At 44.4% G+C, this 52,996-nt stretch overlaps 1 protein-coding gene across 14 annotated transcripts; it reads right to left on the bottom strand.

Moving 5' to 3' along the window:
- Positions 1 to 6,753: 6,753 nt before the first annotated feature.
- Positions 6,754 to 52,724, bottom strand: LOC119383521 (cleavage and polyadenylation specificity factor subunit 6; the record flags this gene model as incomplete). Of its 14 annotated transcripts, none has more annotated exon segments than XM_037651692.2 (18): positions 6,754 to 6,901; positions 7,382 to 7,494; positions 10,489 to 10,548; positions 13,389 to 13,424; positions 14,694 to 14,717; positions 17,479 to 17,647; positions 21,860 to 21,967; positions 23,608 to 23,716; positions 24,674 to 24,873; positions 31,068 to 31,265; positions 32,235 to 32,264; positions 32,440 to 32,529; positions 33,131 to 33,219; positions 35,432 to 35,497; positions 39,225 to 39,328; positions 47,912 to 47,992; positions 51,915 to 51,998; positions 52,595 to 52,724. In XM_037651692.2, coding segments are annotated over 18 exon segments (1,769 nt in total), but the record flags the coding sequence as incomplete, so codon positions are not given.
- Between the last annotated feature and the right edge of the window lie 272 nt (positions 52,725 to 52,996).

Raw genomic sequence — 52,996 nt, 5'->3', positions numbered from 1 at the left:
CGCCTCGGTGGTCTAAGCGTTATGATGCTCGACTGCTTTCCAAAAAACAACACATTACGTTGATTTTCCTAGCTTGGTAAAATTATATGGCAGAACAAGCTGCTGGATTGTCTGGTAGTACCTGCCCAATTATAATACGCACACACTTTCTCCGAGGGCTGAAAAGTACAAAACTAATGAAGCTTTGTAGTGAGTAAGTTCCAGCTGTTGTATCTGCATCTCCTTTTTCAAAGCAGCAGAAACGGGAATTGAGAAGTTGGGGACCACAACAAGTCCTTCATACAGTACATCACACATCTGATGTTCTTTGTTTATTGAACCAACTCTGCAACAGTTGTGATACAGAATCGTAGCTGAAAAGACCACTGCACATTAATGTTGTGGAACTCTAAAAGCAAAGACTGCTTGCTTATCACGTAAGATACCACCTTTATTGCCACGCTATTCAGGAACTCATTACCGTAACCACCTTGTGATGGCACTCGTGGCAGGCTGTTGTGAATGCAGTTTTGGCTTCACATATGGTAGCACAGTGCAGGCAGTACAGTTGACACCACTTACAAGAATACCTGTTTTAACACTATATTAGACATAACAAAAGAGCAACCACTGCTCAGTGAACATTCATGTGTTTCTTATGGCGAAATAAACTGCTTGCAACCATGTTCCCGTACCATATCATCTGTTTTAACAATTAAATCTGGCTACTGGGTGCGTACGTGGAAAGGAAAAGGACGGCAATATGTACATACAGTAATAGAAGCTCTGCTGCCCAACACAGTAACAGTTATCGCTTATATAATGATGAAATTTTAGCAGCACTTGAATAGTACTATTATAAGTGGGTTCAACTGTGTTCTTAAGGGGGGACGCGGCTTTCGTATCGCGCAAAATCGCAAAAAAATCGATTTTTTGAAAATCACATTTTCGGTTTCTGTAGCCCTTTTTCTATCCGATTCCAAATATCTTCACTGAAAACCACCTAGAAGTGCTTTAAAAATTAGTTGCGCGGGCTGAGTGTCGAAAATTATTGTGGAGATCGCAAAAAAACAGTGCGGTTTCAAAAATTTCTGCCTCCGCAACGGTACAACCGGCGCCGCCATTTTGAGCTGCCGTAAGGGCATTTCTTCCTTTTCAAATTCCCCGCCTCAGCTGGCGCCTCCCTTTAAAAACAAGCGCACAAAAAGCAAATCTCTGAAGGTCGTTTCGAGGCCTCCGATTGGCCGCATCCGCCATGTTGCTCCAGAACGCCTCGCCATTGGTCCGATGCTCGCTTCGAGAGGACAGTCGTCTGCTGCTTACGCGTCGCGATGTTACCTGATGTTACGACTGTCGAAAATCACGCTACTTAGTGACGCGTCCGCGTCTCGTTCTGTGTACACGGGTCGACGATAATTTAGAATATGATTACCCTGTAGTTTGACAGCTGCAAGCGGAAGCGCCGTCATCAGTGTACGATAGACGATAGCGTGCCGCGCTCGTCGCGAACATCGCAGATGCGCGTCTCGGGTAGTTCAGCTTGTCAGCACTTCGTCCTCCGTGACGAAGAACTTCGCGGGACTACTCTTTGTACTCGCGATCGAACATGACGTGCTTTGAAACATCGGGCACCGCGGCCACGCACACCGCGACCGAGCTTGCTGCTCGGAGTCAGTGGCTAGGCCTAACTCCGCTTACGGCGCTGGTTTACGAGACGAATCCGAACTTTGCGGGCACGGACATTGCGCTAGCGGACAAGCCGCACTGTGCTTCGTCGCAAGCAACAAATCGCATCGTCCGCTGGCTACTCGAAAGTGCGGATGGGCACTTTACGCATCGGCAGCGGACTCCCGGTCAAGCTCGTCGCGCATTGACCGCTCCGAGCAGCGGCTAGCAATTTCGCGCGTCGGCGCCGCAAAATGAGAGACCAAGTACGTTACGCGCAGCCGATTTTTCGTCGCCGCGGCTGAGCACTGCGTATTGTCACCGAATGCCGCCAGCCAGCATATAGTGCGCGACTTCCCGGACCCCGCGGCCGAGTACATCGGCATGAAAGAAGGCGCTGGTGATGCAATTTAGGCACGCTTGGATTCGTGCTTGGTATCGCCGCTAGCTCTGATGAATCTTCTAAAATAACGAAAGCCTCGCAAATTACCGTTTCCGCGACCGAGTGGATGACGAAACGCATCACAGGCGAGGTTTGCAAATGAGCGTGGCGTGTGTGAAGCAGGGAGTTGAATGTATATCTGACCAACTCGCGTTATTGAATAAACTGCTCATATATTTCATCCCAGAATGTTTGCAATAAGTGTGCCCATTTTCATGAAAACTACGAAGGAATAAGAAAGTTGGTACTGAATGCCACGACCCCCACCTTAATTTTATTCAGAAGCTCACTGGAAAGAATGACCTCCGACACACATCCAATGTTTGATGGAGACAGTGATACTTCCCTGACTCTTTCTGAAGAACATACGGATTTATTCCATTGGCTAAAGAAGACTGTATAAATCATGTCAAAAAGAGGATGGGTACAGCTCTGCCAACACCTGTATCAAGAAGCAAAAAAGATCAACCACTTGGAGGATGGGCCGGCCTGACTCAAGACCTGATTAATATAAAGACTGACTGGTTATGGTATGGCTATCCGTGACAACGTTGACATTGATGACATGCAAAAGGCCATAATGGCAACGTTCCATCATGTCACCTCGAGAGATGAGGAGCCACGCCATGAATTCTGCCCACTTGGGTCCCTGAGCTGGTGCAAGTACCGTGCTGCAGAAGCTGAAGGCAAGGCTCCACCACCGCACACGTATAAATTGGCAGCACTGCATTGCTGCCAGTCTACTAAAACCTGACCACCCTCAGTTGCTCGGCTGTTGCCAAAAAAAAAAAGAAAAAAAGTCAAAATGCGGCCGAGAGTCTTCATTCGGTAGTTTGGTCAATTCTACCAGAAGAGCTAAACGCTTCACTGATTGCCGCCGAAACAGCTGTCAATGAGGCAGTCTGCAAGTATAATACTGGCACTCTCCATGCTTATAGAGAGTTTTGTGCATCACTTGGCCCGAAGCCTGGAAGCACTCCATTCAATGAGCTGCAGAGAAGGATGCCACACGGGAAAAAAAGGCATCAAAAGTGCACCAAAGCAAGCACCAAATGCTCAAGAGACCTCACATCACTAAGAACACCAAAACTATGATCCTGGTGCATTCCAGATCACTGGACGCAAGGTGAAACTTCGAGAGCCGTTTTCTCAAAAGTGCCTTTTTGCCTGCCTGCCAAGTTTGCGCAGCCATTTTCTTCCTAACCGTTTGGCCTATTTTGACTCCATTTCTTTTGTCATGTTTCTTAGACTACAATGCATGTCGTGACATTCTTTCTTTCTCACTTTGACGCTTTGTAATTTTACGAAGTGACTACTCGTTCATCCCAAGAGTGTGTCCGATTTGAAGGTGTCAAAAAGAATCGCAATGCAAGAATATTGTGCTGCAAAAAAAATAAAGCAAGAATGTCATGACACTCAGCGTGCATTTAGCTATGCAACAAATATTCACCTAGCCTTCTAGTCCTTTTTTAAACTCTCCAGGCATTGCGCAAAGTGCAAGAAAATGCAAGAAGTAAAAATTTAATTGAATAAAAAGTTCTGAAGATATCACTCTGAAACTTTTTTAGAAGCAGCAGGGAGACATGCTGAATATTTGTACCAATTTTCATCAACATCTGTTAATTTATAAGAAAGTTGGTTTTCCAAAGCCACGTCCCCCCTTAAGGTACAGAGGGCACATTTGAATTGGGCACAAGTGAATTGCTAGACCTTACTAGGGCAGGCCGAAAACGGGCATTTTCAATGTGGTATGGTACAGTGGAACTTCGATTATACGACTTTCAGGGGACCGCGCAAAATCGTCGTATAATCCGGGCGTCGTATAATCGAAAAACCGAGAATATAGGCAGTGACGGTCATTTTTGCCCCACAACAGCGGGCACATAATGCCTAAGAAAGTCCGCGGCACAAACGTACGCTGCTCCGAGGAACGTAGATTAAATTAATTGAAAAAATGACAACCACGCATTTTATCGGAGGTGTGAACGAACCTTTACTTCTCACCTTTTAAAAAAATCTGTGATTTTCTTCTGAGAGTTTGCCCAGCCACGACGCATCAGCTTTCTTTCGATAGCTGCAACATCTGGCAGCAAGACGCCGATCTCATCGCGGTGCGCAAGCAAACCGCCGAATGTGGTCGACGTAGCACAACACGTCCGCGTAAGTCGGAACGGACACGCTAGCCTCTGCAGCGTCGTCCATCTCTTCCTCGTCGGAAGTTCCCGCAGTGTCGGGACGCACAGTTTCGATAATGTCATCCAGCGACACTTCACTGCACACTGCAACGTCGTCGTCGGCACCAACATAGTCCGCGAAAGATCAGGCAGCTCCAGGCTGCCGAACTCTGGTTCATCGTCAACAGGCAGTGCAGCTTCACTGGTTAGAACAAGCACCACTTCTATTAAAGCCGCAGTGCCTGAAGGAGTTGGCGATGGTTTCTGGCGTGACTGCGTCCCATGCACTAGCAATGTAGTGCATTGCGTCAAGCACAGAAAGCTTCTTATCCAACTGCTTGCGTTCCATGCCCGCCAGCCGACGCTGAACCAGAAACTTCCGATATTCTGTTTCATGCACTTGATGACGCCAGCGTCAAGTGGCTGCAGCTGGCTAGTGCAATTGGGGGGCAGAAATACAACTTTCACATTTCTCAAATGCGACATATCTGATGGATGGCATGGCGCATTGTCAAGCAGAAGAAGAATCTTTCTGTTCTTAGCCCCATTTTGAGTCCAGCTGCTGCAGATATGTAGAAAAACATAGCAGCCGTCATCAGGCTTTCCGGTTGAACGTGTACTGGCACGGCAGCCTTTTCAAATTCTTGAAGCATCGCGGCTTCTCAAACTTGCCGATCACGAGGGCAGGAAGCTTTTCAGAGCCGTCTTCATTAGCGCAAAGCCATACGGTAAGACGCTCTTTGCTTCGCTTACCCCCGTGACAGCTCTCTCCTTGAATGCCAATGTCTGTTCTGGCTGCATATTATAAAATAATCCAGTTTCGTCTGCGTTGAACACGTCGGACGGTTTGTATTCCCGTATCAATTCGGCAGCAATGCAGTCCACTTTTCTACAGTGTCGGAGCTGACTGACGCGCTCTCTCCACAGCAGCGGCTGTACACAACTCCACTGCGTTTTTTAAAGCGATCCAACCAGCCATTGGAGGCTTTAAAGTCGTCAATGCCGCAGCGCAATGCAACTGTCTCAGCCTTCTCCTTCAAAATTGCGCCATCCACGGCGATTGCTGAACTGCGGGCCTGACGCAACCACTCAACGAGGGCCTTCTCCATGGCAGCATATTTGCCATCTTTCGCGGCCTTCCTGTTCAGGCCGAACTTTGCCGCATTTAGTAGGATGCTGTCCTTCTCGCGAGGATCGTTTTCAGCGACGACTCGGGAATGTTTCAGGTCGCGGGCAATGCTGGCCTTTGTTGCTCCGTTCCGCTTCTCTGCCTCCTCGATTATGCGAAGCTTTTCTCCGAGCGTCAGCGGTTTTCGGTTCCGCGACATTGCGAGACGCAGCACTCGCAACCAAAAGTTCGAAGCTTCCTCGCACACCAATGACCGAACACAGAAAATTTTGCACGTGGACACAGCAGCTGCGGCGCAGCACAACCAACCGATGAGGCAAACACGTGAAGGAATGGCTGAATGGCAGCACGGCAGTAGGCCTATTCGATTTGCAAGCTTCGACCAATCGCGAGCGGCTAAAACGCCCCAGCCCTCTGGTAGCTAGACAGCGGCGAGTCCGGTTCCCGCGGCTGTCGCAAACATTGGCTCAACAATCGCCGTTCAACACGTCCGGTATAACGACACGAAATGTAGTGAAAGTTATCGTATACTAGAAAGCGATCTCGAGATTATCTGCCATGTTATCTGCTCACAACGGTCACGGTCACTACAAAACCACCCAAAGAAGAGAGAGAGAAAAAAAAAAAGGCGACAACGGAAGTGCGCAGTGCAATGCGACAAAACGAATGCGCTCCGGCTGGCTCCGGCCAACGTTGGCTCTGGCTAGCTATGGCCGACCGCGTGTCGAAAAATTGAAGAGGCCCTGTGGTGGCAGCGCGGATACGAACTCGGTTCCTCGGTTTCCCGACTTTTTTTCGCCCGGCCGCAGTGTGTTTGCGTGCCAGCCCGCGTCATCGTAGGTCTTTTTTTTTTCTCGGACAGTCCAGCAAAGCGTCGTACGAGGCGGGGCCGGCGTAAAATTGCGTCGTACAATTGAGGTTTTAATACATTATTTCTATGGGGTTTTGCCGGGACCAAGCCAATTCGTCGTAAAACGCGGGTCGTCGCAGGACCGGGGGACGTATAATCGAAGTTCCACTGTACGCATTCTATGCATTCCACATTGCTATTGGAGTGAGGTGACTAGGCGTAGGCAAATTTAATGATCAAAATCACAAAAGCTCGAGTACTCGCTGGGATGTTTATGGGGATCACGCGAGCCAAGAAACTGAACCGACCTGCTGTACTTGCACAACCTGAAAATTTGCGTACCAAGTCAAGCTTAAACTGCCGTGCTGACAAATTTAGACGTCTAGGCTCTGTATCCATAATGTACAAACATAAAGCAAATGTAAAATAATAAAAAAGGTAAGAAAAAGACACACCAGAAGTCCTTCGACATCAATAGTGCAAGCCCTGACCAGCAGATTCGAGTGAAGCTCACCTTGTGCTGTAGGATTTTGACTCAATCCCATGCAGGGTGTCCTGCAGAGAGCTAATCAGAATCTTGCAGCGGTCATCGTTGGCCACTTTAGACTGCTTGATGAGTGAAATGGCCGTCACCAGAGTCTCAATGGCACTGGCAAATTCACCTGCAATGAGACAAGCACACAACCGGCACTATTAAAAAAGGTGCACGCTTTGCGCATACCCCCGAACCAGCAACAACGATCTTGTTTTCTCACGACTACTGCCTAAATTATTATTACGTCGATAATTTAGTAGCTTGTACACATTCTATCTTACAGCACAATTACAGAACGAGCCAAGTGGAGCTATACAGGCTAAAAACACAAATGCATGACAAATACCAAGACCTGTACAACTATGGCAACATGCACATAGAAGGCTCAACACTTTGCAACTAATATGCGTGAACACCAGAAAAGTGCCAAATAACAAGATTTCTTTGATCTAAGAAAATAAGGAGGTTCCGACAAGGGGCTATCGCCACAAGCAACACTCGAATATCACCTAGCACTTCCCTGGATGTTTAACTTGCATACACACGCTTGTAATTTAAACAAACGATCTAAAGGCACAAAACAATGGCCGAGGCTTCAAGCACTTGCCTGTGCTGGCATCGGCCACGGCACGGGCAATGGCACTGCTCGACACTGTCCTGTTTCTGGACATAATCTCTTCGAACTCGGACTCGTTGATGGGAGGATTCAGCGGGTCTTGCCTGCATGTGTCAGATAAAAAATGAGTAGATGAGTGATGGGCCATACTGCAAATTCGCAGTTAGTATGCACTTTGCCCAGATGGGTGAAATGAGTCGAAACCAGATGGCTTCAACGTAGCTGATACACATAGGCTGCACATGGTACCAGTTCCAGTCATAAGCCCGCCATTACCAGGCGCATACGTTGTAGTGCAAGCTGCAAATTATGTGCTTCAGTTGCCCTGTCTTGTGGGTGCCTTTTAAGGGGGGACACTGGTCTTTCAAGATGTAAAATCATGAAAAAATCAGTTTTTTTTAAACAGCATTTTTGTAACATACAGGCATTGCCGCAAGTACTGACCAAGTTTCTTACACCTTGGATTGATATTTCGGCCACAGCATCAATTTATACCACATAAACAGGCTATATTCTAAATGAAAAAAAAAAAAAGCACAAAAATGGAGCTCTTGATGCTATGAGGCTGTTGAATGATGTATGTTGCAGCAGTACTCATGCAGGTTATATCCCTGGTGGCTACTAATCATCTAACAAAAAAATTTTAACATTTTGTGTTGCATGAGGTTCAAAATCGGCATAATTTGCTTTTCTGCATTTTCTCAAAACCTGAGTTTTTGACTCTTTGCAGCCTTTCGGTAGTGGTCTTTCAGTAATCAAAGCACCTAGAATTGTAATTCTTGTTGCACTACTGAGCTACATGAGTATTGCCAACAGGGTTAGCAGCAGAATTTTGTATTCAATTTCAATGTTTTTTTAATTGTCTGTGCATTAAACAACTAACTAGCCACATCTTGAACAGAAAGCTTTGATATGCTGTATAACTATTAATAGTTTGCACATCAAAAAAAGTATTCCTACCCCTGTGAAGCTCATGTTTCCTAGTATCCGGCTATGTGCCTAAAGCAAGATTGATGAGTAGTTCTTGCTCCATTGTTCCCGGAAACAATGCTAATTAATTTTAATTAACTTCAGAACTAACGGACATATTTGAATAATAATTGCGTATTTGGAATCAGCAAAGAAAACTAAACAAGACTGTGCAGTTTCATTAAATTTGGTAAAGGTAATCTTGATGATTTTTAAAAACCCACTTCCCCCCTTAACAACACTGCAAACCTGAATTCTGCCAGAACACTGTCCTCAATACCTTTAAAAATTTTAGGACCACCGAAGGATTGACTGAGAAAGAAAATTGCCATGAGTAATGGCACAGATCCACATGAACTGTAACGGCTACAGATGCCCCAATTAACACAACCCTACTGCCAGCTGTCACGCACGTCTATATAATAAGCTGTCACGCCAACCAATTTCAGCAACAAGTCCTTTCAGTTGAGATACCTAAACCAAGTGCTACGAGGCTTTACAGACAACGCCCTAGCGTGGTTGCGCATGCTTCTTATTGTTTTTAGCAAACATAACGTTCCTATGCTTGGTCTCTTTTCATTCGACTTGCGTTTACCTTTTGTTTGACAGTTTCAGTGTTGCACAAATTGTAATTGCAGTGGCACTCGTGGAGAGTGTGAAGGTAGCAGAGTGAGCACGTAAGCCCTAAGCAGTTCACTGCCCGTTGCAATGCTGCTTGATAATGGCGGAACAGTGTTGAGATTAGCAAATGGAATGCATGTGCAACCTATGAAGCGCTTTTGTCGAGAAAATCTTCCATGCATGTTAGAACCATATCGGGAACACACACACACAAATTTAGCCATGCATGCGTGCACAGTGCCAAGCGACTGGACACGACACTAGGAGGACGGGGCTGCTGATGCTTTTTTATGCACAGTATACGATGACAACAAGAGCCTTTGTGACACACTGTGACTCAATTAGGTCCTACAGCCACCACCCACAGTATCGGGTTTTAATCCCTGAGCACTGCACAGACAAAGTAAACAGCTCCTAAAGAGATGACCTCGACACAGAGCTCCACTTTGGCAGCACTACCCGATTGCGGCAAGTGAATGGGGCTTTGCCCATGAAGACAAACATAAGTAACACCATTGTTTCTAAGCTTGCCAAATGCCATGTCCTCGACTTATCAACATTACATTTTTACATTTCACCTCTTTCCCCCCCCTTCTTATCGTCTTAAACACTATCATACTGATGTTGCAACTGGAGATGTCCTTTAATATCACATTTGATGACAGGAATGCTAACTGACATGAATCTTTGGAAACATTTTCAGTCCTTGAACAGTTTGTTAGCTTCATTCATTACTGCTGTTGTTTTTCAAGCAGGCTGTGCAGAATAGGTCCTGTTGTTTCAAGCTAAGAGCCATTCTTAACCCTGCTTGTGTTACCTTATTTATATGGCCCCTCAGTCAATAGAAATGACTCATACGATGTAAGCATACCTGTTAATTGAATTGACCAACTTTAAATATTCAAGACTGGCATCTCAATTCTTGTTTTTAGATGTAAATAAGAAGCCACACCATATCTTAATGACTGGGTTCATTATGAGAACCTGAAGCTGCTGCAGCAGTTTTTTTTGTGATGCATGCCTGCCGACATTAAAATTACGAAAAAAAAAATCTGAATAACTGTAAAGGTTCATATGGTATGAGACTAGTGAGCAGAAGTCCATCACAAACAAAATTTTAGTTTCACTAAAATTTGACGCAGCATTCTTATTAACTGAGCTCATTTTTAGCATGAACTGAATTTCTAAAAACCTCATGGAGACTTGGCAGCTATGCAACCGAAACATGACCTATTGTCTGCCTAATGTTCTGGTGCACAGGACTTGGCCTCAAGGTCTTGACAGAACAGAACAAGTCAGGGCATCTGTTGCCACTCGGCTGCACCAAAGTGCACCTCAAACCACAAGCATTGTACAATTTCCTCTATCTTTTTTTTTTCTCGGTTGGCGTGAAAGCAAGTGCTGTGCACCAGCTGCGAGCATGCGGTTAGTAATGACGACACACAGCCAGCCAACAGAAAGCCAGGTTAGTAAGCACACGGGAGGAAAGCAGTCGAATGTATATATACTTGTTGCCCGAAAAGCCTTGCTTCTTCATGTCACGCCTGTCATGCTGCTCTCTACTGTGCCTGAAAGAGCGTGGCACAGGACAAGACAGCATGCTTCACAAGAGATGCCACAAACAACCGCCACCCATGCTGCTTTTTGTGAACACAGTGCAAAAGTAAAAAAAAAAAAAAAAAAGGTCTTTTTCTAGCACTTTACAAACCTCGAGATTTGTGTACTTTCTCTGGACTTTTCAAATGCATCAATGCCAAGCGGACATTAATTTGGTTTCCCTCGCGAAAATATGAAATTGCATTCGCAATCCAACGTGCCTGCCACTAAGCGGTATATTTCCCTCACCTTTCAGAGACGCATAGCTACGCGTACCTAGTCCCAAATCTTTTAAGAGTCCTGCCAGAATCTGACACAAAAGCCCCCTTTTCTCATTGTGGGGGTTTAGCATTTTTTAGATTTGTTGAGTTGTTTCACAGACAGCTTAAGGGGAGACGTGGGTCTTGAAAAGTGTGTTTTTAATAGTTGGGTGAACAGAATGAAATTTAATACACTTATTCAGTTTTTTCTGCAGATTCCAAATCTGTGAGTAGATTTTTAATAGCTGCATTAGAACAAAAGATATTCTATTTCTACAACATTTTCTAGCACATTTCTTACGGGGATTTTTGGCAACTTCTTTTCTTCAAACACAAAAGCAATGTATGTGGCAAGATTGCCAGAAAGCTGATCTAGCCGATGATGCCATTTATTTTCTTATAATGTTGTTTACCAAATGATAATTCTCGATAATCATAAAGTGTATGAAGCAAGAATTTTTCACTCATATTTGCATGCATTTATTTTGCATCCGAAGTTCGATGAAAACAATAAAATTAGCATCATCGGCTAGACGAGCTCTCTGGAAGTCTTGCCACATACTTTGTTTTTGTGTTCGACAAAGCAAAGTTGCCATAAAGTACCGTAAGAAATATGCTCTCAGAAATTGCATATCTTTTGTTCTAATGCAGATAATAAAAATCTACTTGAAGATTTGGAATCTGCAGAAAAAAACTGAATAAGTGTACTAAATTTCATTCAGTTAACCTAACTAATAAAAAAACTTTTTTCAAGACCCACGTCTCCCCTTAAGGTATCCTACTTGACAGTATACACGGCACTAATAAAAGTCAACTAGAATAAGCGTAAAGCATTGAACATAGAATGCTAACTGGAACAAAATTACACTGTGATGAGCACACGGTGAGCACTGTCGCCATTACACAGGCAAAGCCAGCAGGCCATTTACTGTACTCCCAACTTATACTCTTAAAATTAGATTATACACGGCCTAACTGCTAAGAATTACTGCTTTCCCGCTCATTCCAAGCAGCATACTGACACTGTGCAGAACGTGCTCAAGCACTACTAAGAAATTGCTCGATCAACAGATCTTGTAAAGCAGTAGTTTGCAACCCTATGTTGCACAAAGGAATATGTGTCAATCAAACATGCCACTGTAACTTCCATTGCCGTGCTTAATTTTGCGAGTCACGGTTTTATGCTGCTTGTGTCGAAGCCTACGATTTCAAGGCCCTCGCAACAAGGCACTAGACCTACCCGTTCAAACTGTAGCTTCTAAAGAAAAAAAGGTTTACTTTCAGATGTTGCCAATAGTTGTGCTGAAATGTGCGCCCTGCTCTCGAGGCTCTTGAATTAAGAAAACAATGCAATGGCAGGCAGTGAAGCAGGCAAAAAGCAGCAGCTGTCTTGTGTGCACGTGGCAAGCAACGCCGTTCGTATCTCCCATTCTCTTTCTCTCGGCAAAGTGCATGTGCCTTGGATGAAGCAGGTATCAGCTTACTGGTACAGCCAAATTATAATGGCATGTTATTGCTGCTGTCAGGTCTAGCTTGATTGGTATATTGCTATCAAACTCCTAGAATACCAGCAAATCGATTAATTCGCCCTCGTGCTGCCAAGTGCTAGCTTCCTGGTTAGCTCAGATGGTAGAGCAACCACCCCAAAAGGCGTTGATACTGGGTTCAATCCCCAGACCAGAAAAGCTTTACGGCAACTAAGCTTTCTTTCCGAAAAATCCATACGGATTTCCCTGTGGCTTCATGCTACAAACCGGTGGTTGTCAATTTCCTTTTCTCAGGCTGGTCTGTGAAACGTACTGTTAAGGACAATTAAACTTCTTGAAATGGCGGCCTAAGGAACTTCCGCGACCTTCAGTCGCGGCATGCTGACTCCGCAACCTCTACTCAGAAACAAGACTTCCACAGCTATAAAAAATGAGGAGACCTAAAGGTAATGTGTATCAAACCATGCAACAGAGAAGGCAGCGCCAGTCTACACAGAAGCAACTAAGAATACTGATTAAGGGCTTTGCTGGTGGTGTCAATGGATGCTGCAGAGCAGTGCACCGTGTCGGCAAGATACAAGGCTACATACATGCAGCAAGACTAACATTCTGCTGTACACTGCAGCTGAAGAACTACTACAGCACAGCAGAGGCACGACACCATCAACAAATCCCAACTAACAAAGCTACTTTTAAAAGCTAATGTTACACATGCTGGCATGCTCCAAGGAGAAACACTGGCCAAATCGTTTTAAATGTCTTACAAGACTGACCGAGCACAGTTAAGCATTAATGCAGAGGCTTGTGAACAACACAGCTGTAGTGAATGCCTACGCCACAACAACCTTGCGAGCTGGTGGTTTACAATACACAAAAATTTCACCTGGCGTTTGCACGTAATCCCAAGTAGTGAGCCAAAGGGCCAGAAGCAACTTATAAACATCACATACATGGGTGTCGAGGGTTAAAAACAAAACAGAAGAAGTAGATGCATCGAATGAGCCAATTAAAGTGCGACAACCAACCCCATTCCAGAATGTTTTACGAGTCCATAAATTTGAGTACCTGGAGGGCATAGATGATGATGCAGGCAACATACTCCTGTTATGGAAGAACCGAAACAAAAAAAAAAAGAAAAGAACTTGAGGATGTCAACTATCACAGAAAGAAAAGGATTCTCACAAAACACACAGAAGTAGCACTACAAAGAACAGACATGCAAATCTACGGTGTCATAACATGCAAGACACCTACACTGAAATAAAATGCTCCACAAGCAGAGCTGTAATGTTTGCTCTAAATAATTTCAATGAAGCACAAATTACTATCTCCCTACATGTCTACAGGCAGCAGTGTAACTCTTAGGCACACAATTCATTTGCAGAATGCCACTGGCCAACACGATTATACAGAGCTTTCATTTGATAATCTAAAATAGTTAATCGGAGCAATGAGAGCATGTCTACAATTCGTAAAAGGCTTGCATGCATCTAATGGCTTTCCAATTACCTTACACACATTGAACACTGCAGTACACCTCATTTCCACAAACCTACATAGCATAATAAAATGAAAAGTTACATAAAATCCCAGTAATGCAGCAAAAACATGAAGGCATTAAGAATGTACACTGCCTACCAAATTTAGACACAAGAGCCGAGGTGACTGATCTATGCTGCAACTCTGAAATGTCATCTCAAATGAGACTACAGCTTTTGGTGAGGCTACTACCCTTTCACACTGCCCTGCCGGCAATATTAAGAGTAGCCACATGGAGTAGCCTGTAAGACAAGCCCCACTTCTCATGGCTTACAGGAAACTGCACCCCTCCTGTAGTAGCTATGTTCTGCGACTAAGTAATCTCAACACGAAAGCAGTCAGATGACAAGAAAATTTAATGAGCAGTTAATATTCCTTCAACATTAGCCTTCGGTGCCTCTGTTATGCTGATGGCCTTACGCATCTAGCAGCTATACATGTTCAACACTCTGAAGCCTTCAACAAAGGTTTGAGCAAGTGTGCCCTTTGTTCATAACATGAGCGTGGACCACTAGAGCTATTCCAGCTATGCTTATAGCCACCTGCTCAATTTCTAAGCAACCCTTTCAATTAAAACTGATGAGGAATGTCCCTTTCATCAACGTCCAAATTACTGACACTCCGCAAACGGAGACCTGTTGAGAAAAGTGCTGTTCCACTAAACCGTAAGCAACCTGAGAAACGTGCAGTGACTAGAAACAGATTAACAGCATGGGCACCTGCACTGTTTTCTGCTTCTTGTACTGCGTGTTCAAATTGAGGCACATTTAAACAGTACCTGGTTGTCCAAGAGAAAAGAAAAATGAACCCCAAGCAGAATGTGCTACTTGCCTCGGATCTACTGAATAAGGGTGGCTAGAGGACACAGGAAACGGAAGAAAAAAAAAAAAGAGGAAACAAAAAAATAGCGGTAAGAAGAACGGGACAAAGGATGTTGTAAACTAAATGCAACAAAAGAAAAGAAAGCAGGCAACAAGCAAGCAACAAAGAATCAAGACATGGCAGTGATGAAGGCAAGAGTAAAAATGATGACATCCCGGTCACACGAGGTTCACCTTCGATCGCGATCGAGCCCAGATAGGGTCAAGTTTCTTAACTGCAACTGATTCCATTCTGCAGCTTGTTAGCGGAAGCAATTTTTATTGAAAAACTTTATATTAACAGAGCGTGACCATTACCGAGACTGCCCAATGTAACTGGGACATAATAAATGCAACCGATCTTACAAAATATTAGAATTACGTTCGAATGCAGAAAAAAAAAAAGAAAAATAACAAGACAGAAACTGTACTGAATGTGCAAGTAGCCTTTCTAATACTAAACAGTGCTAGATGCGTTAAAATGACAGCTATATGGTAAAAAACCTACAGCACTGCCAGGTACTTGCACATAGAGCAAAATCATGTATGTTCTTTTTGTTTCCAAACTTTATACCTAAGGCTGCCCTAAGTGCCTAGACATCTTTGCAGTCGCCTCAGTTTCTGAAAGACTTCCTAGGCGAATTGTACAGATGCTGAGGCAGGTACCGAGTTGAAAGCTTGGATAAATGAATGCGAGCTACTCATACGCAAGATGGTACTTTATATGAAACGCTGCCTCCTGGCAATGCTGAATTTGGTTGATAGTTGAGTGTCTGTTCTTCTGTGTCGTCCTGTCCTTCCTGCCAAGCCTTCGCTCTCCCAACTCAGATATGTTGAACCAACTAGCCCAACAATTAATTATTTTGAATGCTGAATTACTGCGTTTACTTAGAGTCTAATGTGCACCCGATTTTTCGCGAGCTCAAAATAAAAAGGCACCTGATTGTAATGTTACCCGCCTTCTTAAAGAAAACTAAAGCCTGCCACCATGTTGATGATCATCATATACCGTATTTACTCGAATCTAGGCCGGCCCCGATTCTAAGCCGACCCCCGAAATTCGCAAGGCCAGAAAAGAAAAAAAACCTATTAATTGTACTCGAGTCTAAGCCGACCCCCCCCCACTTTCGCACATCGTTCTTTAAAAAAAAAAACATCGGCTTAGATTCGAGTAAATACGGTAATATAAACTACAAGCACAACTCACCTTCGTAGAATGTTGAGTTTATTCCCGTTAAGTTATCCGAAAAAAAAAAAAAAGCGCGCAAAAAATTCTAATAAATATGGTCAAGGCTAACTACAACAGAATTTTAGATCACGTAAAAGGCTACTTTCAAATTGCACAGATATAGAGGAGCATCAGTCCAGAAGCGCACTGGAAAGGTTGCGAAAATAGCCATTTTAAATACCAAAAAACTGAATAAGAGAGGAAAAGAAAGAAAAGCCACCACTGTGTCATCACAGCTTGCCAGAAGTTCAGAACAATGAGGGCATGACCTAATCTGTGTGGCGTCAATGACGTCACGGCGCTTAGAGCGGGAATCTCAAGATGTGCACCGCCACCCGCATTTTCTTTTTGCGTATTTTTTTACGGCCAGCAAGAGTAGAATCCTGGTTAAACAAAACACGAAGGGACCGGGAAGTACGTTCAATTTAAAACGAGTTTCGTCTGCCAAGAGAGCTGCATAGGAGTGCCGCTCTCTCGGCAAACATAAAATGATCTTAATTAGAGGCAGTTGTTTCGTTGAAGCGGTTTCCATTTACTGCACTTCTCTCAAAATAAAAAGTACACCTCACTCGAAATAAATTTAGCCAAAGCGAAATTTCGTCGCAGTTTTGTTTCTTCTCAGCGTTTTTGTTACATTTACTTACAGTTGCCATTAAGGCGTTTCTCTTCATGCAAACATTGTCCTGTGACCATTACCTATACACAAAAAATTTGGAAAACGCTCGAGCTTCGCCTTCAAGAGTGCAACGCGACAGCGTAATTTGCCCCATTAGTATCGTATTACTTGTTAGCTTGGCTTCGCTTCACAGTGGACACCTCAGGCGTGCCGCGAAGAGAGGCACATCTGTGCATCTAACATTGGCCACTTCGAACCAACCTAGGATGCCTACTGCAGGGTCTGTTGCGAAGTGCCCACTACGTGTCCTTAAGGAACACACGCCCCTGCGCGGCTGCACGTTTTGTTGATGCTGTTGCTGCTGCTGATGATGATTAATTGCACCCGAGCACATTGTAACGGGTTGGGTTTTAAACCAACCACTCGTTGCGCAACTCGAATGTTTTGACACCTGGTGCGATTCTACACTTCCTGCCACACAATATTACACTGAAACCTCAATACAACTAACGAACACAGATATAACGAATTATCGGTTATAACGAAGTGAATAATAGTCCTGCAATACATAGTGTTAGGAGTATGCATTTATAACGAATTTTTGGATATAACAGTTATTTTCGTGTAAGATGCAACTTCGTTATAGTGAGGTTTGAGTGTACATGCATTAAGGAGACTTCTTGAAACGGCTTCAAGCACTCGCACGGCTCAGTGGCAGAACACCTGCTTGCTGCGCAGAAGACCCGATTCCCACTTGAACCGAATATTTTGATTTATTTATCTGCATCTATTTCAACTTTTCGATAATGGACAACACTGATTTTTTTTGCTCATAACCGACGACGACACTGGAATGCCTGCGAAACAAGCTCTTCAACGCCATCCGCCAAACGTTGTCCCCGAAACACTCACCTGTCGCTGGTGGGTCCACGGTAGTCGTGGGTGTACTGTGTGGGAGGTGGCCTGCCGTACGGGTCCGACGGCTGTGTGGAGGTGGGTGGTGGTGGCAGACCCGCATGTTGCGGAAAGAATGCCGGGTTCACGTGGGGAGCTGGTGGGGGCACATTGGGAGCTGGTACCACTGGGGGCGCCACAGGGTAAGAGAAAGAAAGGGGGAAAAAAAAAGAAGGAGAACCAAGCTCGCTGCTTTGCGGCACAAAAGGGCAGCAATGGTACACATTTCAGCACTGCCAAAAAGGTATGTTGTTGTAAGGGGACTAGGTGGGAACATTCAGTGCCTTACAGTTTCTATTGCAGCTCTAGTTTGATTGATGGTGGTCCTTGTGGGTTGTTCATGCCTTCATGCATTAATTGCTTGCATGCCACAGTCTTTTCAGTCTACTCATCAAAATGCCCCACATTACGACGTGGCTGCTGTGGCTACCATTATCTCCACACAGTGAGGCTCTGTCTCAAGCTAGAGCTTCTTGGAACACTTGAGCAACAGAGCAGCACCAACACTTTTATTCTTTCTGACTTAAGGGGGGATGTGGGTCCTAAACATTTTTCTTTATTTTTGAGTCAATATGAACTAAACTTCACTGACTTGACCAGCTTTTTATGCTGATTTCAAATCTGTAATTAGTTTTTTAATAGCTGCACTAGTTCAAAAGATCTCGAGGTTCAAAAAATTAATTAGTGCCTGCTTCTTACGGGGCTTTTAGGCAATTTCGACCTACTAGAACCAATATATAAGTGCATGGGCCCAATGCCCAGATCATGCTGTAGGGGGTGATGCTATTTTTATTCCCTTGAGAGCACTGTGAAGGTCAGAAAACAGATGAACACTCACTGGTGGTTATTTTTTCTGATTCACTCTCATTAGTATCTTTAATTAAAATTTGTAAAATGGTGCTAGAGTAATGCAAATAGCATCACCCCCCAGATCGTTTCAATACGAGTAAAATGATATCAAATTTGTGATTTTTACTCAGCAACAACATGGAAAAAAACCCCGTAAGGCTGAGTGCGTTGAGCAAAAATATCAAACTGAGAAAAACGCATTTGAAGTTTCCGACAACTGTAACTTTTGTGGAAGTGCAGCCACAGCACTAGTGGTTATATCATTTGATAGGTTTCTTCTTCACGAGAACAGCCATACCAAATATGTGACCATGACCTGCCAATGTACTGGCAAAATCTTCTTACAAAGCCACATAGTGCACCCAGTACCAGAGTGATCAACTCCACCTTTAGCAATTCATAGGCCTGTACCAATTCCTTGCAAGCTAAAGAAATACAAAATTTGTCTATGAATGTGGCTTTGCAACAGGCAAATAAAATAGACAGAGAGATTAAGTCTAAAAAGCCTGTGGGTTATTTATTAAACCAAAAATCAGTTATTATTGTCCAGCAATAGCACTTGGCTCAACAGCAGGCAAGGGCTGTACTCGGGGTCCTCTGCTGGTTTGTGTAATTTTTAAAGTCTGTGCTTGGTGTCACTACTGTATAACTGCTCCTTTTGCAACTTCCAATGTCAGTTTTTAACCTTCTCAAGGCTGTGGAGCACAAATCAATTTCCCAAAGTGTAACACGGCGTCTCTGCAATTTCGGTGTTGCTCTGTCAGGTCGTGGTTGAAGCGACTACCGTTGCACCCTTGTCGACAGTATTTGTGGCCCTAATTTAATTCATTTCACTTCAAATTACATTAATTATATTTAGCACCACTATCACCAGCTACCTTCTACGAGAAACGCTTCTCGCGCGAGTCGCACCTATGATAATGAAGCACAGGCTTTGAAAGCAGCCTATACCCTCTGCCTTGAAAAAGGTCACTGCTTGAGCCGAACTCGGAACGAAGCACAAGCCCAAAGAAGGTTTTTATCACGGATAAGTCCACGCGGATGAATTCTGTGCCATTTTCCTTGCCGCCGTTCACCAACATCCAACGGCTTGAACTTCCGCTGCTTCGTTGCGTGCTGCGATGCCAAGCACTCCTCCCGTCGCTGTATTTCCTGCTCACTCGGCAGTCCCGCATAGTATGCCATACGAACGCGGTTTCGAATGCCACTGAAGCGTTGCCTAATGATCCGATGGCTGCAGCTTGACCAAGGGGAACCGGGCGGTTCTCGTAGAATCGACGCTCCGGTAGCGACAAGTAGTTTCGGCATCGCGCCCTCGTACGCTTGGCGCGTCTTCTTATACGAGAATCTCCGGATGTGCCAGCACAAAATAAGGTAACTGTGTGTTGGCGGGCCGCACGAACGCGAGCGTAAGCAGAGGAAGATGACACTCGTAACAACACACGAGCATACGACACCGGCAATACGGCAGCAGTGAGCGCAGAACAAAAATACAAAAACAAAATGGCCGCCTTGGGTTGCGCCAACCAATGGGAGGCGCGAGAGAAGGGGCTCGCCTCGCGCGCGCGCGCTCTGGCCAATGAGCGTTCTACAACCACCCTTCGGAAAAGCGCCGATAGCGGCCGTTCTGTTGCAGCGACGCCATTTTGAAACGCCGCAAAATGTACACAAAGAAAACAGCTTCAAAACAAGCCAAAGATGGCGGCGATCAGCCAGCTGCTGCGCCCGCGGCGCGCGCGGGAAGTTTGAACAAATTTTGCCTGTTGAGAACCATTTTGCGGCTCCCGTGGCGTCTTAAAAATAAGTTTTAACCCATTTCCCGGGCGAAATTGGCGATAATATTTTGAGGGCAGCTGCTTAGGGGTGCAAACATGCCTAAAATGCGTTTTTCTCAAAACTAATTTTCTGTCCATTTTTTACTATTCTAAGACCCGCGTCCCCCCTTAATTTAAATGTCCTGCAGCCTACTGCCACATGCTATAAAGTAGAACAGCCAAGTTCCTGAAGCTTTTACGTTATGTAAGGAGTCCATAAAAACAATGCAACATTTGCAGCGTCTGTCCGGCACCAGCTAGCTCACAAAATGCTGATTATGAACACATGCGTGCATGACCATACAGCATCAGCCAGTTTTGTACAGCTGACCGCCTTAGTGACATTTTAAGTGCGGAGCACTTTGGGGGCCCGGCTGTCGTATGCTGCCATCTCGTCGCCGCTTGGCATCACGCAAGCAAAGCCACGTATAGTATAGTGTAGCGAAAGGGCGGGAAAGTGAAGTGAGGGTGAGCAGGAAAGAAAGGAGGGGAGAGGGTAAAGCACAGCATAGGCATATATGACGTCATGCAGGAAAAACCATGCATAGCCCAGCCAAGTATAACATTGCCATACACTCAAACCTCATTATAACAAAGTCACATCCTGCCACGAAAATAACTCTCCGTTATATCCGAAAATTCGTTATAAACGTTTATTTGTAACACTGTATCTATGACAAGACTATTCCTCATTTACTTCGTTATAACCGATAGTTCGTTATATCTGTGTTTGTTATATCGAGGTTTGAGTGTAGTATAGCATAGCAAGGGGGTTGCAAAATGCAAGTGAGGTGGAGGGAAAGCAAGAGAGAAGGGAAGAGCACCGCATATGCATGTATAGTGCAGTATAGCAAGGTGATGAGAAAGGGAAGTGAGGGTGAGAAGAGATGTGAGGGAAAGGAGGAGGGTGAGGGTAAAGCATAGCATAGTCTTGTATAGTACAGTATAGCAAGGGGGTGGAAAAGCGAAGTGAAGGTTAGGAGGATGGAAGAGGGAACTGAGGGTGGGGAGGAGGGAGAGGGTGCCACTGCATCAGAATGAAGGTTTCCTTTCCCGCCATGGATGCTGAGAAGGCTGCATGCTTGGAACACTAGCGCATGCTTGCCCGTGAACACGAGCGTCGTTGAAGGACAAGCGTATCACTGCTTCGCACTTCCTACAGCTTTCATGCCGCGTGTAACTGCATGCATTTTTATTTCCAGTCCACACTGTAGACCTCAACGTAACATGAAAAGGGATGTGGAACTATTGGTAAACTAACTAACGACGTATTGATCTTGTTAAAAACTACCAATAGCGGGAAGAAACAAAAAATAGGAAGCATAAAATTCTATGTAACTATTGATAGTTCACTCTTGATTATACAATCGATGGCCTCGTGATTTTAAGCTAGTGGTATTGAAATAAATTTCTTGATAACCAATGATCAGTAGCCCTGTTAATGCAATTACAAAACGGGGAGCAACGAGTTTGCGTGCAGTATGTTGTGTGATCTTACCTCATCATGCAATAGTGTGCTAAAGAGTAAATGGTACTACGGAACTGTTGGACTGCGGACGGTTCAATAATGACTTACTAGCACTACCAATAGTTCTAAATCGCTACTGTCCAACCGTGTGATGCTTTCACCAGCAACGACAGTGGCAATGAGCAAAAACTGAAGGTCGGCAGCTCACCAGGCGGTGGCAGCCGATTGGGAGGCATACCAGGTGGGGCCGGGCCGGGGGGCACTCCACCAGGGTGCGGTGGTGGCTGTGACACTGGGGGCAGGGTGTGCAGTCCAGCTGTGGAGAGGAAGACTCGGGCTCAACATACCGACAAACACTGCAGGTTTTGCTGAAAGTATCGACGGTGACAGCAAGGCAGTGGAACAGTGCACAGAGCAGCGCGAAAAGCCTTGGAAGAAGTTGCAGTAAACATTTGCTTACAATTTAAATAAGCACGGGGTCATGTAACCGCGAGCAGCTGAGCGTATTGTCGCAAGGCAAAATCTTCTGCGCCGATAGTCTCTTTACAAAATAATTTTGCAGAAGTCACGTTATCAGTTTCAGTTTCTCACTCCAATTTCTCGCATCACGTAGCATCGCATTTGCCTGGTGGCAGCGAGAATGCAGTTTGAGTACCTTTAGAAATGTTATAGCAATACGAAGAGAGAATTGGCAGAACACATCTGAGCATGCTCTGACCATGCTGAAAAAGTGTTGCAGGAGCCCTCTGAGGGGCTTCCCATAGCACAAGTATTCGTTCATTTGGAATGGAAATTCTATCAAACTAAATAGGGAAGCACGGACTTGTTCATTTGGTGAGAAAGCACCCCTTGGTAGACAAGACTCGTAATAAAAGACACTTAGGAATAGTCATGCGTGTTGTCGTGGACTAGTGTTTATGCTCTGCTGGCAAGCCCAATGATCATTCTACTATTTTTTCCTTGTGAACTGCCAACTAGCTTGATCTACTCCATTAACCAAGAATGTAATTCAAAAGGACGGAAATTTGGGCGAGTTGGTATGGCAGCATAACTGAAAATTCGAGACAAGGATGAAAACTAGAAAAGCCAGGACGAGCACCAACTCACAACATCAAAAAAATTAGAGAGACTTAGCTAGCCATCAATATCTGTTTGACAGGGAATGTAACCACACTCACCTCCTCAGCACTTGCGCTGATGCCAAGCTGTTCGCCTTGGTTTGGGGGTTCTTTGCCTATTTCTCACTTTTATCATCTGTTCTTTGCTCATATTTTACACCATGTGATGTTTGTCAGCATGCATATTTTTTTGCAATCACTTATATGTTTCGTTTGCTTCAATAAAAGCTCGGTTATGAGTAGGCGCTTGTCCCGTCTTCGTCGCTGTCCCTTCGCACCTCAAATTTTCAATTATGCTTCCATTAACCAGGTACAATGGAGTTATATAAAAAAAAAGCCCTGTGACAGAGCTCAATTATAATGTACCTGAGAGTGCATATTAGCACGTATCAATGCATGCAACAAGTGCGTGCATCTGTTTATATGATTTCGACAACTAACTTTTCAGATTGTATCAACTACTTTGTTATATATACCTCTTACAAAACAAAATTCAAACTGCCGCAAGGGCGCAGACATGTACTTACGCCCTTGTATCCTCTAGACCTTAAAAAATATAAATCAAGTGCTGGGGTTTTATGTGCCGAACCACGATACAGGACTCTAGATTAATTTCAACCATCACCTTGTGTCCTTCATAGTGTGGCCCTAAATCTAAACACACAAACAGTTTTGCATTTCGTAACTGTTATAATGCGCCACGGCGGTAGAGGTCGCTCTGGCCTTGAACTCAGCATCGCAGCATTGTAATCACTACGCTGTTTCCCCTCGAATGCACGATCTATTCAGACAGCCAAACTCAGCGCTTGGAAACACCTTGTTGGGAATCCCATCTCACCTGGTGGCCTCTCCCACTCATTGGTCACCGGTGGTGGGCCCCTGTGGTCTGGTATCAGTGGTGGACCCCTGGGCGCTCCAAGCGGTGGCGGGGGCCCTCTTGGAGGGGGCTGCGCCAGGTTTCACGCGTGTCCAACAAAAATTATTACTCTCGACGACAACCTAAGGCGGCATTCGCACCGGCGACTGACAGAAGTCCGCAACTGGCGACTACACACTCATGGCAACCGATGGTCGCACCGGCGAAGTGACGTGCCCATCGTCACCGCTGCGGTTGCTTCTGTTCACGACCGTTTCGTTGCTAGTGTAACCACAGCCATGTAAAACAGCCTTTGGCACTGTCGCAAGTATTCTGATGCCATGCTTCTGCGCTGCCGAATGATTCAGTGGCACTGCGACTTCAGTTGTGGAGCTGGAGAAACAATCGGTGAGTGACTTCACCGAAACTGACTCTTTTCGACTAACTTGCTCACGCGACCTCTGTCAGTCGCCCGTATAAATGCGCTTAAGAATATGATACAACCTCCACCCACAAAAGCGCATTGATTATGCCCTTCAGTTTCACAAGAGGACTGTAGTAACAGCTGGTGTCCGCCCTCAGATTGTGTGTTTTTGCTCGGCTCATAGAATGCTCGGCTTAGCAAAAAATAAAATGTTCATCGCTGAACTAAAATATTATCTTTGGCTGAACACTCGTCATCAGGATCTCCACTGAAATTTGCTGGCCGATTCCCATTTCATTCTGAAGCCAGCTACACAATGTTAGATCTGCAAAGTAAAATTGATCAACTTAAGCCTGCAAACATGCTTCACACCACAGAAATGCGTGAACACAATTGGCTGATGCACAAACACAGATTCCCTTTGGGTTGTACAGTGTTATCCCTGTCGCTGCAGTCTTCTGTCCACATGTATAATGCGAAATGTTACATTTTAATTGCAATATTCCGTCAACAATTAACAAAACAATGTTAAAATTAGGTTTTGGCATTTTAAATGTGTCAAGTTATGTCGTAGTGCCAGCGAGACTGCTAATGACCATTTCCATGTCCAGCAACTGCCCTCACCATGCGCAACAGGCTCGGAGGCGGCGGTCCCGTTCGTGGGGGCACAGCCCCTGTGGGCGGTGGTGGGCCCTGCAGGTTGGCTGGCAACGGTGGCGGGGGACCGCTCTGTGGAGGCGGTGGCCGCAGGGGAGGTGGGGGCCCCGGGGGATGCACCTGGGGGGGTGGGGGTCCCCCCAGCCTCATCGGCGGAGGTGGGTAGTCTGCAGCAAAGAGAGGCACGCAAACCTCTCAGCCACACCTGCCACGATCACCGCTCGATTCGCTGCACTACCCGCAGCCAGCGAGGTGGCTTTGCAGAAGCAAACCCCGTCGCTCTCCTAGTCTCGCACACCCACATAAGATAGGCACAGGGGCTTGAATGAAATACTGGTTAGCTTTCCTCGAAGAGAAAAAAATGTAATCAGCTTGCACTTATGGTGCAAGGCTGGAGCCATCAATGGAACTTGTGATCACCTAGCTTACAGCTGTTTACGTGGCTCAACGTCAACTCAGTCTGCTTTGAAGCTCAGTCTACACTGTCATGGTAGGTCTTAATTAGCAAGGTCCTAATTAGCCCTGGCTTATTCAGCAAGGTCTTAAGCAGCATGGAGTTGATTAGCAGTCTTAATCAACATGACGTTAATCAGATTGCTCGTAATTAGCATCTTAATTGGCTTGGCCTTAGTGTGACATGGCTTAAGGGGGGAGGAGGCACTTTGACATAAAGCATCTTTTTATTTAAGTTAGGATGATGAAAACTTCAGTGATCATGTATTTACATGTGTAAATATCAAATATGAACTCAGTTTTTGTGTAGCCCTTACGACTATTTTTTTAATTAATCATTAAAATTTCATTTGATCATCTTTTTAATAAATTGGGTACTCGGATTCTGCTGAACTAAATGTCACTGCATTCTACAGTTATCAAAGAGTGCAAAAAGCAAATTTTATGGTTCTAGCTTTCCTACAACATAAGTTATGAAGCTTCAAAGTTCGCCATTCGACTACCGAGAAAATATATTTTTGTTATTTTCTGTCTGGTAAAAATTTACGCTTTTCTATAGTAACATATGACACTTTGTTGCACTCACTAAACATCCAGCTTTTCAGTAATACAAAAATGATCAAAACCGAGTGTACCAAAGCTGAGAAACGCTCGCCAGAAGAATGAAAGGTGGCCAAAAAAATTGAAACTGAGAAAAAAGCAAAAAAAACTCTGTATCTTCAAAGAGCGCTATACAAGTAAAAATGCTTTACTTTGCAAATAAATGCCTTATAAGACACCAGGAGAGTAGTTTATCACATTTTCCAATCGAAATGGCCCCATTGCACGTCCTTTCAAGCAGTTTGTTGATTGCAGAGAAGTCGACGATCCCGTAGTTAGCCGCCGTCGGGTCAGAGCCCTCACACGCGAGCGTCCGCAGCTTGCGCTCGCTAGCGGAAGTTGCCGATAAGCTGGAGATCTTATCTTCAGTCTGTATCTGCTGTTGCGCACGATCGGCACTAGTCAAGAACGTCGTGTCGATCCTTCTACCACGCTGCTTATCACTGACCTCGTCGAGGCGGCCGCCGACACAGGTGAAGTCGGCATTTCGACCGATGAATCGTGTTCCGCCGCCACGTCGTCCTCCGCTGGATGCGCTTCTGAGGCACCCGAGCCATGATCTCGTTTTTTTTTTTTTTTTTTCGAATTTATGAGCGCTACGCAACTTTCGATATAGCTTCGCCACGATCAAAGTTCCAAAACGCGGCCGAGAGCGTAGACCTAATTCACTCCCGGCGGCTGCGGCGCACTTCGTCTAGCTCACTTGACGCCGTGCCAGTAAGCCGCCGCAACATGCAGTCTGTGTTGAGGATGATCAAAAACGCCTGCTCCAATTTTTTGCCAGCTTGCGCGGGTTGGAACTTTACAGACATAAATCGACGAGAACAACACAGTGATACTACGGCGAGATGAACTTGCCGCTTTGCGTGCGCTGCAGCAGACAGCGCGGGAGGCACGACGAATCGGAAAGCGTTATTTAGTCACGTGTGCTCGCTGTGCCAATGGGCTCACGCGGTGGGACCTTTTTTTGGAGTGGATTTTCTGCATGAATTGTGAGTGGACGGAAACAAGGGCGGCAGGATATTCAAGAAAAAGCGCAGCTCTTTCGAATGCGACCAAGATGGCTGCCGTAGGGAACGTAGAACGGCATCAGCGCGGAGCTGAATAAGCCCGTTTTTTACGCGTTCATCGCTAAAAATTTAGCTCGCTGATGGCACATAAAATGCTGTAACGGCTAAAATACTGATCTAAGACGCATGAAAATTGGCGAAGTTATGCATCAGTAGCGGCAGAATCCAAATAAAACATTTTCAAAAATTCGATTTTTTTTCTGATTTTCAGTCTCAAAGACCCGTGTCCCCCCTTAATTACCATGGTCTTAATTAGCACATTCTGAGCAAGACATGACTTAATGAAATTGGTGTTAGCATGTCTTGGCTTAATTGGCTAGACCTACCACCTAGCTAATTAGCTAATAAGCCGGGCGCACACGTTCGGCGAGCGAGCTGAAGATGAAGCAGAGGACGAAGAGGGAGCGTGCTGGCCGAGCATTGTGCTAGAAGGTAAAAGCCGACCACGATGATATTTTTTTGGTGACACCACACGACATAACGAAAAGCTTAACAGCTCCGCTCTAAAACAAGCGACAACTAATGGAATGAATGTGACCGTCACCTAACAAGAACCTTCTCACACTTCTGCAAATGTCAATATACAGGTGCAAGTCAAACAAGCTTGCTCGTTTTGCAATTTGGCTGCCGAGAACATTGCAGCAATTAGAAGCTCCCTTTCAGAGAGCTTTAATTAGTCTGGAAACTTCTAGCCATTTGTGGATTACAAGTTTACTGGGGATGTAAACGCCAGTAGCCAAGCTAGCCTCATGGTGCAGAGCTCAAGCAGACCAACACGGAGCGATTATCGCCATAGCTGAAAGTGTTCTACCTTGATGTTCGTGTAAATTCTTTCCAGCGATGCAATCACAAACATGCTACCTTTTTAAATAGTTTTCTTTTAATAGTGATCCACTGAAACTTATCTATAAAGCATTTTGGTTATGCCAAGTGACACAAGATGCTCCTACCAGCCCTTGGTAAAAGCACTATTTGAATATCACTGCACGGAGCCCACATGCTAAATGTCTACTGTAACAGTGACAGCCATCCAGGGACCCATGTTATGATCACCCCGTGTGAGTTCAATGACTAACTTTGCCGAAGTCCTCCACAAAGGAAGACTCCACCTAGTGTCACCAAACTGATTTGAAAGCAGCACGCCACCGTAGTGTCGAAAGTGTTATTATATTCATAATCACTTTTTCATTTTTGCAATTTCTTTCTTTATTTTTTATGTACGCTTTCTTTTTCTGTTGCGCTTCATGAGAGCCGCAATTACACGTTTCGTTCGTTTTCAAGGAAACAGTTTCTGCAAACAATATTTAGAAGAAGTTCAGCACTCGTCTTGAGTGTCCTTCTCCATATCCATTGTTCTCGCTACCCGTTGCAAACCGTAACCAACTCGCCCAACTTGTCGTTCATTCCCTGCCATGGCGGCCATGTTTCGACAGGGGCGAAATGCAAAAGGCAAAGAACACCTCTGTGCTTAGATTTAGGTGCCAGTTAAGGGGGGACATGGTTTTTAGAGATAACATAGGTTATTTCTTGGCCAAATTAGATGAAACTGTACTGCTTTGTTCAGTCTTTTTAGCTTTATTTAACTATCCAGTTATATTTTACACAGGTCAATTATTTTCAGAGATAATCTCATTTTATTGTTTGCTGAAACAATAAAAAATTATCTACGCAACATAACATCATTATAAACCCATATATAGATACCAGAAAGCCTAAGGAGAGCGACGCTGCAAGCTGATTGGAAATCGAACAACTACTTCTTAATTTACAGCACTAATGAGTTCATGGCCTACACCTAGCCAAAAACAAGAAAATTTTAAACTAACATAAAAAAAAATTGGAATTGCAGATTGAAAATCTGCTTGCAGCATTGCTTTTTATGCACATTTAGCTAGGTTGTGCAAAAAGAATTGTAGCTCTAGCTGTCCTAGGTCGACTTTTACAGAAGAAGCAAACAAGGGAAGTGGCCAAAATCCATGTTTTGAGAAAATGAGCAAAAAAGGTTAAAACTTTATTTAGCATTACAGAATGAAAAATATCAAAGGCACACATACTTTTAGTGATTAATATGCACCAGGCATATAATCAGACTGATTGTTAGCATGAGCATGCCTTTTTTTCAAGTTCTGCTGCAACGAGGCCGCTTATCAGTTCAATGACGGTACCGACGCCAATATGCGACGAGTGTCCGCGCGTCATCCACGATCCGTCGTATGACACGGCGATGTTTCCCGGGTTGTCCACGTTGAGTTCCGCGTAGATGTTGCAAACCGAACTCGCGCACTCACTCATGAGTTTCGAGGCAGCAAGAGTAGCGGCAGGTGTTAGCTTCTTCACGTACGCCTGCCACGTTTTCGTGTGGAGGCCGCGACGCGATATGTTCATCATTGCAAATACACTCAAACCTCATTATAACAAAGTCGCATCTGCCACGAAAATAACTTCGTTATATCCGAAAATTCGTTATAAACGTTTATTTGTAACACTGTAGCTATTACAAGACTATTCTTCATTTACTTCGTTATAACCGATAATTCGTTATATCCGTGTTCGTTATAACGAGGTTTGAGTGTATGTCGTTAAAAGCAGTCTGCCTGTTGCCAGTAGCCTGCATTGGGCGGGTGGCGAGCACGTTTACTGTGAATGGATTTATTTTCTGCTGTCCGTCGACGCGCGGCCAACTCCACTTTGACGACCCGTCACCGCAGTTCACACACTAGCTCAAGCTTGACGACCAAGGCCGTATTCCCGCTCGCCTCTCCTGATCTCGGTGTCTCCACTGCAAATCTTGCACTTTAAATGCAATATTATCAAAGCATTTACCGCCTCCAAGTCCAGGATGGTGAAGGTCGTTTTATCAGATCGGGGACCCGCGGCGTCCGCGCGTTTAGCGATAAGGCTGCGCTTCCATTCCGTCGCCGCAACAGATGAAAACTCTTGCAGCTTCACTTCTGCCTTCTTCTTCTTGTCTTCTATCTGTTGGGGCTGCAGAATTTGTGTGTCGTGACGCACACGGCCGTTTTCCGCGACGTTGTCGGCAACTGACGGGCTCGTAGGACTAGCGTCCGTTAGGCCTACCGCGCTGGCGTCGACGGCCGCTGCGAGTTCGTCATCCTCGTTCTGGGTCGTTGCGGGGCGCTTCCCGAAGTTCTCGGCTAGCGATCGCCTCACCCGCTTTCCGAATTTGTGTTTGGTGCGGAACTTCTTGATGACAGGACCCACAGCTGTAGGCAGTCGACAACACCAGGACAAAATGGCGCACGCTCACGCGCGTTTCGGTGGTGAAGCAGACGCTGGAAACGCCGCTTGGCGAATCGGATGCCTAGATTTTGTCACGTGCCCCAAGCAGCCAATAGAATCGCGCGCTTGTACTTCTCGATGACGCGTTTTTGCTAGAAAACCAATGAGCAAGGCGAGCCAGCGGTGGCGGGAAATTGAAGATGAAAAACGGCTCTTCCAAACGAGATCAAGATGGCCACGATAGCCCGTGTGTACCGGCAACGGTTCGGCGCGGAAAGAGCGCGATTTTAGCGTCAATTTGCACTCAGACAAACCTCATATTGGTGTTACAGATTGATTTTACGGCGGAAATAATGAAAATAGAAGCTACAAACTTAGCAGACTTGTGCAAAAATAGATATAGATTTCGAAAATGTCAGCTTCAAAAAGTCGATTTTTTCGCGATTTTCGGCCTTCTAAGACCCGTGTCCCCCCTTAAAGAACACCAGGGGTTCAAAATCAATTCGGATTCCCCATTGCGGTGCACCTCAAAATCGTATTGTGGTTTCGGCACATAAAACCCCAGCAGTTATTAATACTCTTTTCATAATTGTAAAGCTAGCTTTCCTGCGATGCAGTTTGCCCAACTAATGGCAGCTAGTCACTTCTGCAAACAGCATGTTCAAGCGCATTTTGCTTGCGCTTTGAGACGGAATATGTTGACTCATATCTCTTGATAAAAACACGCACAACAGACAAGCCCCAGCACGTGCAACAACGACCTCTTCTCCATTCAAAGCACAACATGCGCCGCCATTAGTTGGGCGTATGTACAGCACAGGGAAACGCACTTGCGGATTATGTAAAGGGTCTATTATTCATTGTTCTCTTGAAGATTGCACTTTTACGCCAAGGTATCCTCTAAAACATAAAACTTAGCACTGCCAAACCCATGCACCCACCCACACAAACAAACAAAAATAAATAAAAATTGCTGCACTCGAGAGAGCGGAACGTACTGTGTGAGGGCGCACCTGGGGTGTACTGAGGAGGTGGTGGAGCCTGTCCAATCAGCGGTGGCCCCACTGGGGGCATGCGTCCCTGACTCGGAAAGGGGCGGCTCCTCTCGGAGCGTCCTTGGGGTGAAGGGCCCCGAGGACCCAGCCGGCTGGACGGCGGACCCCTGTCGTTACCGCCGCCCAAGTGGTATGGGTCACCTGGCGAAGGAGAACAACCGTCAATCAAGTGCAGCCACTGACAAGGGCCAACGCACGAGGCAGGCAGCAAGGCAAGACTGTTCCGACAGACGACACGGGTATCTGCATACATTTAAGTAGATTCGACCCACCACGGTGGTCTAGTGGTTATGGTACTTGACTGCTGACCCGAAGGTCGCGGGATCGAATCCCGGAGGTGGCAGCCACGTTTCAATGAAGGCAAAATGCTAGATGCCCCTGTACTGAGATTTAGGTGCACGTAAAAAAATTCCAGGTGGGCGTAATTACCACAGCACTCCATTGCGGTGTCCCTCATAATCACAGCGTGGTTGTGGGACAATAAACCCCAACAATTATTAAGTAGAATCTTGACGATACAAATCCCACTGGTCCACAAAATATATTTGTACCAGCCGAAATTTGCATGCCTAGTATATGACCAAAGAAAACTAGCGCGAGTTTTTATTGCTTCTGAGAGAAAATTTGTGTCACCAAGAAATTTGTATGAGCCGTGATCATTATCAAGATCCTACTGTACATAGCCGTTCTAAGGCTAACATCACCACAGCAGGACAGGTACGAAGACACGAAACATCTAGATTTTAGGTAAGCAGGCTAGACTGCAGAACGTTTGTCTTATATGTTTCTTCGCTGCTGGTCCTCAATTAAAAACAGGCATAGCCTTGCCTTGCCCGATTTTCATGAAGTGGAAACAGTGGGACCAGACTGTTTACTGAGGAATTTCGATTTGTCGAAACCACAATTGAACGTTCGAACCGAGCCGTCACTCGCGTTCAGGCCAACTGCATCAAACCCAACACAAGTCACTAGACAGCCCCGTCCGATTTCAACTACCACGCTGTTGTCACAGCCACCTCCTCGCAATGCTGGCTTTAAGGAAACATCTTCACAGATGTGGCTTACTCGTCAAAAGGCAAGTCTTTACGCTTAAGTATCAAGACAACTTACGTTCGCCTCGTCCCTTGCCATCATAGCCAACTGTACACAAAAGGAACGGGATGAGGAAAAAAAAAAAAGAATGAAAGTTATATGAAATGGGGTGTGTCGAGTGAATTGCATTGGACCAGTGCCCAATTCCAAAGAGAAGTGGATGCAGTGAAAGGAGTAGGGAAAATGAAAAAAATACAATAATATAAGAACAATGATAGCCCACCTGAGTTCCGATCGTACTTCCCCATGTAGCGATCCATGCGGCGCTCACCACGATAAAACTCATCATATTCCCGTGACTGTGATGAAGCTCCTAAGGAAAAAGGCGAGAGTGTGATCAGGAATTTCCATGAATATCAAACTGTCTTTATTTATAGTCAATCCTAAGCTGACGAAGAGAGCACGTGCCGGCCAGTTATTGCGTTGCACGCGCTAGGCGCAGCTTAGTTTTCTGGCCAATTGAACCAGTAGGACGGGACGAAAAGCTTAAACAGCTCCTTAAAATGCTGAATGTTAAAGTGTTGAACTCAGCTTGCCAGAAATGGTACAGAACATATGATAAGAACAGTGCACACTAAAATTCTTGGGAGGCCATGGCCTAGTATATAATTCCCATCTCCTTTACCACAAGGTGCCCTCAGTGCCTGTTTAGGTGCTGGTTAAGGGGCTGCTAATAAGAAAATGGAGCAGCCTCCAGCCCTGCTATTTTGCCAAGACAGTACTTACCAGTAACTTCTAACCAAGTTTAACCGACACAACATTTTGCTGCGGTGGCATGTAAGGCCACATTGAAGACAAAGTGTACATTGCCAGTTTTTAACATGCTTGCTTAAGTCGGGTGCACTCCAGTCTCTTGCAGGAACCAGTTAAATACAACACTCGCGATCAAAAGTAGCAATGGAGTAAAAACACACCTTGGCTGGGCTTGCGGCTCTGCATCTCGAAATGGTTCAGATGTTGACGACTGCACGTCGTTACCACCGGGTTCTGACCATGGAGATCCCTGTTGCAGACGCGCAAGGGACGCAACCAGTCAAGCACAGCGCATTGCCAAATGCAACAACTGCTCTAAATAGACCGCCATCTACTTGCATACCTGAAAACAACCTGTTCTTGCTATCGGCAACCAATAGCTGTAGCTGCACCTAAGCACTAGCAAAGCAGGCAGTGCTTGGGTGCAGCCGGTCAAGACAATGAGCACTGGCCTAGTTTTGATGCACGATGGCACATTTCCTACTGAAGAGGCTTATGTTAACCCTCCCTTAGCACCTACCTACTGGGAGTTCAAACAAGCTCCATTAGGGCTGCTAACTAGTTTTTCACCTTTGAAGCTGTATTTCACATGTCGAAGTCACGTTAGGACAAGCGCTTGCTTCTGTGCAGCTTTATCATAATAACGCTGTTGCACAGGAGCAATAGGCATCCGTTACATTAGTGTACATTCCACATTAAAACGAGAGTCCAGTCCGAGTTCACTGCAGTACACACTCAACACTATTCACAACGGTGCACAAATGCGTTACATGCTATATTTCTCTTGCGAGGAGTAACTCGTAAAATGATAACAAAGCTTTTAAACATACTGCACTAGGTACAACTAACAACTTTGATTTGTCTGGCTAGTCATTTAGAAAATGCACGTTGGAGTAGGCTCACGAGAAACAAGAGCTTAAATATATTTATTGCGAAATAATAAAAGATTTCACGGTCAGGGCACAGCACGAACGTTCTTGTCAAGCAGCATGACTTGTCATTCTAGATCATTAGTGAACCATTATCTATGACAACGCACATGCATAGTGCATGGTCTTATGACAAAGCATACCATATTTTACCCGTTTCATGCACAGAGATTCGTAGCAATGAGCACAAAGAAGTTGTCAAGTAGCAGGATCACAAATAATCAACTCAATGGCGTGGACAACAGCACAGCTCTATACTTGCCAGCACAAGGCAAAAATGACATGAGAGGCAAACATTAGCTTGGCCACAGACAAGGGATCAACACAAATATTGGCCCGAGAGGCTGGAGTTTTGCTTCAGAACTATCATCGCGAGAGCTTAGCAGGGGTGCAACAGCCGAAATAGGATTTGGAGCAATTTTTGGAGCAGCAAAATGTTGCTTTTGGAGCACAAAAATCCAAATTTGGAGCAGGCTGAGAAAAAAAAAAAAAAACTGAACTTTTTAGTCCGAAATCCCAAATTTGGAGTAGTATAACAAAGAAGGCTTACTTTTAGAAAAGAAAACAAAAATACGTAAAAACCATTCAACATCTAATTCGTGCACAGTGCACACGAACACTGCTATTTCAATAAAAGCAGTGTGTTGAGCCACCCCACGGTGCGAACAATGACTAAATCAGTGCGAACAATGACTAAGTCCACATTAGCATTTGCAGGACTTGTCGAATAATTCGACAGGCACTGGAAATGCTAATGTGGACCTGCGAACCTGGCAACCTGGAAATTTGGGAGATTCGTAAAGCAGGAGCAAGTGGGGGTAGCGAAAAAAGAAAACTGGCATACGCCTCGAGCAGCAACTTTTGACCTTTGATTCTAAAGGCGCGGGCCCGATCGCTGACGCGCGCGCTATCTCGGCAGCCATCAGCGGGCGGCTCGTATATCCTGCTACGTGCTGCGCTCTCAATGCGAAGACACTGTGCAGAAAGAGCATCTTTCCCGGGAAACGCCGTATTCTCTTACACCAACATTTTGTAGAGTTACGCGAGATCGGATACAAAAGAGTTTGCTGCCAGCCTCACTTCGTATAGCATTACAATTTGTTGCTATCGCATTAATTGCTTCGTCCTTCCAGTGGAACTGACTTTTTTCTTTTATTACGCGGGGGGTTAAGGTTAGGGTCTGCGCGTCTGTATTGGATGACGATGCCCACACTGCAGATGACCAACGCAGCCTCCATTTCTCGCTGAAATTGGCGCTAGTGAGAAAATTTTAAGCTGGTCGGGCATTTTGGCGCAGCGTGGCGCAATTTTAACAAATTTCACGGTTTTGGCTCAGCTTGGCTCAAAAATAAGGAATTGTACCAAATTGGCGCAATTGGCGCAGCTGTTGCATCCCTGGCTTAGCAATTCAACGAAGCCAAATGGAGTACATGTTCTCTTTAAATTTATGCTAGCAACAGATGTTGCAGCACACCACAAGAAGGTAAACTACGCACACATACATTGACAGCAGAATGAATATTGTGCACTTACTTCTTGGGCAACTTTTCCATGACAGCACGGACTGCACTATCCGATCCCAAAGTCACAATGCAGAATCTGGTCAAACCAAGTATGGTTTTTTTACTAAAACACGCATGACAATGCTGCAAAGGGGGACCGTGACCACAATTTCCAAATATGTACTAATTGATGGCGCACTCTTTTCTTTTGCAGCACATAACCAAGCGATATTGAAAGAGAAACGGCAAACATGTAAAAAGACACTTTTCAGGAGGCACATCGAGCATTACAGACTGACCGCAGCACCATCATTCCCCAGGCAAATGTATTTACAGTGATTCAGGTTTTTCACATTTCCATGCTCTGATCTAGTGGGTTGTCCTCTGTGAACATGCTACAAAGATCAGAATAGGTTTGTGGTACAGTTGTCTGAGAGTTATAACAAATGGCAAGTTTCTCTGATCCGAGCAAGAGTTCTGAACGCAGTAAAAAAACACAAGAAAGAAAAGAACACACAATGGTTTACACACAGTTAATGTTAGCTACAGAAAGTACGTTATTTCACTTTAAAACGAACAAAATGACACTAGATTCACGTTATTTGTCACGAGCAACACAATTCATTTATGCGCCATTTTGAACTAATGCAATTTACGCACACACAGAGATCAGATGGCTTTTACTTCCAAGAGCCTGAGGTTGACAAGAAACAGAAGGCCAACATGCGATCTCGGCTTAACAACAATGCACAATAAACAACCGACAAAATATACTTTAGCTGCTAGAGGCAGCAACAACGTTTAGTGTGGCGTTACTGCTCTGTTCGCATTGTCGGCAAGGTAAAGCTGTGTACTTCTAACACACAGACACAGTTGGTGCTTGGTAGAACGGGCAATGGCGGCAATATATCGCGATAACACTGTGATAAAGACATCGCGCCATGTTATCATAATCAATTTTTCTGCAGAACATCACTGTTCACTCATAATTTAATCCAATATGATTTCATGGAGCCTGGCAAAACGAAAGCTGCTCAGATGACCAATGAATCACAAGTGATGCTAGAAACTACTAGCCAATTGCTTTATGTACACTGATGAAGGTTGAAAATGGCTCTAACATGAATCTGCTTAGTCAATAAAAGAATTGCACAGCACAAACTGCAGTTAGTGAAAAAAAAAAAAGAAAAGGCAATCTTGTATAATAAAGGGTATCTGCTAAACTTCAGCATGCCTTACATACACACACAAACACAGATACACACAGAGACAGGATGTGAGGATGTGCCATGGCTATCCGAAACTGCCTACTGTTCACGTCACTGTTCACTTATTTTAAAAGAACACTAAAGGCAAATAACATTTTATGTCAGAGTGAAAGCTAAATGTATGAGGTCTAAAACAGCAATATTATCAACAGCAGTGCCCTACTTATCGAGAAATTAAGCTAAATATATCACACGACGAGCGCCACGAGCGGGACATTTTGGAAATGATCCCGATGACGTGAGAGAGTCCGACTACAATTAATCACTCGTAATCAAACTAGCTGCAATTAAAAAAAGAATCATCCGTGCATCAAGAGAAGTAATAAAATGCTGCTTGTTCGTTTCTGTTTGATTAATGGAAAAAAGAACCTCTTTGGCGTTGCCATGGGGAACGGCGCGCGGTGTTCAAAGGTTCCGTTTATGCCGAACTGCGCTTCGCCCGGCGCACTGCTTTGCTCACGCAGTCACGAGTCAGTGGTAGTTTCGGTATCGCATACTGCCGCGTGTGTTTTGCACGCTCGTGAAGTCGCTCTGACAGAAAGTTCGACAAAATACCGCATGCATGTGATGTTGCCGGATGCCCGAATGGTGCACGCCACCAGTGCACGCAGCCGCGCAGTAAAGGCGGTCAACGTTGGGCACGGCAACAGTGACGTGAGAAAAACCGCTTTCAGGCAGCTGATTTGAAGTGCGCTAACGCGATGCGGACCACTAAAACGTGATTTTATTTCAAAATAAGCACTTCCTTGGCACAAAAGTAGCACCTACGAGGTTTCTGGATCGCTATTTCAACAATCAACGTCGACTTAATATTTGCCTTTAGTGTCCCTTTAACGCTCTAGTGTCATTCTGGATCAATCTGTATCGAACCCAGCAGTAGGTGGTATGTGACTCGCACCTCCTTCTAACATTTGTCTTTGCCACATGACACGGCAGCAACAGTGGGAGCTGGAATTGCCGTTACGCAGCTACGACTGTGAGCTAGTGTTGCGCTAGTGGTGACGTGCAGAAGGAATAAGGGGCACAACAAACTGCGCAGAGGACGAGGTGCCACAAGTGAAGTCAAATTTGTCATCAATATCGAAACCCTCTGTTACCAGCCTCCTCGAATAGTGTGTAACCGCTGGCACTTATACATTCCCCATCCACAAGTGAAGTTGACCACCTCTCTTCAGCAGAAATCCTATTTGGTGGAGCCAATTGTCACTTAGCCATTGAAGGTACGAATAACTCACTTTTGAATGACCTTGAGAAGGCTCATGCATTACACATTACAGCAGAGAAAAAAGTGCAGTTGTGTACTGCCATGCTAGTACAGAGCACTGGCTAACTGAACATCTGATGTTACAAGCAGCTATTTCAGCAAACTACGTAATAGAAAAATGCGACAATGAAAACGTAATATTGAAGACATCCTGCATGTCAACTGTATGTTCAGTTATAGGCTGAAAGTGCTCTGAAACAAAGCTTACTTTCTTTTTAGTCTTGTGACAGGGAAGTCAAATTTGCAATTTGGCAGGCTTCGTTATTACCCCCAAAACACACAGAGACTTGCAAAGCTTTTGCCTATTCCTTATGTGAGCACCTAACCGTAAATATGACATGCAACTTTTTTCTTATAATTTGATATATCTGGGTTCAATTGTAACATTACAGAAGCAATCCCTTTCTATGTATCAAACAGGAGCAGTAAGTCCAAATCACAAAAAAGTTCAAGCATTACAGCACGTCAAATCCGCAGAAAAAAAATGCTGCAAACATTCCACAATATGACCAGTTGCTTTATGGAACAATGCTGAATCTTAAGCAAACAGCAAAAGTGCAAAATAAAAAAAAAGCGCAATATCAGGAAGAGAGAGAAAAAAAATGAGAAAAACTTGACGCAGCGTTAGGAGCGCTACATTTCTTTTTTTTTTTTTTTGCAAAATGAAAGCAGCCAAAGCGCTAAGTTACACTGTGCCATATTACAATGCCGGCAGCGCAAGAATCACACAGTCCAATATGTCAGTCCTTCACTATCACAACTCGAAGAAAAGTCTTTTTGGCACCAAAAGAAGCATGCACAACGTAAAACAAAGAAAACATACGCAAGAGCTGCAATAACTGAAAAAAAAAAAAAAAAGCATCTTCCAGAGCGTTCATTGTAAAACATGGCATGCTACATGTAGGTCACTAGCCGACAAAAAAAGAAAGCCTCTTGCCAGACCGCAGGGCAAGGAACGGCTCGTTATTCGTACCCGACACCACGAGCAACCAATCTCGCATCTGCCGTTACTCAACGCTCGGAGAAATTCTACGGAGCTTTTGCACGTTGCCTTAGGAACTGGCACTTGAGAGACAGAGAGAGTGCGCAAACTGGAATCCCAACAGGAATTGATGCAGGTGCTGCCGAAACAGAACACGGGCTAACGTTCTGCACAGGAAGAACGCATAGAGTCGGCAGGATGCACAGTCCACGAGAGAGAAGAGATCGCAGCACAATGCACACTACAATAAAAAAAAAGTTCCAGAAAAGACGCGTTTTTTTTTTTCTTGGCACATGGTAAAGGATCTTACCCCTTCGACTGGCCATTGGCTCTGTTCTCAAAAAACTTGATGTCTAACACATCGTTGACCCCAACAGCACTTATGGCGTCGGTGACGTCTTGGTCCGTAGTCCACTAGAAATGGTGGTCAAGCAGTGAGTGGTCAGAAGAAGCACTGCAGCAAGAGGGAAGGGGGCGCCGGTCGGGGCACGCACTGGTGGCCTCCCGGGCGCCGCCGTGACAAGACCTTCTCAAAAGCAGAGAGAGGGGGGCGTGAAAGCTTCACCGAGGCATCACGCATTACACAGTGAACACAGTTCTGGGGCCCCAGCAAAGCGGCAACAAGTGCAGAACACGGCAAGACAGTGAACCACACTTGAGAACGGTGCCGGTGCTTGGCACCTCAAAGGATGCCTGAAACCCACAGGTGCCTAATAACACACTCACCTACACAGCAAACAGCATTTCATTACACTCAGGTATCCATTAGTACACGCGCAAAAATGACATGCCCACATGCTGCAGACGTGCAGGCATTACAGTGAATACAAGAGGGAAAAGAAAGCAAGGAAAAAGTAAGGACCCTCTTATTTCATGTGGTGGAATTCGTTAATCAATCTGTCAAGTCTTTTCCATTATGTTGTGGTAAAACTGCTACTGGCAGAGCTCTGCAGTATTCAGCAAAGCGAAATATGAGGGTGCGTGGCACACGGTGTAGCGAGCCCACAGAAAACTATCAGCTGTGCAAGTGATGAACTGCCGTATGGCACTCAAAAATCCTTATAGCGTTCCAGTTTTTCTTAAGTTGCCAGTGCGACGCAGAATAACACTTCCCTCGAAGACCCCATGACACGGGTAGTCCGCAGTGAGCACACACACAATCACATCTAGATAACACATCATCGCAATTATTGTTTTGTGCAAACATTTAGGAACCCCTGACTGACCCAACGCCTACTGAAATCCTTTAACAGAGATTCAGTTGATCTGTTGCAACAGCAAGTCCAGATAAGGCATGTACCCATTCAATCATTGCATCAGAACGACACCTGCACAAGTAAGACGATGATAAGCAAGACTTGAGCAAGGTGTGGGGAACGTCCCGACAGAGTAAATAAAATGACAAAATGCTGCCATCTTATTGGTGAAAGGCTGCAGCTTGTGACAGAACGGCTGCACAATATTGGGCTCAAATTAATACATCAGAGGCAAGTACTGCAGCTCGATTGATTGCAGTTTTATCAGATTGCAGACTTACAATGGAGCCTGAAATGTCGACCACATTACACCGAATCTGTGGAAGCTGTAGATGTAATGGCAACTATTTTGCTGATGGCATTCTAACAACTTTTGTTTACTTTTCAGCTGTTAGGATGGTTTTTAAAACCCTGTTGCTGAAGGACTTTTTAAAAAGATAGGAAGTTTCAAATGAAAATGAACAAAGGGAACCAACGTAACATTAATACAGCATACACAACTGAGAAACGGCCAGAAGAGTTGCCGAAGGAAGACGTTTACTCGGATCCAATAATACTGAACCTTTCTAGCATAACAGCAATGAATCTACTACTACACCTTTGTTACATGGGTGTCCAAGGAAAAACTTTTGAAATTTACATGTGGTAAGATTTGCATGTGGAAGACATGCTGCTTTCAGCTTTCCACCATCTGCTAACAAAAGATACTGGGTCCAAGGCCAACAAGCATCATCAATCCAAAAGGAAACGTTAAGTTTGACACCAACATTGGAATGAAAAACACATTCGCTCAAACAGAAGTCTCGTGAACATTGAGCACGATGAGGCTTTGGTCCAAGACTGCAGAGATGGATTGTTAGTGACGCCAAAGAGATCTGAATACCTATTTCAAAGTAATGTAAAGCTAGCCTGTGAGCTACTTCCACACAAGTGGCAACCAAGGAGGTTTAAAAAAAATTCTGGAGTGGAAGCTCTCACAGCGCCTTGCCAGCAAAAGTGAAGCCAGCTTTTGCCCACCAAAGAGCTCGGAAACATGCTCTTTTCTGGTGGTGCCTACATAGAGATCAAATGGGTTTGACGTGTTAGTGTAAATACTACGTTAATTACAAAATAAAAGATCGTTGTTGCCGACGAAAGTAACCATTCGAGAGGAGTATTGGCGATTGATCTCCAGTAAAATTTGCCTTGATTTTGAGGCTTACTTATGAAAACTAGTAACACAAAGACACACTTGGAGCAGTATCTGACCCGTAAAAGTTGCCATATTGAACTCGTCTGGCGTGCGATGAAAACGCTCGCTTTCTTTCGCCAAGCGCAGATGGTTTATCGTGCCCCTACTAAGATGGCGGGCGCAGCCGCCATCTTTTGGTGGGCACGGCTTCACTATTGCGCAATAATCGCCACTCCAGCAATTTTTTTGTAACCTCCTTGGTGGCAACTAGTCCTTATACCAGCAGTTATTTTAGCGTAAGCGTTTTTGAAGCAGATAGTTACAGCAAGAAGTACATTTAGTCTAAAACAACCACATAAGCACAAGCTGAAGCTAGACTCCGAAATCGCTATTTCAGTACAAATTACAGCTAGCTTTTGAAGCATCTATTTGCACAAATTACAGTTCATTTCTGAAACAGTGCTGGCGGTAGCCTGCTATTGCTACTGTCCTAGAAGTTGCGCTAGCTTTTGAAATGGTTACTTTATCTTGAGCAGTACAGGAAAAATACGATTACGTGGAAGAGGCTGTGAACAGATTTGCCGCAATCATCTCAAGAGAGGTACTAAAATATGCACAACTCAAGGAATGCAAGGAACCATCAGTACCGTGATGTCTCCGCTGACATTAAAGTGCCAGGCAAACACTGCAACGCATCTACGATAAAAGCATATTCATACAGCAGCAGTGCTGCAGTTACATCAAGGTGGGCAGAAGAGTTCTGTACACTACCTGCAACCACGAAAAAGATCCAGCTGGATCCAAGAATGCAGCATTCCGGACGCTCTCAATGCAGCGATTATGTTACACGATTTGTCAGTACAGATGTAGCTTTCGGCCGCCGCAAGGCACACTAGCTGATAAGAAAGGAACCAGGCTGTCTGGCAGCTATGTCAATTGTAAAGGAACAAGTCAGGCCGACGAGATCATGAACAGAACTACTAGAGTGCATTATGCTGCTTATTAATTATAAGCCTCTCAGATGTTTGAGTATGTTCCTGCAGCCACTCCCATATAACACCACCCAGGCAGGTCTCACATGATACCTCTTATACGGATTGGAATGCAGGAAGCCATTTTAATAGGTCACTAAAAAGGCAACAGAGAAATGTTTCACGTGTTGCCAAGCAACATTTCAGTAAACATACACACAAGTACAACAGAACATGCCAAATACAGTTTCTTAGAGAAACCGTACATCTCCATAAAATTTTGTCAGCCTATTGCTAGGCCCAACCAATTATACCATGATGTGCAGCAGCTGCACTTTGTTTTTACATCTAACCTTAATTTACAACCATGCTTAAATTTAAACTTGAATAAAAATGATATGAGATCTCATAACTGGAGTTAGAGCTCACCATGCCATTGCTTTCATTACATGTGTGCCACCCGAGGAACCATAACATGGAACATTCCCCATCAAGACCTTCACACGACAACTAATAGGAACAAGATTTAATGTTTTGCACTCCGCCTTTAAGGACGTTACAGTGCCTACACTTTATTTATATTCATGGCTTTACCTAGCATGCCAAGCAAAAGAAACGAAGTACTCAAATATATACCTGTAAACTTTATTTTCAAATGTGATATTGCAATGTAGCCATGCAGTACTTCCATACTGTTACAAGTACTGAACATGAAACACTTCTCAAACTGTCTATAACACGGAATTATCAAGATGCATTCTGCTTCTTAAAATCTCTTCTGCACATTTGTTCTTGCACTTTTCAGGAAAGAAAAAAAAAAATTCACTTCCATTCATTTAGGCACAACTCATAGGTCTTTCAGCTTTCAGAAAAAGGGAAAACCTTTTTATTGTGCAAAAAGTTGTGGAAATGAGACGTGTGCTGTATTGTACCCTCACTTTCTTTAACTTTTTGCACAGTAACGAAAAGTTTTCCCAGTATGAAAGATGTACTACGAACCGGTCTAAGCCGCGGACTTGTTGCAAGTCCTTCTGACCACTGCACTCTGAAAGCTACAGTTAAACACAATCCCATTTTTATTGTTCAGAAACACCAGCTGTTCTCTTAACAGTCTGTAACTGTCACTCAGGTGGTAGAAGCACGGATGTTTTGATTCAGATAATCTTCGGACAATGCTATAAGCTAAAAAAAAAAAAAAGAAAACGCTGTCACCGCCGCAATGGCTCATAGGAAAGAAAAATGACACTGCCTTGTCAGCTGCAAAGCCCGTTATCGACTTCATCTTGTCACAAAGCTGCTACAAGATGAATGATGTAAAGTCATGGACAAATGAAACACAGACAAGAAATTCGAGAGTCATCTTTTGGACCACCAACTATGTGGCTGCCAAAAATGGCTTAAACTTCAAGTTAGGTGTGAAAGATGAAATCATAGTGACACTGCGAGTATTAGAGGAAATGAGAAGGAAAGAATGCATCTGAGTCAACCTTAACTTGTGCATATTTCAACTGTCCATGAATGTACAGACAACATTCATTGTTTCTAAGATATTTCTAAAGATTAGGTTACCAGAGCCTGCTTTAGACTTGCACAGCATAGTTAAAACACAAAAGTATAGCCAGACAGAGTGGCTTATTTCTTTCGCAATATAGTCGGAGGTCATTACAAAACAGCATTATGGGTAACAACAGGCTCAATACAGAAGCACGTACAGAACTATGTTCACAGAAACAAAACACACCTACTATAAAAGCTGCATGAATTGAAGGTGCTGCATACAAGCACATTTGAGTTATTTAATTTCACACTTACTACCACTTACAAGAGTATGGTAGATCCCTACAAGTTTGATTTTGGACTCTCAATTGATGGCTGTGCCTTCAAAGGCTATGCTGTACTCGAGGCATTGAGGTTTTTGCCCAAAAAGAAAAAGTGTGACCATTAGGATCCTTTGTTTTTCAATAGGTTCCTTAAATCAAAGTAAGCCTGTGAAGTTAACCCCATGCAGAAGGCACTGGTATCCGGTCAAAGATTCCAGGGTTGCTAGAACACACTTGCGGGAAAATGTAAGAGACAAAAACAGGCAAGTTGTTACATGAAACATGTAAAAGTGGTTTGTGTCTTTAGGCTCTTGGATGCCACTTGCCGCAGGTTCATCAAAAACGGGCAATTGTGGCAAGGAGCCATTACCTTTTCACACGACTGCTAATCACATCAACAAAGTAATCCTGTTCTGTGCATGCCGTGGCAACAAGAACATTCGCCAAGTGTTACTGCAAAATACCTGCCGGCTCGTTTGCACTAGTGTGGTTTTGCTTTCAGAGTTCTGCAGGCGGTATTAAGTGTGAATTCATTTAGAGAGTGAGGTAGGTTTTTAGAGTTGTGAAATGTCTAGTAAGTATCCCCGTTACCAGCTTCATTACTTGCACATGAGAACCAATATGGTCTTAGGTTTTATTTTACCCAAACAAAGCACTAAAGCCTTCATCTTATTCCCCAGTATGCATCTTCTGTTGAGCCTGCCTTATGACCTAACTATTAATGGGTCTCAACCAGTAACAATGAAGACCATGTCCATCCTTCCTTCACACCACACAATAAAAGGTATGAACTCAAGGAACAATCTACTAGATCCATAGCTGAAATGAACCTCACCCACGCAGCTGTAGAGTTTTTTTGTTGAGCGTGCCACATGACCTAACTATTACTGGGTCTCAACCAGTAACAATGAAGACCATCATTCCTTCACACCTCACATATGAATCTAAAGGTATGAATCTAAAGAACAATATATTAGACAGTTAAGGAATAGTAGGCCTCGAAAGAACACATGCCTTTGGACATCAGTGAAGTGCCATATGACACCATGATTGAAAAATTATGAAAAAATGTATACGAAGGCTTCTCCAATTGAGACGGAACCAAATATATGTGAAAAGATCATTTTTTTAATTGCAAAAAGCTACATTTATGGTGTCAAGAATATCACACAGGCCAAGTGAAGTTCTAGACCAGCCGGATTCTTAAGTATATAGTTTCATAACATTGCCTCCAATAAATTAAAACAAATTTTTTACTTTCCCTCAAGCAAAGTCTTAAATGAGACATTTAGTCTCCTCGTACAGGGCTATATTCTGAGTACATAATGTCATTTTAGCTAGAGTTTCTCTGCACAGCAACTACAAAAGAAGAGCTTGCTTACAATCTATTATAACTTCCCAAACCATGCTAACATTCAGGCACATTAACTACATTTGTCACATTTAATTCTGCATCTGCTATCAGGCCATGCGACAGCCAGTCGACTGAAAATGCACCTCAACATGGCGATATATTAGCATTATTCCAGGATACTAGAGCATTTCAAGTAACACAGTTATTGACAACTTCATGTCTTGCTTCATATAAACGAATGTGATGTGGTTAGAATCATCTTTAGGGAGAGAGCCACACTATTGAAAACAAAAAAAAAACTTTTCAAATAACAATCTGGACTTCACATGCTTCATTGAACCTTAGGATCATATACGTGAAATCCCGTGTGTCAGACACAAGCAGCCTTTCAGAACTCCATCAGCATTTTTCCTAAAGAGGTGTCCTGATACGAACACTTTCCTCTTGTACAAGATGACCATCCCAATGATATTTAAGCAGAAAGCACATTTTTCGCTGACAGTGCTACAGAAATAACTTTGGTGAACACTTTTTCCGCGACAATGTTGTAGCAACACGTGCACCACACTGCACCTTGAGCGTAAACGTTGCCCGACCGCCGCACTGGGCAGTCCTCTGAAAGGGCATGTACGTTTAATGCTTGGGACTTAAAACACTGTCCCATTGCATCCTTAACCCTTTAACTGACAGAATATCAATTAACGCACAAAAAGCTCCCACACATTCTTTTCTCACTTCATTTTCGTCAGATGAACACCAAGCCAACCTCAAAAACATAACAGAAAATTTTATTCGTTCGCACTAGTTCGAGTGTTAGGTGAAAAAATGAGCATGTCTGGTGCGTTAGCAACACGCATAGACGTCTTGAGCCAGCAATACAAGAAATGTAATTCGAGAACACAATCTGGAATTTTGCACAACAATCTCTCCCAATTCCAGATGTGGAAAGAAAGGCTGTGTAATCTCGGTACACCACAATCACTACGTCTCACATTGACATGAAACAGCCAAAAAACTAGGCGCAGCAAAAAGACCTTGCAACATTCGGGAATTCGTGCTCAGCAAACATCCAGCTCCTCAGATGCTGCTACTGTGCCAGTTAAAGGGTTAAGGAGCAGAGAAAGGAAGACACCACCATTGCGACTTCAATGAGCCCAGAATGAGGTCTTGTAATTCAGCAAGACACACCTAATTCCTAATATTTAAAGCTTCATTAACAAAGCAAATCCAACTTTTACTTGTAACATCTGCACCAGTTCCATCAAAGTGCCCACATCATCAAATACAACACACAGCCTGCGGTGCATTTTTTTATCTTTTCCCTTTTTTTTTCTCAGCATGGAAGAATATGTTTGCCAGCACAAGCTGGCAGCCAGCATACATAAACACCAAAAAAATCTGATGACAACACCCTTTCACATTAACACTTGGAAGCAAGATGGGGGAAAGAAAGAAAACTAGGGGGGAGCGCCGTGTTACAATCAAAGCTGATAAAAAAGCGGTTGGCCAGTATGTGTTCATGTCATACGTTTCAGTGTCAAACACTGCTGCACACTTTGAAGTAAAAGACAGACCAAAAGAGGACATCATTAACAGGTAACTTCCAAATTGCATGTCGCACACTTATCCCTGTACTTGAATCTACCCTGAATCATTCAATTCCCTTGATTTTGTCCATTTCCTGCTCGCTAGCACGTTCTAACAAAGAAACAATACGCCAGATCTTGCACTTGTGTGCTTTCCACGTGATGTAGCGTACTAACAACAATCCAAGAAAGCTATACACTCCCAATACATTTTTTCTGTCCTGCAGAGACGACAACTAAACAGCAGCTTCCAATTACCTTTTGTAAATTTGCACGTAATACACCTTCGCTATGTCTATTTTTTAAACCAACGATTTCTGAATTGCCTGTCATTCCTTAGTAAAAACATGGAAATGATGGAGTGTGTATATTTTACAAGAAATGGCTGAAAGAGCAGGAATGTATTGGGAGAAAATGCAGAGTAGTTGGCAAAGCTCCTTAAACGCGTACATCTTATGATAAAGGCTATCGTAAACCAAACATACTCGGTTAAGCCTGTTAGGAGTAGCTAAAATTCCAGAAAAAAACGAAAACGGCTTCGTGGAAAGTTAGCGTTAAAGTGCTAGCTGCATGACACCGCATTCCCTCCTAGTTCCTTTGTCTCCTCTAAAAAGGGCAATTATGACAAAAAAAAATCAACCAATAAAATCTGGCACATACAATTTCAGCCCACCGCCACCATTTCATTCAACTGCCACAGAAACAAAAGCTCAACAACAAATGTGCAACCCGGGCGCTGGTCCCAAAATTCAGAGAACACAGGACAGCAATGAAGTGCCGTGCACAAAAGAGCATTGTCGACACACTCGCGAGATTTTTTCTCGTTTTCAATGGCTTACCCAAGTCAGGTTTCCAATGTAGAGGGCGACACGCTTTGAAGGATGGCTGTTTCCCTGGGACTGGTTACCAATCCCAGGCACCTGAAAAAGTTGCACCTGCTGTATTATAACTGCAAACGTCTTGTTACAAACAGCGAGTCCTTAAAGGAGTACTGACACGATTTTGAGACATCGTAAAAGGGACAGTTTTCATTTCCTTGGTATGCAGTGTCAACGCTCTCCACACACCGGAGTCGGAGAAGACGTATAAAATGTTCTAATTTGACTTTGAAGTTTCCATCACTGAGCATCTGCAAGCAAGCCCCACTTCAATGGATGTTATCCCGACGAGTCAAGACAGTTCCCCCGAGTTTGCGAGCTCTGCGTCCTGCATGCAGCCTAAATAGTAGAAATCACTTCAGGGTCGCTGGACAACAATTCGCTCATCGCTGTTTAAGTGCATCACGAGAAGATGACGCATTTGCCAATAGTATGTCGCAAGTTTCTGTATCCCCGTGACGTCACACTGCTATGAAACGTGATTGAGGAGCCACCCCCTCGATATGGAAACCGAAAGTCTCTCTTTAAGGTAGCGGTAATTAAAATATATTCGATGCATTCCCAGGTACCACAATACTCGTTTTAGGTTTCTTGACACCAGTACCTTTATTTAGAGCAGCCGTCCGAAAATTTTTAAAATTCGTGTAAGTACTCCTTTAAGATCTCCTCTGGGCACATCACATTAGCATGCATGGATAGGATAGGATTCTTTCATGTGTACTGGAGAGAGGTTTGTCTGGCAGTATGCTTAAAGGGACACTAAAGGCAAATAACAATTTATGTCAGAGTGAAAGCTCAATGTATGACAACTTCTAAAATGGCAATATTATCAACAGCAGTGCCCTACTTACCGAGAAATTAAGCTAAATGTATCACATGATGAGCGCCACGAGTGGGACATTTTCGAAGTGATCCCGATGACGTATGAGAGTCTGCCTACAATAAATCACTAGTAATCAAACTAGCAGCAATAAAAAAAGAACCTCCCATGCATCAAATGACGTAATAAAATGCTGTTTGTTCGTTTCCGTTTGATTCATGGAAAAAAGAACCTCTGTGGCGTTGCCATGGGGAACGGCGTGCATGGTTCAAAGGTTCCGTTTTTGCCGAACTGCGCTTCGCCCGGCGCCCTGCTTCGCTCACGCGGTCACGCGTCAGTGGTAGTTTCGGTATCGCGTACTGCCGCGTGTGTTTTGCGCGCTCGTGAAAGTCGCTCTGACAGAATGTTCGACAAAATGCCGCATGCAACGACGCCAGCACTACGAGCCCTCAGCAGCATAGCGCGTTCATCGGGGCTCAAGTCGCTGAATTGGAGCCCAGCGTCGCGAGCCAATGTCTCGTCGTCAAGTTCTCCGTCCACATCCATTGCGGTGATTGCGGCAAGCTTCGATGGCCGTTGTTGCTGCTGTGGGTCCCGCTACTTTCGCTCTGCTGCTACTAGTGTCGGCGGCCGCGCAGTAAAGGCGGGCAACGTTGGGCACGGCAGCAGTGACGTATGAAAGTTGGATTTCAGGCGGGTGATTTGAAGTGCGCTAACGCGATGCGGACCACTAAAACGTGATTTTATTTCAAAATAAGCACTTCCTTGGCATAAAAGTAACACTATGAGGTTTCTGGATCGCTATTTCAACAATCAACGTAGACTTAATGTTTGCCTTTAGTGTCCCTTTAAGGGGCGTGATAAAGTATAAAGTAATATCAACAGTGCGCAACAGATACAGAACATACACAAACCACACGTCAAAACTAAAACAAACTAAAATACACACCCCCCAGTGAGACCAGTGTCTCTAAAAAAGTTCAAATGTGCCTTTGATGCATGAAACTCAGAGGCAGTGTTTGTGCAAAGTCCAAAAACACATTTAGCTGAAGAGATAGCGGTTGAGTTTGGACATCAAGGCCCTTCCTTCTATATTAAATTGCTTGCAAGAGCAGAATAAGTTCGTACGCAGAGTGCTCTAACTCTAGCCAATATGTGGCAACATGGATGCTGAGTGCATACTATTGTAAGATGTCCAAGGATTCTTTTGCTCAGATTCTCCTACTATTGTGCATGCTACTATGCATTGCATGGCATCAACAAAAGGCAGTGATGAATGGCAGAAAGATGAGCACGTAAAAATAAACGTTACAGAACATCCTTGGGTCAGTTTCTGCACGCTGAACAAATTTTCCAGTTTCAAGTATCACCATTTACTGCACGTTTTCTAGCTTCAAGCTGCAGTTAAATGAATCTTCAAAATCTACAGGAATGCCAATCACCTGATGATGCTAGCAATGCGGCGTATCCACAGCGCAAAGCCAAAATGAAAATGGGAGGGGGAAAAAAACAGAAAAGATAACTTGTCATTACTTTTAATGATCTACTTCATTTTATTTTTGCCGTTCACGAGTGGTCTCAACACAGCCAAGCTACCTTTACTGCTTAGATCAGCTACAAGACAGAACAATTTGGAACATAATGAGCAAGAACAAAACATGGTTTTAAAAATGAGATGAATCATCTGAGAGCATTTTTACATGCATCTGACTCAGAAGCATGATGCGAGATTACCAACTGGTCAGGCTCTAAATGAATCGATACATTAGACAAAAATGGACCTATCAGTCTCACACTGTTCACATTCAGGTTTATTTTTTGACATGCACATACTTTTGGCCGTGTAGAAAAGGCTGCAGTGATATTATGCCAGAACATAGTACATTTGGGAATAAATTTTTGAAAATTAACTCCGCGTATTGACATTCCAAAAGCCACAATAAGATTATAACTTTCGTTTACCTAGGGTCCTTTGACACGCGCCTAAATTTAAGTCGGCCCCGTCTATGTATTCTGAGCCCACCAAAACATGGCCGTGGAGGTTGTTAAGCAAACCCGTGATTACGAGCTCAGCAGTGCTATGCAATGGCTACTGGGCTGCCACGAACAAGTGGGATGAAATGGTACGGGGCATACCGAAGGGCTAATTATTTTAAATTGGTATGCGTAACATGGCACAGCAGGCCATTGAGCACAGTCTAAACCAGGATGTTGTACCAAGGCTCGCACACTAGCATATCGGGAAATAAAATGCGACCACTAATGCCAGTTTCACTTCAACACAATAGTACGTTATTAGATTTGTGAACTCCTTTCCCTAAGAGCTTCTCTTTAACATTTCCCGGCACTACAAAAATGACCCTTTGTACAATTTTAACTATCACAAAAAAGTTATAATACGGCACAATTTTTCATTTAAGTCACCTGGAAATAATGCGTGTAAGTCATAAAACAAACCTGCAAGCTACAGAAGAAAAATGAAGGCAAACACCTGGCTAGAAAAAAGTGTACTCGAGTTTTTTACATGTACACATGCGAGCTTTTAGGTCGCGGCTGGTCCCATACATAGTGCAATGGTAAACTTTCCAAGCCCAATATGTGAGCAAGAGCTTTTCTCACATAATGTAAAGTTCTTTACATCAAATGTTCTATAAAAAAAAAATAAGGTTCGCCACGGATGGTCTTAGCACACTTTACCCCCGCCTCACACTCGCACGAACGTAGGCACGCAATGCTGGGCATTCAGCGAAATTTGAAGTTCATCAACCAGTAACGGATGTGAAATATTTTACGTGACCAAACTAAAACAAAGATGGCGTGCAGCGAGGCTACTACGTTTCGCTGCCCTGCTGTGCCATCTCCGGTATTCTGCCGCTCCGGGCACGCGGTTTAACTCGGCATATCGTTAAGCACTCCGGGCACTTCAGAAATATCTGCGATAGCTAAATCACGCTTATCACGGCGCCATGTTAGGAAGCTCCTCACCGTACACGTCTCGTCTCATAGAAAGAGGTCAGAAAAAGAGAAAGGAGTTTTTTGTTTGTTCGTTCGTTCGTCTGTGCGGGATGCGTTCGCCCTAGCACGCCGGCGCAGGTGCGAGGCAACGGAGACCGGCAAACTACGAGGCATCGCCAGCTGACATACCTCGTCGGTGTTTCCATCGCTGGAAGGTGCAGCAATAACATCGTCGTACAGATCCACGTTGGCATCATGCTCATTGTAACCCTCCTAGAAAAATTCAAACGGGAGAGCGAAAAGAGGAAGGCTCCATTAGCAACATCCCCGGGAAATCGCCGGTGCTGGAAAAAAAAAAAAAAAACAGCACCGATTTGCCGGAGTAAAACTGGGCGAGTTACGAAGCACATGCTCGAAAAGAAAACGTCAATTAATCGACGCAGCGTATCTACAGGAAGCTGATAGCTTCTCACTTCCTATTAACACCGGCAAATACCAAAAGGTGACGGAGCGTGTTGAAACCCGGGCACCATCTTTGAAAGCCATGCCGTTAACGCGCCCCCAAGACATTTCGCGCAACAGAGGGAACTTACAGTATTTTGTATGCCACCTGACTGCATTTTAAGCGCGGAATTGATAACTGTAAAACGCACACATCGAGTACAAGTTCAGTACCATATCTATATATTATTTTCGCTAACTCCCAACGTCCGGCGAAAAAACAATGGAATGGCTTCAAACAGAAACGCGGGTTGGCGCTTCGCAGCAGTGAATAGTATCGCAAAGGCTTCGATTTATGTCGTAACTAGCAGTTCGACGGGACTGTAATGTTCTCCCGTTGACTGTCTGACACAGAAAAAGCGGCTTGCCTGGTTAAAGTCTTGCTCTAGATCGTCGGCGTAGAGATCAATATCCACGCCGTCTGCCATTTTGTCTGCCTTCCCGACGAATTTGCGGCGGATCGCTGAAGATCGCAGCGCCACTCCCACCTGCGCGATTGGTCGGTGAACTACCAGAACGCTTAAAGTAATGTTTCTGCAGCTATGTCGGCACATTGGCTCAGAAATTCTTAAAAGCCTTCAAGCAGAGTGGTTAAAATCTGCTTTTGCCTCTCAGGATCAAATTTGAACGCAGGTTCTCCCAGTTGGTTTCAGGTGTTCTGGATTGTGAAAGACTTCTTTGTTTGGCCCTGTTTGTCTGTTTGGACACCACCCCTCCTTCGTTCTGTGTATTTACCAAAAATGAAGCTATTGCAGACTCAGTTGGGTTTT

This window comes from Rhipicephalus sanguineus, chromosome 2, assembly GCF_013339695.2.
Source record: "Rhipicephalus sanguineus isolate Rsan-2018 chromosome 2, BIME_Rsan_1.4, whole genome shotgun sequence".
NCBI lineage: Eukaryota > Metazoa > Arthropoda > Arachnida > Ixodida > Ixodidae > Rhipicephalus > Rhipicephalus sanguineus.
Note: the sequence above shows the minus strand (reverse complement) of the source record. Positions and strands in the feature narration are given on the sequence as shown.